Source organism: Cricetulus griseus, chromosome 9 (assembly GCF_003668045.3).
Source record: "Cricetulus griseus strain 17A/GY chromosome 9, alternate assembly CriGri-PICRH-1.0, whole genome shotgun sequence".
NCBI classification, from domain to species: domain Eukaryota; kingdom Metazoa; phylum Chordata; class Mammalia; order Rodentia; family Cricetidae; genus Cricetulus; species Cricetulus griseus.
In genome coordinates this window covers 25,005,963-25,076,672 of record NC_048602.1, presented here as the reverse complement: position 1 = coordinate 25,076,672, position 70,710 = coordinate 25,005,963, and the positions used below count along the sequence as shown (strand labels likewise).

At 46.8% G+C, this 70,710-nt stretch overlaps 4 protein-coding genes across 9 annotated transcripts in view; 3 read left to right on the top strand and 1 right to left on the bottom strand.

Annotated features, from left to right (window-relative positions):
• Positions 1-8,073, top strand: part of LOC100757182 (zinc finger protein 883) — an 11,769-nt gene extending 3,696 nt beyond the window's left edge. The window contains exon 3 of the mRNA XM_035449185.1: positions 5,695-8,073. Coding sequence (XP_035305076.1) covers positions 5,695-7,463 — 1,769 coding nt within the window. The 3' untranslated portion in view covers positions 7,464-8,073. The remainder of the gene's footprint in view (positions 1-5,694) is intronic.
• Positions 8,074-21,386: 13,313 nt separating this feature from the next.
• LOC100757759 (zinc finger protein 501) lies at positions 21,387-29,209 on the bottom strand. Its single transcript, XM_027430849.2, has 5 exons — positions 28,826-29,209; positions 26,170-26,208; positions 24,899-25,025; positions 23,777-23,854; positions 21,387-23,268 (listed from the first exon to the last, which is right to left on the bottom strand). Exons 1-5 carry the CDS (start codon positions 28,895-28,897, stop codon positions 22,313-22,315), a joined length of 1,272 nt encoding a protein of 423 aa, XP_027286650.1. The 5' UTR covers positions 28,898-29,209; the 3' UTR covers positions 21,387-22,312.
• Positions 29,210-35,850: 6,641 nt separating this feature from the next.
• On the top strand, positions 35,851-53,064 carry LOC100758050 (zinc finger protein 773-like). The gene is given in 8 exon segments (XM_035449184.1): positions 35,851-36,092; positions 42,478-42,620; positions 42,735-42,811; positions 42,814-42,869; positions 42,871-42,940; positions 50,355-50,481; positions 50,985-51,071; positions 52,094-53,064. Coding segments are annotated over 8 exon segments (1,773 nt in total).
• Positions 53,065-61,201: 8,137 nt separating this feature from the next.
• The window catches only part of LOC100758333 (zinc finger protein 419), a 16,721-nt gene continuing 7,212 nt past the window's right edge, over positions 61,202-70,710 (top strand). Inside the window, exons 1-6 of one of the 6 annotated variants that reach the window (XM_027430842.2) lie at positions 61,202-61,466; positions 63,028-63,116; positions 63,251-63,289; positions 64,418-64,544; positions 65,173-65,271; positions 65,769-65,944. In XM_027430842.2, coding sequence (XP_027286643.1) covers positions 63,266-63,289; positions 64,418-64,544; positions 65,173-65,271; positions 65,769-65,944 — 426 coding nt within the window. In that variant the 5' untranslated portion in view covers positions 61,202-61,466; positions 63,028-63,116; positions 63,251-63,265. The other 5 variants (XM_027430845.2, XM_027430844.2, XM_027430841.2 and 2 more) reach the window with 5 other exon arrangements.

The window sequence follows — 70,710 nt, the reverse complement described above, 5'->3', positions numbered from 1 at the left end:
GTTAATTTGGATTCTCTCTTTCATTTAGTTGGGTCAAGGTCTGTGATTCTTTGTAGTGTTGTCTTTATTTCTGTTTCATTAATGGATTTTAATGTTTAATGGATTTTCTGTTTCTTTCTGGATTTTATTTCTTGCCAGCTATTGATCTGGGTTTGTACTGTTCTTGCATTTTCCAAATTCTTCAGTTGCCTTCACTAAGTCATCAATTTGAGCTCTTTCTGATTTTTTTTTTAAGGTAGGCACTTAGAGCGATACACTTTCCTCAGAGGACAATTTTAATATGTCCCAGAGGTTTTGTTGTGTTGTATATTCATTTTCATGTAGTTCTGGGAAAGTTCTCCCCCTCCTCCTCCTCCTCCCCCTCCTCCACCCTCTTCCTCCTCCTCCTCCTCTTACTCCTCCCCCTCCTCCTCCTCCTCCTCTCCTCCTCCTCCCTCCTCCTCCTCCTCCCCCTCCTTCCCCTCCTCCTCCTTTCTTCTGCCAGCCCAACACTCAATAGTAAATTCAATTCCACTGAATTTGTGAATTTCCTAGAGATTTGTTTGCTGTTAGTTTTAAGTTTTATCGCTTTATGGTCACATAGGATATATGGAGTTATTTCTATTTTTCTGAATTTGCTAAGATTTATTTTATGTCCCAGATATAATCTATTTTAGAGAAGCTTCTATGAGCTGCTGGTTAGAATGTATATTCTTTTCTGTTGGAGGAAGTATTCCGTAGATCTCTACTAAGTCTACTTGATAGACTCTGTCATTTAATGCTGATGTTTCTCTGTGTGTTTTTTGTCCTAGTGACTTGTCTATGGAGAAAGTGGGGTATTAAAACTGCCTGCTATTAGTGAGTTGTTGCTTATCTGTGTCTTTGATTCTAGTAATTCTCTTTGTATGAAATCGTGATGCATATATGTTTAGGGTAGTAATGTCTTCTGGTTAAATTTTTTCCTATATTAGAATGAAGTATCCTTCTTATCACCCATAGTTACTTTTAGTTTGAAGTCTGTTCTGCCAGATATTAGTATACCTACTTGCTTCCTGGTCCCATTTAACTGAACTTTTTTTTTTCTAATCTTTCCCTTGAAGGTAGTGCCTATCTTTAAAAGCTGGGTAAAAACAGGGATGAGTTCCTTGAAGACAACAGAAAGATGAGTTTTGTTTTGTTTTGTTTTTTTGGGGGGGAGGAGGCGCTGAGACAGGATTTCTCTATGTAACGGTCCAGGCTGCCCTGGAACGTGCCTCTCCCTCCTGGGTGGTTGCCTGGATGGATATTTGTTTCTTGAACCACCTGTCAGCCTGTTCAATTGGAGAATGAAAGCCATGGATATTTACAGTCATTGTTTTGCTGTCTGTTTCCTCTTTTCCTTCCAAAGTATTGCTACCCACATTAAGTTTAGAGGTGACCCGCTGCCTATGAATTCTTTTTTTTTAGACTTATTTTTATATAAATTTTATTTAAATTATAAACAATCTTATTTTACATACAAATCCCAGGTCCCTCTCACTCCCATACTCCCATCCCCCCTACCAACCCCCATCTCACCCCCATCCACTCCTCAGGGAGGGTGAGACCGTCCAGGGGGGTCTTCAAAGTCTGTCGCATCATTTGAGACAGGACCTACACCCTCCCCCATGTATCTAGGCTGAGAGAGCATCCCTCCGTGAGATACGGGCTCCCAAAGTCCATTCATGTACTAGGGATAAATACTGGTTCCACTGTCAGAGGCCCTGCCTATGAATTCTTTTAACCTGTTCATATCACGGAACGTTTTTCCTTCTCATTCAACATTTTTTTTCTTCAATTAGGGAAGATAGTATTGCTAAGTAGTGTAGTTTAGGTTGGTGGTCATGGTCATTTAGAATTTGGAGTGTATTGCTCTGGGGTCTTCTGGCTTTCATTGAGAAATCAGCTGTTGCTCTGATGGCTTTTCCTCTATATGCAACTTGGTGTGTTTGCTCTTACAGTTTTTAGTAGTCTTTATTCTGTATATTTGGTGTTTTAACTACTACATGCCATGGGAAGCTTCTTTTCTGGTCTTGTCTGCTTGGTGTTCTGTGTGATTTTTGTATCTATATGGGTGTGTCTTTTCTTAGTTTAGGGAATTTTTTCTATGATCTTGCTGAAGATCTAGTCTATGCCATTGGCCACCAATTCTTCCCCTTTATCCATATCTAAAATGCAAAGATTAATAATAACATTAAAATTGAATTTTAAAAATGAAAAAAATAAATAAAATTCTAAGATTGGAGCTTTTCATGGTGTCCCAAAGTTTCTGCATACTCTTTTCCTGTGCTTTTAGTTTCTTTTCATAATCATTGTCATGTGGTCTAATTCTACTACTTCAGCACTTGACAGTCTGCCTTCTACTCTATCCATCCTGTTTGTAAGGCTTTCCATTGAGTTTTCTAGTTGACTTGTTGGGTTATCTTCAAGACCTGATGTTTGCTCTTCTGTTTGATCTATCTATGTGTAAGGCTTTTGCTAGTTTTCTAGTTGGGTTGTCGAGTTTTTTTTCAATTCCATCCCCATTCCAGCTTGAGTTTTCTGCCTCTCTACTGAATTCAGATTCCAAATCCTGAATTGTGTTCATCATGTCATTCGGCCTTATATTTGTATTTTCTTGGACGTGACTCAGGTGTTTATTGTTATCGTGTTGAAATCCAGTTAGGTGTCTGCTCGTGTTCTTTTTAAACTCCTTGAAGTCTTTCATAAAGTCTGTGAGTTTGTTTTGTTTTCAGGTTTTGTTTTTTTTAGACAGAGTCTCACTATATATACCTCTGACTGTCTTGGAACTCAGTATGTAGACCAGGCTAGCCTCAAACTCTCAGCAGTGTGTCACCAATGATGATACTCCTTTGCAATTCTGTGTCCTGGGATTCATCTAAGTAATTCTCACTAAAGAACAGGTCTATCAGACCTCGGGGTTTTGATGGGAGACATGCTGTCTTGCCCTTTCATATTGTTTTTTTCGGCATAGCCTGGGCATGTGGACTTTTTTTTTTTTTTTTTTTGGTTGTGTGTCTGATGTGTGAGTCTATCCTGCCTTGGATTGGGCAAGTGTGATTGGGATATGTGTGATGGAGCTGGGCCGGATAAAACTAGTGCGTGTTGTTGTTTGATTGATCCTAGGCCAGGCAAAGCCAATCTGAGGATAGCCTTGGTCTGGAGCTAGGCCTTTGTGTGTGCGGATTAATGTTTACTTAAAATATACATTCATATGTGTATGTATGTATGTGTATATACATGAATAATACTGTGATCATATACATGTACATATGTGTGTACATATACATATGTATACATAAAGATGTTCATAGTGTTATCTTTCTCTACCAGTTTTTTTTTCTTTTTTTAATCTTCCCCCTCTTCCATGTATCTCTGTTTGGGTTTCTGTTTGTTGAATTTGGGCTTTCAACCTGCTGAACCTTTGGTTTCTTTAGTTTCCATTTTTAGCACATCAGATGAGCGTAGGAGGTAGGGAAGGCCTGGGATCTGTACCTTGTGGGTTGAGGTTTGTGTGGTGAGCTCCTTGTGTTAGGAATAGTCTTGGAGCCGGGTGTTGGTGGCACATGCCTTTAGTCCCAGCACTCGGGAGGCAGAGGCAGGCGGATCTCTGTGAGTTCGAGACCACCCTGGTCTACAAGAGCTAGTTCCAGGATAGGTTCCAAAGCCACAAAGAAACCCTGTCTCAAAAAACAAAAACAAAAAAAAAATAGTCTTGGTTAGAAATGGTGACCTCTCTAAGTTGCTCTGCTTTCAACTAAAGTCCACCTAATGTGCTTAGACTCTATGTCTGAGAGAACAGTGGTAACGGTAGCTTTATTTCCTGAAACTTTTGTCTTGTGATAACTTAACAAGCATGTCAACTAGGGGCCTTCTGACCCTCTTTGCCATCATCTATAAAGCTAGAAAGTATGTTAAAAAGCCACGGGGGAAAGCCACTGAGACTCAGGCCCCCACTTTTAGCCCTCCGTGTTACCCTTCACTGCCAGCCTGTCGAGTGGCACCCTCGGTCATTTTAAATTATAAAGAGGGACACCTCACTCTGTTTCTTCTGGAGCTTTCTTCTCCCATCAACAAGCCAACAGCCTTGACAATCCCCACAGCCACAGCAGTAGGGCAGCCTACCCTTACCTTACTATATTGTCCCCGGGACCAAACAGGCCCAGAGACGCACAAGCAGCGGCCTGCAGCCCTTAGGCCCAAAGGTCCATTGGGAATACCTAACATTTATGACCCGTTACAGTTTTAAGCTGGACGGGGCACAAACACGAACCTGCCAAAGGCGTGCTCAGAAGGCAGAGGCAACGACTGGGATAATCAGGAGAACAGCCTCTGCTCCATCTCAGCAGCCGCCCGGCTTGCTGTGGCACTCATTAATCTGCACGGTGGACTTTACTTTCTAGAGATGAAATTATCTCCTGCAGGGGTGAACGCAGTTGAAGAGGGATTATTTCTGAGAGGAGGAGGTACAGTGCACCACTCTCCCGGAGTATCATGAGGAAGCAGCTAAGGATGCAAACGCAAGAAAGAAAGAGATTCATTGGAGGGCAGGTTATGTGCACTGGGGTGGCAGGCCAGAAGAGAAAATCGCATCTCCTGGAGCTAGAGCTAGAGATGGTTGTGGGTCTATCCAACGTGGATGGTGGAAACAAAATTCGGAACTTTTGGAAGAGCGGTGTTCCCTCTTAACCACATCCCTGCGTCCCCAGGATATGGCCTTCTTTCTTGTGTAGAATATGGTCAGGATATTTAGGGCCAAGAAACCTATTCACAGATATACAGACTATGAAAACATGGTTTACGGTATTGGGTCTGGATTATTCTAACCACAGCTGAACTGCATGTTTATAGTTACGTTTTATCCTATCTATTAAGAATTGGCCTCCCTTACCCACATTATGAAGGAATGAAAAGATTAGGAGAAAGGCAGAGAGAAAGAGAAGGGCCAAAAATAAATAAATAAATAAATAAATAAATAAATAAATAAATAAATAAAAAGAAAAGAGATAGATGATTCCATGGTTTATAGTGCTTGCTACTCTTTTAGAGAACTGGAGTTTAATTCCCGGCGTGCCCATGAGGCAGCTCACAGTCTACAACCCAGCTCCTGGAGATCTGACACCATCTCTGGCCTGTATGTATATACACATATACACAGATACACAATACATAGAAATACAAAACTAAATCTTTGAGAAAGTAAGTAGACATGGGAAAAATGTTTTTGTTTGGCATCTAGATTGGTGTCTGTAAGGGAAGGCTGTTTACTCTATAGTCTTTACTCTCCTCTTTTATGGAAACATTTAAATAATATTCCTCCATGCCCCCTTCACCAACCACAAATGAAATCCACCTGTAGATAGTTGGCTAAAAGCAGATTGTTGGATACGAGGTAGTCTTTCCGGCAGAAATCTGCCAAAAAGCAAGATTTGCTCTGAAAGATTAAAATTGGTTTATGTCACTTTTTCCTCCCCCCAGTTGACACAACTTACATCTTTGCAATAAAAGTAGCTAGAAGCTGGGGCAAATATTTTCTGCATGTATCCTGCAGATCGTAAGATGATCTGAATATAAAGCTAAACATATAAAAAATTTAAAAACAATTAGCCACTCCTCGTGGTGAGTTCAATAAGGAGAATAAATTTAGAGCATTATTGGTAATTCCTACCACAGTGACTATGTTTTCTGTGCTTTCAGATTGTTGGCATGAAGCAGAGACGGGAGAGACAGCCTGTGCACAGAGTGTGTCACCCACTGAAGAACCACAGGTCCGAGCTCCAAAGGAGGGTCTACCCACGAAGAAGACTCATCCTTCTGACACCTACGTCACAGCGCTGAAAGACATCTTGCATCTGAATGACCTACCTGGGCAGAAACCGTATTTGTCTGAGGTGTGCGCAAACCTCCTGGACCAGAAACATCCTAGAGCCAAGAACTGGTTAGAGAGAGATGCGGACTCCCTTGGGAAGAGCTGTGTGTTCCATGTATCAGGGAACCCTTTCATCTGTAGTAAGACTGGAGCGAACTTCCCAGCTATGTGGAATCTTCTCCAACCCCAGGCCACTCCCAAAGGCGAGAAGCAAAAGGCTTTTCACAGTGAGAAAAAGAATTCTAAGTCAGAAGAATATAAGAAGTCTTCCAGCCCCCAACACAAGCTTCTTGAGTACCAGAGAGTCGGCCGTGAAAGGGGAAAGGTGGAATCTAGCGAATGCAGTAAGCAAGATTTACGCACACTTGTGCCATCCCAGACAGACCAAACTGACAAAAGACCCTATGAGTGTCCTGACTGTGGAAAACTGTTTGGCCAAAAAGCCACACTTCGAATTCACCAGAGACGTCATACTGGCGAAAAACCCTACAAGTGTGGTGAGTGTGGAAAGTCTTTTTGTCAGAGCTCCAACCTTAGTGAACACTGCAGAGTCCACAGTGGAGAAAGGCCTTACGAGTGTGTGGAATGCGGGAGAGCCTTCGGATGCCACTCCAGTCTCCTTCGGCACCAGAGAACGCACACGGGAGAATGGCCGTATGAGTGTGGGGACTGCGGGAGACTGTTCAGACAGATCGTCAGCCTGGTGACACACCAGAGGACTCACAGGACGGACAAGCCTTACGAATGTGGGCAGTGTGAAAAATCTTTCAGTCACAAGGCCACTCTCACCGTGCACCAGAGAGTTCACACCGGAGAAAAGCCCTATAACTGTGAAGAATGTGGGAAATCCTTCAGCCAAAGTGCCAACCTCATTAAACACTCCAAAATCCATACTGGAGAAAAGCCTTATGAGTGTGGGGAGTGCGGTCTGTGCTTCCGGCAAAGAGCCACCCTCATGAAACATCAGAGAACCCACACTTCAGAAAGGCCTTACGAGTGCAGGGAGTGTGGCAAGTTCTTTAAACAGTACTTCTACCTCATTGAACACCGTAGGATCCACACTACCACAGAATTTTACGAGTGTGAGCAGTGTGGGAAATCTTATACGCAGAAGGCCACCCTGATTAGACACCAGAGAGTCCACACAGGAGAAAGTCCTTATAAATGTGGGGAGTGTGGAAAAGCCTTTGAATACAAATCCAGACTTGATCGGCATCAGAGAACTCACACTGGGGAAAGGCCCTACGAGTGCGCCAAATGTGGGAAGTTCTTCAGGGAAAGCTACAACCTTGCTGAACACCAGAAAATCCACACTAAAGCAAAGCCTTACGACTGTGATCAGTGTGGGAAACGTTTTAGCCGGAGAGCTGACTTGGTTAAACACCAGAGGGTTCATACGGGAGAAAGGCCTTATACGTGTGGCGAATGTGGGAAAACCTTCAGCCGAACTACCAACCTTGTTCAACACAGCAGAATCCACACTGGGGAACGGCCCTACGAATGTGACCAGTGTGGGAAATCTTTTAGCCAAGTGTCTACCCTCACTCGGCATCAGATCCTGCACGCTGGAGAAAGACCTTCTAAATACAGCAAATGAGGAGATCTTAGACCACCCTGTAGCATCTTCTAACACCAAAAGTGTCCAAGAAAAGGCAGAAAGTGTGGGACATCCTTCCACACGCTGGTAGACCATCACAGCTCCTGGAAGCCTACGCTTGAAAGCACCCTTAAACCCCCCAAGACTGTTGTATTGTTGTTCACTGCAGCAGACTAGAGTCTTCAGAGGGGGGAAGTACCACGTGAGTTCCAGGCATGTGTCATTTGTACTGGCGGTACCCTGCCCGTTCCAGACAGTCTGTCTCCTTTGCCAGAAGTCACTAACTGCCATAGCATCTCCCAGAAAGTATCCCGAGCACCTCTACTGAGTGCATATCCCACCCCCCCAACATACCTTAATTCTCCCCTTCCCTAGTGAAAGCCTCAATTGCCTGTGCCTTGCAAATGACCTTAATACCCCCCACCCCTCCACCCCCCGCCTTTTTTTTTTTTTCTTGTCTGTATTTTGCCTAAAAGAACATGCTCTGCATTTGGCTGGAGGCTTCAGAAAGGATTGTCTTCTTTTTCATTCTTTGTCTCCCATGGTTCAGGTTACTGTTATCATACTCCAGGATCACTAGCCAGGAACTTCTGCTGTTTCGTGCAATAATAAAGGCCTTATTTTTTTTTTCCGTGTACTTTTAATCAAGTTTTTATTCACAGCCTTAGGTGGGTAAAATACTACTGTAGGCCCTGTTTATGTAAACTGGAACAGGTTTTTGTTTGTTTGTTTGTTTGTTTGTTTGTTTGTTTTGAAGGCAGCTCCACTCAGGTCTCAGTGGGGGTACTGTCATGGGAAAGAGCGGTTTCTGTTGCTTTCCAAGACTTTAGTGGGACAAAGCAGGGTGTTTCAGTCCTAACTTTGGGCCTCAATGCCTGCTGGTTGTTTGGTTGTTTGTTTGTTTGTTTGTTGGGAGAAGGATGATTTGTTTTTATTTAGCCCATTGGTTATCCTGAAGGTGAGGTCAGTTGTTAGAACTACAACATTCAGTGTTCTTACAATAACTTAAATTTCTTCCGCGATTCCCACATGATCTGGCACCATGCCTTAGACCGTTGAAGGGAAACTTTTCACTGTGCGGCATAGAAACAAGTCCATGATTCCTGGTGTCATTTGTCACTTGTGAAATTAGGGGAGCCCAACAGAAACAATAATGGGTACAGTAACATGGGCTTTGATTAGTTGACAAGTAGGGTTTTTATATGAAAACCAAGAGACCATGGGTATTGCATTCTGGAAAATAATTTGCCCACATCTTGCCTCCAGATATTTTAACTGAGTCTAAATTCAGGCTGTGACATAATTATTTCTGGCTGCTTGTAGCAGAATTTACTATGAGAAACATCAGCTAAAAAGTAGAGCATGGAGATCCCAAAGCCATTTTGCCAGGAACAGAATGTGCTGGAGTTGCAGACAGAGCAGCCATAGATGCTAATGTGAACCGCTAAAAAAGCCAAGCACTTCATTACTAGGGCATAGGAAAAAAAAAAAAAAAAAATATATATATATATATATATATACACACACACACACGCGCTGTTAAACTACAAACTGGTGGAAAGAATTTTCCTTTCAAAGGGTGCTTGCTTTATTTTTTTTTTCCGAGACAGGGTTTCTCTGTATTGTCTTGGAGCCTGTCCTGGAACTCACTCTGTAGACCAGGCTGGCCTCAAACTCACAGAGATCCTCCTGCCTCTGCCTCCCGAGTGCTGGGATTAAAGGCGTGCACCACCACCGCCTGGCTCAAAGGGTGCTTGCTAAGGTTTTGTAAAGAATTGCTCAGAGAGATGCTTTCCTGGATCCTGCTCCCCCCAGTGCAGGCCACTGCAGCTGTGGACCAAGGAGGCCGTGGTTCTGCTTGGATGGGCCGTATTAATATCACTGACATGCTGCTCCTTTTACAGGCCGGCAGAACGGAAGGTATGATGTCATGGTGGCTTCCACCAATTCCAACGAGTAGCCTTTGATGCTAACTAGTGTGTGACAAGGTCCGTTTCCTCAAGTGTCTCTGACGGGGAGCTTGGGAAATTCAGACTGAATTAATTGCATGGTGTCTGTCAGGAACGTGGGGTGTCTGCCAAGGAAAACTGCCAGCACCAAGTGGAACCAGTCCAATAGAGGCTACAGGGGCTACAAATAGCAAGGCCTTAGGGGTAGGCATGCCCAAGTCTATTGAACCTCAGTGACAGCAGCCTGTGTGCCTGATCCCGGAAGTGCGGCTGCAGGATTTAGTTAGTATTTTCCATTCAGGTTTTTGTTTGTTGTTTGTTCTCCTCTTAGTCCCTTCCCTTCTATGGCCCTTCTTCCCTTTTGAAATAGGAATGTTACTGCGGGCCGTTGTAGTTGGGACTGAACATAACCACCTTTTTGGTTTTATTTGGCTCAGTTAAGAGTTGACCTTTCATTTACTAATATCCCAAGTCATACTTTTCTTGAGTGCCTTCTTGGTTATCATTAATATTTTTATATTACAGACTTAACAGGAAAGAATGTGTGCTGTTCCCAAAGATGCCTTTGTTATGAAGAGGAGGAGGAGGAAAAAACTAGAGCCATGATTCAGAAATCCAAAGTTTCAAAAGCCTGAGTAAAAGGGTAGAAAAGCCACATTTAGGATCAGTCTGACAAAAATGGTTGCTACAATAAACCGAAGACATTGTCATTGAAGCCACCATAATCAAGTTAATCAAGTGTCCTAATTAGATAACAATTCTTAATTTTGGTCATCTGACTAAAACTGTATCCCATTAGTCCCCAGGAAAATGAAAAGAAACTAGATAAATCACTGTTTTCTAATACCGCCAAATAGTATAATCTTTTTATAGGAAGAGAAATAGCTAATTTCAATTAAAATCAAAAATAAGTTCAAAACAAAAAAAAAAGAGTTTACCTTTGATCTCAGAAGAAACTCTGAGCTTCTAAAGCATATGGGAACTGCTAAGAATGAAGACCCTTGGAGTGGAGCTAAGTGAGTTTTTTTGCACCATGAGATAGTGATGAGCCTTGGGGAGCCAGGAACGGAATTTTGAGGTTTGGAATTGAAATGCCTCCCATGCTTTACAGACTTGCTTCCCTGATAGTGATGCTACTTTGACAGACCGTTGAGTCTTTAGATGAGGCACAGGTGTGAGGAGTTGGTCACTAAGAGCAGGTCTTTTGAAGGTTATACCCAGCCCCTAGGTAAGTGGTTCTGAGCCCGTGGGCCTTTGGGTTGCATATTTGGTTGCAACAGATATTTATGATTTATAACAGGATCAAAATTACAGTTATGAAGTAGCAACACGATAATTTTATGTTGGGGGTCACCACCATATGCGGAACTGCTCTAAAGGGCATCAGCACTAGGAAGGTTGAGAACCACTGTCCTAGCTGTGTTGGCTACCCCTCTGCTTATTACCATGTTGGCAACAGCCTTCGCCATGTGCTTCTGTTGCCTTGAACTAAGGTGCGCCCCACTCCCACCCCCACCCTCACCCCCAGTTTCCCCAGTAAGATAGACTGAAACACTTTCAAACTGAACCAACGGAAATCAGTCCTCGAGTTACACAGAACTAACGTGCTGATATATAACAGACGTGCGTTTACGTGAACATGTTTATGGTATATGCATTGAACTGTTTATAAATCCAAACAGGCATCATGATCTCAATAATGTTTCTATCCAGAATTTCTCTTCTCTTGGATAATCTGTTTTCCACAGGGCTTCAGGTATCTGGTGACGAGCTTTCATTCATAATGGTTTAATTTGACTAGTACTTTTTAGATTTTTATTCAAAGGGAATCATGAAGTGTTTGCCTGTTTTCTAATTATCTGCATATATTGGGTATTTGGCTTGGGATTCATTATTGTTGCCTACAGGAACACATCAGTATTTCTATTGTTAAGCAGAATCTTGTTCTGTGGACAAGTCACTGTTTGCTCATATGGTAATGATCACGAGGCTTGCTGCCAGTTAAAGGCTATTAGTGAACCTACAAAGAGCATAGGTGTACAGTTCTTTGGAAAGTACATTTTACTTATACTAGTGACTTCGATGAAGGTAACTTTTACATTTAAAAAAAAACTACAAGACCTGTCTAAACTGATTGAGTCCACTGTGATTTGCATTAAGAAATGCTCTCAGAATGCGCTGGCAGTCTGGCTACAACATACACTTCTGATCGCCAGGGTTGATGTAGTTGACATAGCGGGCTGGGCAAGTGTTCTCTCCCTCCCTTGCTGTTCCAAGCATGTCCCTCCTGAAGCTGGGAGTTTGATCCAAAAGGAAAACATTCCCTGGTAGAGAAGGAGCAATCTTTGATCAAGACTATATGAGTAACTGCTCTCTCTGTCTAGAACCTCCAAACAAGGACTCTAGAAAACCTTAGAGACTGAAGAGGTGTCTCAGTAGTCAAGAGCTTGTACTGATTTTCCAGTGGAACCAAGTTCAGTTCCCAGCACCTGTGTCAGATTGGTTATGGCTGACCTTGGCTAGCTCCGGGGGCTCTCACACCCCTCTTCTGACCTCCGTGAGCACACGCAGAGAGAGGGACGGGAAGAAATAAAAAATAGAATTAAAAAGAAAAAGATTGAGTGTCCCGCCCTAAATAAGACATTTATATTATTCCCGGCAGTGCTCAGGAAACGCTAGTGAATAGGAACCAGAAGGAATGAATGTAAGGGCCCGGAGATGAGAGAGGGCTTCAAAATGCCATTGTATGGGTGATGCACAGCCGAGTTCATTACAAACTGAATAACTACACATGACTTCAAATCCAGCTTCTCCCTCTAGAGACCCAGCCCCTCATCCGGCTCTAATTTGTCTACTTTTTTTGGGGGGGGAGGGGGGAGTCTACTTTTGTTCATAGGAAGAGACTAAGAAATTCCAAAACTCAAGATTTTTGTTGTCGTTTGGTTTGGTTGGTCTCATTGATGCCCTGTGAGCCAAATACTTCTAGGTCACTCGTTTTTCCTACTCTGGGCACCTTCTGTTGGCAGTTCCCCCGACCCCAGATATTCTAAGGGAGGGGTTGACCCCAGGCTCCGGAGTTAAGGACTATTTGAGACGACGCCTCGGGTCTCTTTATCACACAGTACCCGAACTCGAACCGGAAAGTTGGTTATCGCGACCCCGAGGGGCTCCATGGACCGGCTATTGCCCTTAAAACTTTTAGCAGCTTGCAGAGCCTACGGTTTGCCTGCATCAACGCCCGCGGAGCTCTGGAAACTACATTACCCACAATCCTTTGAGCCGAGTGACAACAGGCTGGACCAATGCACTCTGAGAAAGGCCTTTTCGGGGCTTGGACCGCAAGCTGCGGGCAAGACTTCCCACATCTCTGCCAAGCGGTCCTTTGGGGTTATTTCTGGCTAACATCTGCTAAAAGAGGGTGGAGTGGGAACCGAGGTGGGCGGGAGAGGACAGGCGGGGGGGGGGGGGGGGGGGGGGGGTGCAGATCTGCCTCTCTACCACTGGCCGCTGGGAGGGATGCTCGCCCGTTTGCAGAGCACGATGAGTGCTGCCTCAGTGGCGCAGCCGCTGGAAGCGATGCTCGCCCGTTTACAGAGCACGATGAGTGCTGCCTCGGTGGCGCAGCCCTGGGAGGGATGCTCGCCCGTTTGCAGAGCACGATGAGTGCTGCCTCGGTGGCGCAACCTGCTCAAGGAACTGTGGAGTCCCCCTGGCCTCGCCACAGTCCAAGATCTGCAAGAGGTTCGCGTCCCTACTGTAGAAGAAATCACTGTGTCCCGATTAGTTCCGAGCTTGTGAGTGGGATCCCTGCTACCGGTGGCGGATAAGGGGGACCCGCAAAGGACTAACTGACAGAGGTGTGTGTGTGTGTGTGTGTGTGTGTGTGTGTGTGTGTGTGTGTGTGTGTGTTGTCTTGTCTGCGAGCTGGAGCAGGACCATTTACGCCTTACAGTGGAAGCTGAGGAATTGTACTTGTATCCTTAAGGATCCAGGGCTGAGTGGCCTCGGAATGGAAGAACATGGTTTAAAGACTCTCAAAGTAGCCTTGAGGACTTAACACTGAGGCTCAGGACGGTTGAGTCTTTTAGGACTCCAGCTTTGAGTGCTGAAGCCTAGGGATAGATAGTCCAGACGTAATAAGACCTCGTGGCTCCTGGGGATTGCAGGGTGGCTGCTGAAAGCCCTACCTACCGTGATCCTTGGCAACCTTCTTCCCACTGATTCTCATGACTACCAACACAGGACAAACCCTCCAAGCCTGGAGGCACACCAATCCTGAGCCTGTGTGCACCCCTAGACACTCCCCTACACTGCCCTACAAGATCTCTATGCAGACGCTTCCAGCTGTCTTTCCTAGCCATCCGCCATGGCGGGTGGATGAAGGACCCGAGCTAACATGGGGTTAGCTCGTTAAACAACAATAAAGCCTCGTACAGTTTGCATCAAGCTTTCGACTCCGCCTGGTGATTGGGGTGACTGAGGTCCTGAGCTGAGATCCTGGAGGCCTACGCTTCTGAGGGTTTTACAACACCACACATTTCACAAAATTTCACAATACAGTACCCACCTACAGGGTTCCAGGCTATCTGCAAGTGACCAGTGAGCCTGTTTCCTCCAGCCTTGGAGCTGAGGACCACTCTTGGGCCTGGGCCCGATTCTGGGCCACTGTCTTATGAGGGAAGACACTCATTTCCATCACCCAGTGAGATGTGCCGGGGAGATGTCCCGTCATCTTGGGCGTGAAATGAATCTCACCTCAGCCTTTACTTACCCTTCAGAGTGGATTGCTGCTATTCCTCCCCCTGGGACATAAGCGTAAACAGGTCCCTTTGCTGCCTTGTCCAGAAGATATATTCACACTTTCCTTATGGGTTAAGAGAGGAAGGTTGTGTGTCTCTCGAGGGCTCAGGTTGGTCCCCAAGTGCCCAGGATGGAGTTTGAATCTGACACTTAGACCTCACATCTGTCTCTTCAGAGTTTGCTGACAGACGTGGAAGTAGAGATTGTTCCTATTCTATGCTGGAAAGGTACCGCAGCAGACTCAGACAGAGCAAGAGGAGCCAGGTTGCCACTGACAACAGCCAATTTGTTTTGTCTGCCGTGCAGGCCTGTGAGATGGCTCTATGTGTGTACACACCCACCACCGAGCCTAACAACCCGAATTCAATCCCTGAGACACACAGAGCGGAAGGGGCGCCAACCCCCACTAGTTGTACTGTGGGCCACCACACGAGCGTCATGGCTCGCTTGCACGCGCACATATACACACATGCCTAGAGAAGGGGCTCAGAAGTTGAGAGCATTCACTGCTCTTGCAGAGGACCTGTGTTTAGTTCCAGCACTCTTGAGGACGAGCGGGACATACAGGACTCACAACCGCTGGTGATTCAATGGTAATTCCATGGAATCAGGCACCTCCGGCCTGTGTGGGCACCACCATTCATGTGCACAATCCTACACACACACAGCACACAGGTGAACATAATTATGAACAAGAAGAACTGTGTTTTAAAGACATGTAGTGATGGGTGGAAAGTGAGCCTGTTGACGTTCAGTAGTGAGTGTTCAGAACTGTAGTGTCTCTTTGGCCTAGAACACTCACTAGAAGTCACTCCCAGTATTGATATTGTACCCCCAGATCACTGTCAGGTCCTGCCTTATTTATTAATTGATCATTTGTCATTTCATCTGTCTCTCTTCAATGTCCCTCTTCAAATCCTAAGAACCGGACCATCAGCTCTTCCTGGGTATACTCTGGGATCACACTGGGATTCTCAAGGGGAGGACTGGGGTGACAAAGGAAAGAGTCAAAAGCTGGGGTCAGGAGGGTTGCCTGGGCTGATGACCAACGCCACAAAGTTCATCAGGATCACCGCTCCTTACATAGCTCTCAAGTGAGGAACAGCACCATTTCTTATATTCCTCTCAAGTGAGTGTAAGACCCTCGGGAAGCTCAGGCTTCCAGGGTCTCAGCCAAGGACCTCGGTCACCCCAATCACCATGCGGAATCAAAAGCTTGATGCAAACTGCACGAGGCTTTATTGTTGTTTAACGAGCTAACCCCATGTTAGCTCGGGTCTTTCACCCACCCGCCATGGCGGATGGCTAGCAAAGACAGCTCTAAGCGTCTGCATAGAGATCTTATAGGGCAGCGTAAGGGGAGTGTCTAGGGGTACACACAGGCTCAGGATTGGTGTGCCTCCAGGCTTGGAGGGCTTGCCCTGTGTTGATTGGTCAACTGGTTATTATGGCCCATAGGCCCTCCCAGGGTGGTTGCTATGCTCTGCGAGTCATTGCTGTGCACTTGTCCATAAAGTACACCCAGAGCCGTAAAGCATAGCGCCACCAGGTAACTTCTGATTGGTTCCTTGCCACGAGGCAGGCATCTGACTTTCTAGTGACCAAGGCAAGGTCAGACAAGCACGTGTTCAGCTGTTATGGCTGCCAAAAGGGGCAGGCATCTGACCTTAGTGACTAAGACAAGGTCAGACAAGCTGTTACGGCTGCCGAAATGGGGAACTGGTCCCTTCATGAGTAAGCAGAAAACAAGTCAGTAAAGAAGAAAACAGACAGCAGAATTATGGGGAATTCAGACCCCCACTGACTTCCTCTTTTGCAAGACACATACTTGTACAGTAAGCAAAGCATTTCATCAGTGTCTGAAAAACATTTGATCAGTTTTGCAGGAAAACCGTCAAGCTCCAGTATGGGGCACGTCTTCTGTACACATGTTTCTCTTACTGGTTGATGAGTAAAACATTGTTGGCCAATAGGGAAGCAAGATAGGTGAGACTAGAAGACAAGGAGGATTCTGGGAAATGAAGTAAGAGTAGTTGCCATGAGGTCCCGGAAGGAGAGGACTCATGAGTCTGGCGTTCTCGGTAAGATAAGACCTTGTAGAAACACCTGTATTAGTAGTTACGGGTTAATACTTAAGACAGAGCTAGCCAATAAGATATTGGCCAACAGCATTGTAACTAATAGGGTCTCTGTGTGTTATTTGGGGCTGACGCAGCACTGGAGCCAGGCTGGCGGGAAGAGCTGTCGTAACACTCCATGCCCCTTGTAGCCCTTGAATTTTTAAACGCTACTCCTGATTCTTCATTAATACACGGATCCCTCAAAAGCAGTGTCCAACTGCCTTTTCTTTGCATAGTTTCTAGATTTTCTTTTGCTATTGATGTTTAGTTTTACTTAACTGTGATACGAGTACATAGAAGAAATAATTATGATCCTTTTTTATTTAAGGCATCACTTATAGTCTACGATGTGATCGGTTTTCGAAAGCGCTCCATGGGCTACTAAGAATATGTCTTCAATAGTTGTTGCTTGCGAAATCCTTTGGTTTCATTGTTTGTTTGTTTTTAATGTATATGGGTGTTTTGTATACATGTCAGACTGAGCACCACCTAGATGTAGTCCCGACAGAGTCCAGAAGAGGGCACTGAATTCCCTTGGAATTTGGAATTTGAATTACAGACAGGTGTTAGTTGCCATGTGGGTATTGGGAAATGAACCCAGGTCCTCTGGAAGACTCTTAACCATGTAGCCCCCTATCCAGCCCCTTTGCAATAGTCTGGAGATCTCTCGCAATTTTTTTTTTTAAGATTTAATTTATTATGAATACAATGTTCTGCCTGCATGTATGCCTGCAGGCCGGAAGAGGGCTCCACATCTCATTACAAATAGTTGTGAGCCACCATGTGGTTGCTGGGAATTGAACTCAGTACTTCTGGAAGGCCAGCTAGTGTTCTTAACCACCGAGCCATCTCTCCGGCCCCTCCACCAGTGTCTTTTAACACTTGGTTTTCTCTTCCAAGTTTTTACGTGTAGACAATGGTGTGTCACAGAGAGGTCCTTCTCCTGTCACTTAAGTTTCTTAACGCCTTGGTGCTTGAATGCCCATTGTTTTCCTTAGATTGGTGAAATTATATGCTACCATTTCACTGAATGCCTTTTTATTCCTTTAGATCCGTCTTTTTGTTAATGTGTTGGGGGTTTACCTATTTTATGTGCATGAGTGTTTTGCCTGTGTGTGTGTGTGTGTGTGTGTGTGTGTGTGTGTGTGTGTGTGTGTGTCTTGTGCACTCCTGTTGGGATTGGATGATGGTTGGCCACAGTGTGGTGGGTGATAGAAATCAAACCAGGGTCCTCTGCAAGAAAAGCCTGTCCTCTTTAGCTATTGAGCCATCTCTTCACCCTCCCTAAGATTTTATTTGTTCTTTTTGTTCTTTGGATTCATAGGTTTAGCCTCTTCATGTTCTTTGTTTTTGTTTCTTTTTCAAGACAGGGTTTCTCTGTGGCTTCGGAGGCTGTCCTGGAACTCGCTCTCGTAGACCAGGCTGGTCTCAAACTCACAGAGATCCGCCTGCCTCTGCCTGCAGAGTGCTGGGATTAAAGGCTTGCGCCACCGCCACCCGGCCATAATACTTGTTTGTGTTTTAGGTGTTTTTTGTCCAGTTAGGTTTTCCTTTTTTGAGACAGCATCTCACTTTGCAGTGTTGGCTGGCCTGGAATTCACTAGGTAGGCCAGGTTAACTCACAGAGATCTGCTTGCTTCTGTCTCCCAAGTGCTGGGATTAATTGCTTGCACAAGCACACAGGAACCCTGCCCTATTTAATTTTTTTGAGACAGGTTTCTGTGGGCTAGGCTGACCTCCACCTTTGTACCTCAGGGTTGTTTTTTGGTTTTTTTTCTAACTATGATCTATTTACTATGTATATAGTGCTCTGCCTGCATGTGTGCCTGCAGGCCAGAAGAGGGCGCCAGATCTCATTACACCATGTGGTTGCTGGGAACTGAACTCAGGACCTCTGGAAGAGCAGCCAGTGCTCTTAACCGCTGAGCCATCTCTTCAGCCCCCTCGGGGTTGTTTTGAAATTCCATTCCGATGCACCCGCCTCCACCTCCTGAATGTGTGGGCCACCACCTCTGGATTATATCCTGCCGTCAATCCAATCCGGGACCATGTGCATGTTGCACAAAGCTCTCCTCTACCAGGTGAGCCACAACCTGGCAGCCCTCGAGTTTTGACCTTACCTTTACGTCCGCCTGTTTCAAACAAAAAATGCCAGGACTGGAAAGATGGCTCAGTAACAAGAAGCACATTTTTGCTCTCACGGAAGACAAGTTGCAGTCTCAGCACTCATCAGGAGTCTTACAAGGGCTGGTGTTTGGATGTCCGTGGGTCTGTCCGTGAACATGCCTGTTAGATCACTGGTGATACACAGCCATCTGTCTTAAGTGGGGCTTTGGCCATGTAATTGAATACTCAAGTGTAATCTTTTGCACATATACTTTGGTGATGACGGCAAATAAGTTCCTCTTCAGATCTCGGTCTCCCTGCTGGAAATAGGAAGGCTTCAGGTACTCCTGATTTGTGTGGTCCATTTCCCATAAAGAGGAGGTTCTTATGGTCTGCTGAAAGGGTCAGTGATGTACTAACACACTTTAGTGCATGCTTTATTTCTGATTTATTTCCTTCCTTCCTTCCTTCCTTCCTTCCTTCCTTTCATGCAATGAGGCCTGCTTGTTGCTAGGATTTACCCACAAACGTCTCTTTTTCATTTGCCATTGCAGGATCCAGTTGCTGTCCCTGGAAAGCACTCAGCTGGGGGTAAAGCCCAGTGCACACCAGGCAGAAGTACAAGGTCACCACTCCCTGACATCACACCACAAGCCTCTGCAGAGTGGTCCTGCCTTCCAGTCTGGGAAAGCATGGATGGGCAGAAGTCTGTTCAGACACGGGAAGATCCTATGTCACACGCCTCTGTTCACAGGCGTAATTATACCCTCTATAGCAGGAAAGAATATGGCTACACCTTCCTGGTTTAGGGAATTGTCACCTCTTTAGAGGAACAAGCCCTTAAATCAGCAAGTTGGCTAAATGCATAAGAGATCAAAGGAAACAGCTGGGCATGGATAGCACTCTCTCAGTTCTCAGGAGACTGGGGTGGCAGGGTTGTCAAGAGTTTGAGGACATCCTAGGATCAACAGTGAGACCTTGTCACAAAATAAAAAAGGAAAAAGAAAACCCACAGACTTTGATATTTTTCTCAGAAATACCAAAAACTTTCAAAACAGAAAACAAGTTTTTTTGGTTTAGAGATTCTGTGTGTGTCTGTGTGTGTCTGTGTGTGTGTGTGTGTGTGTGTGTGTGTGTGTGTGTGTGTGAAAGAGAGAGAGAGAGAGGTTCATACTACATAGCAATGGAATTCACTATGAAGATCTGACTGACCTTGAACCCACAGATCCAAAAAGAAAAAACAATAAACAAAATAACCACAAAAATATGGGTGTCACGTATTGAGTGAGTGAAGTGAGAACTGACCTCTCTGGGGTATGGTTGAAGGGAAAGGTTTTAGTGTGGATTTGAGGGAGAGTACAGACAGAGGCATCTGGAAGAGTCCAGAGCAGGGAAAGAAGGTATAGACTAAATCTGACCAGTATTCTAGACTAGGCCATGAAAGGAGAGAGTGGGAGATCAAGAGAAGAGAGGGGACCAAGAGAGAGGGGACCAAGAGTGCCAAGAGCATAGATAGCTCATGGCTGAAATGGCAGTCATATAGGAATCAGAAGGTAGACCTTGAGCTAGAGAATTTGGGTAGAACTGTACAGGTTGAGAAGAGCTAAGATGAGCCAGGCTGCCACGTGTTTACAATGCTGAGGGAGCCTGGGAGCCAGCATATGCTTTGGTGTGCTAATAGGCACCACAGGTAGCATTTTTGGCCCTAGTGTCTTTGGGACCTGACAATGGCACGTCTTCAGAACACAGAAGACAGTAGATCTCTGTGAGTTCTAGGACAGCCTGATCTATAGAGAGAGTTCCAGGCTAGCCAAGCCTACACAGTAAGACTATATATACACAAACAAAGAAAAGAAAAGAAATGGCTCCTTGGCTGACAGCACTTCCTGTTCTTGCAGAGAAAGTTGGTTCCATTCCGAGCATCCACAGCTCCAGTTATAGTGACTCTGATGTCCACTCTTCTGACCAGACATACGTGAGTTGCACATAACAGAAACCCACAAATATAAGTAAAGCTTTACAATAAATAATATACAGAGATAAGACAAAACTAAAACCACAATTATATGCTACTACATAGTTTTTGTTGTTTGGGTTTTTTTTAATTGTTGTTGTGTTGTTCTTTGTGTGGTTTTTTGTTTGTTTGTTGTTTTGTTTTGTTTTGTTTTGTTTTGAGACAGGGTATCTGTTGTAGCTTTAGCTGTCCTCGAACTCACTATGTAGATCATGCTGGATGTGAACTTATAGAAATCCAGCTGTCTCTGCCTCCTGAGTGCTGGGATTAAAGGCCTGTACCACCTCGCCAAGGTATACATAGGTATTAAAATTGCTAAAATGAGGGTGGAGAGATGGGTCAGAGGTTAAGAGCACTAACTGCTCTTCCAGAGGTCCTGAGTTCAATCCCCAGCAACCACATGGTGGTTCACAATATATTTGATCTATAATAAGATCTGGTGCCCTCTTCTCCAGTGCAGGAATACATACAGGCAGAAAACACGTATACATAATAAATGAACCTCTTTTAAAAATTGCTAAACTGAACGCTTCATGACTTAGAATGTGTCAGGAATGGAGGAAATGGTATCTGATATACTGCAGGAGGAAATCAAAAATGCACAGTCACTTACAACTGAATCCGGTAACTTCTTAAAAACTTAAAACATGGAGCCAGAGAAAGGGCTCAATATGGAAGACAACTTACGCTCTTGCAGAGGGCCTGGATTCCACTCCCAGCAAACGCTGTGGTTCATAACCAACTGTCACTCCTGTTGCAGGGTTCCAGTGCCTTTTGGAAGCCTCAAGGGCACCAGTTATGCACTTAATATGCATCCATGTGCATATGTGTAGTCCAAATACACATGGAAAGGCAGCAAACTCCTAAAACATATGGACTGTACTCCTTCATGAGAGCATAACACAGAGCTGGTCCCCAATGAAACAAAGACTAGACAGCAAACAATCATTTATTCCAGGAACTGCAACGTTCAGTGGGGGGAAAAAAAACCTAAACAATAAAACCATGTCTTGTTTAAACTGAGGACATGCTGATTCTCCCCGATTCAAACAGTACCATGGAAGAAACTCCACTCCACATGGGCGCAGTCAAGAATGTAGGGCTGCCTCTTGCTAAGTTCCCCAGGAAGTAGTAACTTTGGGGGACTAGGAAAATGACAATAATTCTCATCTTGTCCCCGCGTTCTTGTTTGTTGAGTAACTTTCATTGAATGGCGCCCTCACAAAGGCCACTCTCAGGCCATTTTCTTCAAAACCTGTTTCACCTCTAAGGTTGGCCAATGGCTGAAGAGTTTTGTCTGCATTCACAGACATATCTGGGGTTTCGTGTATAATACTACTAAGAGCAGACATTTGCTCAAAGGCTTTCCCAGAGTCGGTGGGTTCATGGTGCATCTCGGCACTGTGACCTGTGCAGTTAAATAGGATGGAGGTGTGGGCGAAGGCTCCTCACACGTGAAACGTTCTTGACGTTTGTCCAGTGAACATTCCCGTGTGTGCACACAGCAGGTGATGAAAACAGTTTTCCCCTTCACTGCACACAATAGGCATATTCTATATCCGGTGTGAGTCTTCCTCTGGTAAGTCTCGAAGGTCCAGTCCTCGCACAGTGATGCTCGCACAGTGATGCTTTGCCGCAGTGGGAAATCTCTGATGTTTAATGAGGCTGTACCTAACAGCGAAGGATCTCCCACACACGCTGCCCTGAAGTCTTTCCTCTACTGGGAACTTCCTGGTCTTTCATGGGGGGAGAAGTTTTACTCTTTTGAACGCTTCCCAGATTCCTAACATTCAGAAGGACTTTTCCCCCGGTGTGTCCTCAGACACGATCCACAAGGCTGGATCTATTTTCTTTTTTTTCTTAAATGATGTTTTGCACCGGCTGGGTTTCTAAGGGCTTTTCTGCAGTATGAACCCGGTAATGGTACAAAAGGCTGGATCTGTTCATGTATGCTTTCCCACACTGGCTGCAGGTGAAAGGCGTTTCTCCGGTGTGCACTCGCTGATGAGCAACGAGGAAACAGTTATGCTTGAAGGCCTTGCCGCACTCACCGCACGCGAAAGGCTTCTCCCCGGTGTGAACTCGGAAATGCTTCACGAGGAAGGCTTTCTGGCCGAAGGATTTCCCGCACTCGCTGCACTGGAAGGGCCTTTCCCGGGTGTGCACGCGGGCGTGGTAGGCGAGGCTGGACTTTTCCTGGAAGGCCTTGCCGCACTCCCCGCAAGTGTGAGGCTTCTCTCCTCCGCTGTGAATTTGATAATGGCGCGTTAGGTTGGACCTGGTCACGTACGATTTCCCACACTGGCTGCAGGTGAAAGGCGTTTCTCCGGTGTGCACTCGCTGATGGGAAACCAGGGAGATGTTATGCTTGAAGGCCTTGCCGCACTCGCCGCACCTGAAGGGCCTCTCCCCGGTGTGAATTCGGAAATGCTTAACCAGGAAGGCTTTCTGGCTGAAGGACATGCCACACTCGCTGCACTGGAAAGGCTTTTCTCCCGTGTGTATCATCCGGTGGCGGTTAAGATGAGACGTACTGGTAAAGGCTTTGCCACAGTCACTACAGATGCAGCTCCTCTTCTCAGTGGCCAGGGCCTCTGCGCTCTCAGGGCTCTTGGGTGCCTCCCCCACCGTGTAAGTCACCCGATGCCCCAGGAGACCCGAGGAAGTCTGGAGGATCACTGCGCTGTCTGCACTTAGCAAGGCTGGCTCAGCATGGCTCAGCCCTGGCTGTTGGGGCATGGCTGAGTGAAGATCTCCTTCCACAGAAAGACTCTGCTCAAAGGGGGCTGTGTCACTCTCCGCTTTGATCCAACAACCTGGACAGTGAGAAACACTGGTGAATGTCGTGGAGACTGCTGAGCGACAGGCACACAGCGCTTATTACTAACAGCGTTCTGAGATTGCTCACACAACACCGGGGCTGGTTCAGGGTGGCAAGGAGCCATTGCCAAGCTCGCTCTGTCAGCATCACAAGGCCTAGGGACGTTAGGGACAGCAAGAACACAAGCACGGGGTGAATAACGGGGAGAAGCGCTGTGAACCTTAACACAGCCCTTCAGCGATAGCTGTCTACAAGCTTTAGTTGCTGAAGACGCGGGACACAGTGCTGTCTAGGTCCCCAAGACAGGGTGACTGAAGAGAACCTGCATTCCAGGACTGCCCTAGGTATAATGCACACTAACGCGGTCAAGGAAAGCCCGAGTTTCACAGGGTTGCAGGGCAGCGGGCAAAACGTAAGAGACTGAACCATGAGGGGCAGTTCTGGTTCAGAAATAAGAGAGACACACATCAGAAACCACCACCACCCAAGTACCCATAACATACCTGGAGTCAGGAATCTCAAGGCAGGCTCTCCCCAAGACCCTAGCTGAGTGACTCCATGGATCCCAGAAGGTACAAGTCCTCAAGTGAAATGATACAAAAAGTAAATGCTCTGCACCAGGACTGAGTGATCGATAGGAAAGACACCTGATGAGGACAATCCTGACAAGACTGTCTTACAAAAGTTTAAAAACATAAACAAATGAAGGCCAAGCAATGGTGGTGCATGCCTTTGATCCCAGCACCAGAGAGGCAAAGGCAGGTGACTCTCTTGAGTTTGAGGCCAAAATTACAAAGAAATCCTATCTCAACCCCTACCCCCACCCCACCCCCCCAAAAAAAACAACTAGAACACCAATAATGAGCTCACCAGTTCCTGCCACAGGCAGACACAGGCATGTTACCTAGAAGTACCCAAGTCACAAAGATGCCAAGTATTTACAGTGTCATCAGGTCGAAGAAGAGCCATCCGTGTTAAGACTCCTGACCCCAGACAGAGCATGGTGTGAGAGCCATTAACCACAGCACTCAGGATCCAGAACAAGCTCTTGGAGAGTTAGGAAGACCCAGGTCTCCATAGTGAGTCCAGCACAACTAGGACTGTATAGATAGACCATGACTCAAACCACCCTGTAGGGGAACCTGTAGCCACGCCTGCTTAGGGGCTGGCTACAGGTCTGCCTGACCATGCCTGTGAGGGCGTGGTCAGGGTGACGTAGAGTAAGAGTTTCAGGGCTGCTTTTCAGTTTCGTTTTCCCCTTTTGGCTTTCTTACAGACTGCTGCCAGGCTGGCTGGCTAAGTCGCTCTGTAAGTAAGGCTTTTCCCTATTAAATACCCATGTATTTCTACTTGGCTCCGTATTGGTAATTTCCCACTATATCACCCCCACCCCCAAAATATCCTAACCCCAAACTGATTCCTGGGTGCTTTGCTGCAATTATGAAAGACAAAGCTGTTGTGGAACAGATGCCTTTTTTAACCTGTGTTTTATACTACAGGACAGTGGGAGAAAGATTCAGTGTTCACAGGTCAGTTTTGAGAAGGATGAGGCTCTCCAGAAAAAAGGAAAGCCTACACAGACACGCTCTGACAGGTTGCGGTAGGTGGAGGGGGGCGGGGCTTACCCAGTGAGGACATGAGTGTGAAGATCTCCGTCATGACAGTCTGGTACAGGAGCCTTTGGGAGTCATCAAGCAGTTTCCATTCCTCCCAGGAGAAGTACACAGCCACATCCTCAAAGGACACACAGCCCTGCCACAATGAGAAAGTTGAGTTTATACCAAGTCCCTTCTCAGGGACTCTTGCCATCCTCAAGACAGCCATTCCCACTTGGCTTCCTACATCAGAGGGTACCAAGCTCTGAAGCGATGACATTGATCGAGTCTGTCCTCAAGGTCCCACCAAGCACTCTGGCCAGCACTCAGCAAGAACAGGCAGGTGGACTGATGGTGTCTTAGTTACTTTTCTATTACTGTCAAGAGACACCATAGCCAAGGCAACTTATAGAACAAAGAGTTTACTGGGGGCTTACAATTCACAGAGTGAGCCCATGACCCTGACAGCAGCAGGCATGCTCGGCACTGGAGCAGTAGCTGAGAGCTTCATCTGAACCGTAGGTACCAGGCAGATAGAGTTAACTGGGAATGGCATAGGCTTTTGAAACCCGCAAGCCCATCCCCACTGACACACCTCCTCCAGCCAGGCCACGCCTCATAATCCTTCCCAAACTGTTCCACCAGTGGGGACCAAGTTTTCAAGTCTATGAGCCTATGGGGGGGGGGCATGCTCATTGAAAGCACCCCAGTTGGAGTCAACCCAAGCTTGAAGGATGCCATGAGCAGCCCCTCCTTTCTAGCACAGAATCTACATAGGCTCCTCCCAATCATCTGCCCCACACAGACCATATCTGGGTCACTGTTGTCCACTGTGTCCCAGGCAGGAAGACCAGGAAGCCATCCATCTCTACACACTCTCACAGCCCACAGGGCAGTCTTCACTCAGAACTTCCATCTCCATCCCAGCACGCAAGCCCAGCCCTCAGCGACTGTGCTGCCCCCAGCTCCTACCGTCCACCTAACGCTGCAGACCTCATGCACACCCGAGGATTCCTCAGCATTCCCGAACCATCTCCCTGCCAGCCTTCCTCTAATGCTCAGCCCTGGGACTTTAAGACCTCTGAAACTGAAGCCAGTGGTTGCCATGAATGGAAAGCGGGCCACGCATTCCCTGCGGTGGACATGGGGACCTTACATGCTGAGCCACCCGCCAGGGAGACCCAATGGAAGCAGAGAGAGAGAAAGAGAGAACGCCAAGCAAAGAGTCCCCAGACACCACAACCACAGAGGTCTCCGATGTGAACACTGAGGGGTGTGACTCCTGGGCACCCTCCACTTACCTCTTCCTGGTTGGGAGATTTCATTGAATAATGAGAAACCTGTAGAAAAACGAGAGTGTGAGTAACAAATGAGGGTGTTGGTACCCCAAAGGTTCACCCGAGTCCCCTCTCCTACCCACAGTCGGGCACATCCAGATGCCCCCAGGGTTCCACCCCTTAATGGTATTCCTTACTGGGTGACCTCGAACAAGGACTCAATCTCCTCCATTTGTTCTCTGAGGATAAGAATAGCAGCCTCAGGCTGGAAAGATGGCTCAGAGGTTAAGAGCACTAGCTGTACTTCCAGAGGACCCAGGTTCAATTCCCAGCACCCACATGGCAGCTCACGACTGACTGTCTATAACTGCAAGATCTGACCCCCTCACACAGACATACATGCAGGCAAAACACCAATGCACATAAAACAAAAATAAATTATTAAAAAAGAGAAAGAACGGCAGCCTGTCTTTTTTTTACTGTTCTATTGCGGTGATGAGACACCATGACCCAGGCAACTCTTACAGAAGCAATCATTTAACTGGGGCTTGCTTACAGTTTCAGGGGGTTAGTCCATGACCATCACGGCGGGAAGCAGACAGGCATGGCACGGGGGCAGTACCCTGGAACTTTACATTCTGACCCAAAGGCAGCAGGCAGAGGCTGACACACACCTGTCCTGGTGCTGGATTCTGGAACCTGAAAGTCCACTCCCAGCCACAAACTTCCTCCCATACATCCCCTAATCCTTCCTAGCTTTCTCAAACAATTCCATTCCCTAGTGACTAAGCACCCGAATATCTGAGTCCATGGGAGCCAATCTCATCCAAAGCAGCACAAAGTCCTACTCCAAAAGGAGAGTCACAGTCGGTTTTATCTACACACATTTAATGAAGACTTTGGTATGGGCCAGGCACGCTGGTGCTGATTGGAAAGCAGAAACCGGAAGACCCTTGTGTATATGTGTTTGAGGCCAGCATGAGTCACATGGTGAGTCTCAACTGTGGGGAAAGGGACAACTGACAGAGTAGACTTTACTCAAATAGTGAATGTCTTCACATAACTGTCAAGCACTTTCAGTATTTTATTTTTACCCTTGCCTTTCACAAACACACCCCTTGGGGACATTTTATTGTCCTTTATTTAATTTTGCTTCAAAACGACACTTGTCTCAGCTGTAAATCCTGATGGCTGAGTTTTTAAGACTTATTGGAAGGCGGCTGGAACGATCGCTCAGTGGTTAAGAACTCAAGCTGCTCTTCCAGAGGGCCTGAGTTCAATTCCCAGGAACCACTAGGTGGCTCCCAACCATCTGTAATGAAAATCTGGTGCCCTCTTCTGGCCTGCAGGGATACATGCAGACAGAACACTGTATACTAAATAAATAAATAAATAAATAAATAAATAAATAAATAAATAAATCTTACAAAAAAAAAGTGCTGGGGGAAAAATGCCCGGGTGGTGGTGGCACACACCTTTGATCCCAGCACTCAGCAGCGGCAGTGAGTTCGAGGCCAGCCTGGTCTACAAAGTGAGTTCCAGACCAGCCAGGGCTGTTACACAGAGAAACCCTGTCTCAAAAAAACAAATCAAAACAAAACAAAAAGATACATTGGAAGGGCCCGAGAGACCGCTCCGATGTTTAGAGAATTTCCTTCTTTTTACAGACAACCAGAGTTCAGTTGGCAGCACTACCCCAAATAAGAACACAGACGAAGGCAGATCCCTGTGAATTCAAGGCAAGCCGGGTCTAAATTGGGTGAGTTCCAGCCAAGACAAAAAAATAAAAATAAAACAAAAATTAAAAGCAAAGTGGAAAGAAACTACAACTTTAAAAACCATGAAAGAGGACCTTTGTGGGAGGCCACTCCTTTTGTCCCATCACTCAGGAACTAAAGGTAGAAGTATCTCCGAGTTTGAAGACAGCCTGGTGTATATATAGAGAGAGAGTGCCTGAAGATAGATGATGGAAGATAGATAGATAGATGACAGATAGATAAATAGATTGATTGATTGATTGATTGATGACAGATGACAGATAGATGATAGATAGATGATAGATAGATAGATTGATTGATATATGACAGATGATAGATGATAGATAGATAGATAGATAGATAGATAGATGACAAATAGATATGATAGATAGACAGATGATAGATGTCAATAGAAAATAAAAGGAATCTATCAAAGATCTGAAGACTCACCACCTCTATGGCCCACACTCCAACCCGTGCATGACTCCACAGTATGTACCCAGGGATTCATAGGTCTCTCTCTCCATCCACGTTACCCAATCTCAGCCCCATGTTCCCCGGCGACGCTTGGAAAACTAGATAGATCGAATCTCTCCTATGTTCAAATCTCCCGTGGAGTCTCCACAAACAAAAGTCAGCTCTTGGGTGCACCGTGCCCTCCTCTGTCTAATGCAATGCCAGCAGGGGTCACTCCAGGGTTACAACTGTCAGGGAGCTCAAGGCCCGCCCACAAGCCTCGGCGAGCACAGTCACTGTGAGTCAGAGGGGATCGTTTTCTAGCACACAGATGTCAGAAATAAGAAGCCTGTCCACCAGCGTCCTGCAGTCGGGGACCCCCGCCCCGGGCCTGCCCGGTTGGCTCCTGAGCCGGATGGCACAGCTCTAGGAGAACCCAGGTAGGCGGGCGATCACCGAGCGCTCACCTGGGGCAGGGCTCCACCCGCAGCCTCCACGATCACCATCGGGCTCCACTGGCCGGCGGGGCCCTGGGACATGGCTAATCCCTCCTGCAAGCCCGGATCGGGCCACCCGGGTGGCCACAAACCTCAGATCCCTCTCCGTGACCGAAGACAAACGCTTCTAACTCTCCCGTTTCCCTGCCAGGACCGGTGCAGCTGAAACCAGTTCCCTGCGAACCCGACTGACAGATCCCAGAAAGTTTCAAAGAAATCTCCTGCAAGCAAAGCCAAAAGTCCCGCCCAGCGTCGTTCTGTCGTCACCGAAACGCTCGTTTTCATTGGCTGCTCTCGGAGCAATGTCTTCTGGACAATGTAGTTAGATCAGAGACAGGGTCGAGCGCCAGGAGCAGCACGCTCAGTCCGCCTTGGAGGAGGCTGCAGACTGTTGTAGTTACAGATGTGCCAATTATTATTTCCTTGGCCTACAAGGCCGGGCTTGCTGACCCACTTAAATTGCACAACTGCAGGCAGAGGCAGGGGGATCTCTGGGATTAGAACTCAGCCTGTCCCAGTGAGTTCCAGACGAGGCAGGGAACATTGTGAGCCCCCCCCGCCCCCCGTTTTTTGTTTTGTTGCATGTTTACGGATGCCTGAGAAGGAGCAGTGTTGGCTTATGGCTTTTAAATGAGAGAGAGAGAGAGAGAGAGAGAGAGAGAGAGAGAGAGAGAGAGAGAGAGAGAGAGAGAGAGAGAGAGAGGAAGAGGGGAGGGAGGGAGGGAGACGAGAGGAAAGAGGGAGAGGGAGGGAGGGAGAGAGGAGAGGAGGGGAGGGAGAGAGGAGAGAAGAGAGAGGGAATGACTGCTCCTAGGTATGGTAAAGGGGAAGGTTTTTGTAGATAAAAGGGGAGAGAATAGGGCTGGAGAGACGGCTCAGAGGTTAAGAGCACCGACTGCTCTTCCAGAGGTCCTGAGTTCAATTCCCAGCAACCACATGGTGGCTCCCAACCATCCGTTATGAGATCTGGTGCCCTCTCCTGGTGCGCAGATAGACATGGAAGCAGAATGTTGTATACATAATAAATAAATAAAATCAAAAAAGGGGGGGGAGAGAATAGCCAGAAGCAGAGACATTGGGCGTCCAGAGTGAAAAGACCCCTCCCCATGTGAGGAAAGGGAGAGAGAGTAGCGTTGACCAAGAGGAGCAGGACCAGGATGGCTGAGTTATGTCGGGGCCAGAGGAGCTGGAAGGAGGGAAGCCCAGCCCAAGAGTTGGGCTGAAGAGTTCAGGGAAGGGGGCTGGGTGTGCCTTCCAGGAGGGCCCTGTAGCAGGTTGAGACTGAGGGATGCTGGGAGAATCCGGCAGCCAGTGTCCGCTTTGATGCGCAATTAGCCACTGTCGCGGGTTTGAGACCTGACAGATTCTGAACCTTTGCCTCTGTATGAACGGTGCTTGCCCGATCCTCTTTGTAATTTAAAAGGAAGGAATTATCGTGGAGGAACAAGAAAGGACATATTTGGATCCTGTCACCACTAGTCTCTAGAATTCAGACTCTTCTCATTCCAGAATTCAGACGCCACGTCTGATACGACGTCGTCAAGAATAACTTTTCTATGGCGCATCCCCACGCTGAGGGGAATTCGGAGATGCATTACGGGCTTCAGTGCAGGAAACCACCTTCTGTGGCAGGGAAGACGCTTCAGAAGGACAGGGGAGCAGCTGGAGGGGATGGGAACACTGGCGCATATGTAACCACCACGGTGTCTCCAAGGAGTCCCATTAACTCTTGACACACCCTCTCTCCACCTGCCAGCTCTGTAACTGTCGGGGTCTCCATGATGCAGCTTCCAGAACTGCATAACCCAGAAGAGCCCTGCAGAAAGGCAGGAAGATCGGCCGGGGGTGTTGGTGCTTGCCTTTAATCCCAGTGGATCTCTGGGTTGGAGGCTAGCCTGGTCTACGGAGTGAGTTCAAGTACAGTAGAGGCTACATAGAGAACCCCTGACTGCAGGTGGTTGGACGGGGTTCCAGAGATGGAAGCGTTTGTCACTGACACCTAGAAGAATCAGAAATCTGCATCTCCGCCGCGGTGTCACTGGTTCTAACCCTTGCAGGGGAATGTGGCTGTTTATGTGCCTCTTTGGGTACTCAAGTCAGGCCGTCTGGGGGCTCTGGATGAGGCCACACATGATCCCTGGCTCCCCTGATGTTACATGTTATGGCATCCTGAGGTCGGGGTTGTGAGCCTAGGCATAGGGCTGATGTCCCCTGATAGTGATCCAGTCTGACATGGTTCCGGTTTGGGTTTATTAACTTGATTCTTTCAAAAATTGGATTTGCGCTGGGCGATGGTGGCGCACACGCTTTTAATCCCAGCACTCACGTGGATCTCTGTGAGTTCGAGGCCACGCTGGGCTACAAAGTAAGTTCCAGGAAAGCCAGAGTTGCATAAAGAAACCCTGTCCCTGTCTCAGGAAAAAAAAAAAAAAAAAGATAGTTTTTGCTTTCTGTGCCAATATCGCTCCCGTAAACGTGTGAACGTTCCCAAGACCCGCTGGACTTTGTTTCTGCAAGCAATGTGGCAAGCACCCACGCCAAAACGATCCAGTTCTGAGCGGATTTTGTTATGAAGACAATAAAATCATGAGCTTTTATTCACTTTAAAAAAAATTCATTTGTGTAGTGTGTGTGTGTGTGTGTGTGTGTGTGTGTCCCTGCACTTGTGGAGGTCAGAGTACCTTTGACAAATGTCAGTTTTCGCCTTCCAAACTGTGGGTTCAGCTAATTACATTTAAATAGTTGCTTTCCACCTTTTAACTATATCGCTTTCCCTGGATTCTCATTTTTGACATGTATGTGCTGGATCATTGGTTCTCAACCTTCATAATGCTGCCACCCTTTAATAGAGCTCCTCATGTTATGGTGGTCCCCAACCATACAATTATTTTTGTTGCTACTTTGTAACTGTAATGCTGCTACTGTTACGAATTGAAGTATAAATATCTGTGTAGCCAGGCGTTGGTGGCGCACTCCTTCAATCCCAGCACTCGGGATGCAGAGGCAGACGGATGTGAGTTCAAGGCCAGCCTAATCTACAGAGCAAGATCCAGCACAGTCTCCAAAGCAATATAGAGAAACCCTGTCTCGAAAAAAATAGGTAAATAAATAAATATCTGTGTTTCCCGACAGTCTTAGGTGACCCCTGTGAAAGGGTCATTCTACCCCCAAAGGGGGTCCAGACCCACTGTGAGAACTACTGTGCTAGAGTGTGACACCTTCTGAAAGTAATTTTATTTTTGTTTGGTGTTTTGTGTTGTTGTTCTTTGAGACAGGCTCTCTCTACGTAGCCCTGGCTGGCCTGGAACTTGCTCTGTAGAGCAGATAAGACTTGAACTAAGAGATCTGCTAAAGATAAGCCCCACCACGTGATGCTCAGTTGTTTGGGGTGTGTGTGTGTGTGTGTGTGTGTGTGTGTGTGTGTGTGTGTGTCTGTCTGTTAAATTCGGGGTGCTGGCATTAAAGAGGTGAGCCGCCACTCCCAGCTTAGTCATTTCTTTCTTTTTTTTTTTTTTTTTCATCTCTGCCTCTGGAATGCTGGGATTAAAGGTGTGCACCACCACACCCCAAACCCAGCTGCACTTGCTGCTCCTGCAGAGACCTAGGGTGTTCAGTTGCCAATTCCACTGGGGGTTCACACCATTTGTCACTCCAGTTCCATGACATCCGGATGTCCTTTGCTAGGCTCCACAAGCCTCCGGGCATGTATGGCATATACATACATGCAGGCAGGCAGGCACTCATACATATAAAATAAAACTAGATTTTAAAATATGATTTATTTTCATTATAGGTGGCTTGATTGAAAGGAGAGGAGAGAAAGATCTGGAGAGAGGGACTTCCTTCACTGTGCAAGGAGCAGGCAAAAGCACCTTGGCCTGAGCACTGCCGTTTTGACCTCAGACTGTTTTGCCTGTAGGGTGAAACAAAAGTTCAGCTTTCCAAGCCCTAGGGCAGCTGAGAATTTTCCAATGACTGACCAGCCTCCTCCCTAAGCCACAGAAATAGTCGTTTTGCATCTTTAGTTCTTTACAAACACCATGGCTGTTCCTAGCCATGGAGGAACAAATGAGTCTGGTTGGTTGGACTGAAAGGCTTGCATTGTATATTGACTGACAATGACGGAACACTCAAGGAAACCCCTAATCTCTCAATCCTGGTTGGTGAAAACTGGAACTGGAACTTGGCAACAAATGTTGGTGATTTTTGTGATTATAAACCCGACTTCTAGCTGGGCATTGGTGGCGCACACCTTAAGTCCCAGCACTCGGGAGGCAGAGGCAGGCAGATCTCTGTGAGTTCGAGGCCAGCCTGGTCTCCAGAGTGAGTGCCAGGATAGGCTCCAAAGCTACACAGAGAAACCCTGTCTCGAAAAACCAAAAATGAATAAATAAATAAACCCAATTTCTGCCCCTGCTTGGGGCTGTCAGGAGAAACAAAGCTCCTAGGTCCTTGTCCTACAGCGCTGATCCATTAGTGCCTTGCCAATGTGGTGAACTATTAAAATATTTGGAACCCAGAAGTGTTGTCTCTCTCCTTCCTCGTGGTGCATAACTGGCTAGGTGTAACAATGGATGGTGGCGCCTTCTGACTGGCGGCTGAAGGACTGGACATTCCTAGAGTGTGAGGATTCTGGATTGTGACTGAGACATGGCTATTGGTGGCATAGATTGGTCTCAGCCGGCCTTCACGGCCACTCCCTGTGGTGAAAAGGAAGCCAGTCATGCAGTTGGCACAAGTAGCCTATCTGTGCCTCACCTCCTCAGCCTTATGCTGAGGGATGAGTCCCCTGTCCCCCATGGAAGGACTCTCAGCGGAAATTCCCTCCTTGGGGGGTCACACCAGGCAGTGAGCTGCAGATCTGCCTCTGTGTGTATCCACTGGGAACTATCTGATGAGTACTTGTTGAAACAGCATTTGGTCAAGATCCACACATAAACGAGAGATTAAACAGCATGGAAATAACATTATTATGAGCACTTAATGATCAGCACTTGAATAAAGATTCTTATTTATGAGGGATGGGGGGAGGGGAGGGAGAGGGAGAAGGGACTTACATGTGAAACAAGCTTGTTCCCTAACTTGAACTAATAAATAAAAGAAAAAAGAAAAAAATATTCTTTATTTATTTATTTATTTATTTATTTATTTATTTATTTTTACAAAGTGTCTAATTAAGAAGCCCTCCCTGGCTGGCTTGGAGCTTGCCAGGGTTATGTGGACCAAGTCGGCCTTGAACTCACAGAAGTCTACCTGATTCTGTCTCCAAGGGTGCTGAGATTGAAAGCCGGGTGCCACCACACCCATCCTTGATGAAAATGTAATTGTTGGACATGCTCACCTCAATGAAATGGATGCAGGATAAAACCACACATTTCCAAAAGCTGCCAGATTATGTGCACTACAATTCTTGCTAGAGAGAGGCCTCCCTTACTGTTAGGTCTCTAACCGGGGACAAATAGCTAACTGAGATGTCCATCAGCATACCAAAGCAGAAGCATTGCCTGCACCTATCTCCTATTTCCCTCAGTCTCTAACTCTCACAGGGCCTCCTGGCTAGCAGGCCCCACCCCCTACACTGAACTCTCCAGCCCAGGTTTTGGATTGGGCTTCCTTCCTCCCAGGTCATCTGGCCCCTGTATAACTCAGGCAATCTGGCTATGCCATGACCTTGGCCAGTGTCTTGGCTCAGAACACTCCTTTTGGTGGGTAGCTCCTCTTTCTCTGTCCCTTCTCTTCTCCTGGTCCAGCTCAGGGTCCTGTTCACTATTGCCCTGGCCTCTGGCTATGTTCTCCCTGATATCTACAGTAAAGCTTCTCTACCCTACCCAGCAGCTGTCAAGACCTTTCCTTCTTCTTTTATTTTTTTTTCATTCGTTTACCAAGTAGAGAGCACATAGGACTGACTTTGACACAGTAAGACTCCTTCTCGTGAAGGAGTGTCATTTATTATCCCCGTATTCCAGAGGATAACATGTAGGAGTTTGTTACCTTGTTCAGGAGCACACAGAATGAGACCTCATTAAGGACCGAGGCCAATGTGACAGTTAGTTATACTAGCCTTCGAGTACAAGGGAGGGCTTGGGTGGTCCATTTTATTTTATTTTATTTTATTTTATTTGAGACAGGGTTTCTCTGTGTAGCTTTGGAGCCTATCCTGGCACTCGCTCTGGAGACCAGGCTGGCCTCGAACTCACAGAGATCCGCTTGCCTCTGCCTCCCGAGAGCTGGGATTAAAGGCGAGCGCCACCAACGCCTGGCTTTGGATGATCCTTGATGATGCCAGCATCATTGCTATCCACAGCCTTGTTTCACCACAGGTTCCTTTTTATGGCAACCATGAAGAGATAGGTACTCGGAGGATGCTTCAGGAATGCACACTCCTTGGTTCCCGCTGAAGCTATCCTTGGTACTGCAGTGTTCTGGGACTTGTCTGCTTGCTGTTCTCTCTGATTTCCATGGAAGGCAATCACAGAAGGAAAAGCCATTGAATCAACAGGAGGGATTATATGGAGAGGTTCCCATTTCTGGCAACTCCTGTCTTAAGAGTCAGAGGTATTAAAGTTCCCATGGTGTACTAAAAAAAAAAAAAAAAAAAAAGCAAGCCTGGATATTGGAGACTGGAGAGATGGCTCAGTGGTTAAGAGCACTGGCTGTTCTTCCTGAGGTCCCGAGTTCAATTCCCAGCACCCACATACATGGCAATTTGCAACCATCTAGAATGAAGTCTGATGCCCTCTTCTGGCACGGAGGCATACGTGAAGAAAGAGCACTCATACATAAAATACATACATAAATTTTTTTAAAGTTTTAAATGCCTGCATGTGACAAATTGGGAATGCTCAGACCATACTAGGTGGCCATTATGTTGGAAAAACTGGAAAGCACATAGATTAAGACTTGAACAGTAGTAGCCTGAGCTGGACCTTGTATACCAAGATGGAAATGGAGTTTCAGGGCAAGAGAGCTGGGCACGTTGAGAGGAGTGTGTGGAGATGGCCTCTGGGGCGACGGAGAGTGGCAACCGAAACCTGGCTGTATTTGGGAGGCACGCTGTGGAGGGCCTCGCCGTTGAGAGGCTCCATGCCAAACATCTGGCTTTGATGGAGTCCATTTGTCCCCTTCCCTTTTGCCGCTCCATGCTGAACTCAGTTGTTAGGACGTACACCTGGCTGACCCCACCCCCTCACAACGGGCAGGCACGCACAGGAGGGATGGTCTACAGCACCCGTCACGCGTGAGGACTCTGCGCGTGCGTGGAACCTCAGCGAGCATGAGCAGCCTTCCCTTTAAAAGTCTCAACTTCCGGGCAGAAGAGACGGCTCAGAGGTTAAGAGCACTGACTGTTCTTCCAAAGGTCCTGAGTTCAATTCCCAGCAACCACATGGTGGCTCACTGCCATCCGTTATGAGATCTGGTGTGCAGATATACATGGAAGCAGAATGTTGTATACATAATAAATAAAATTTAAAAAAAAGTTCCAACTTCCCCGTTTGGATCTCCTCTCTCTGCCTCTCCATGGCGGTCAGTCATTAACGCTGTTTCTCTTCTCTCTTCCTCTCTCTACTCTGCCCGGCCTATAATAAACTGGTTAATGCATTCTCTTAGTCTCGTGTCTCATCTTGCGCTTTCCTTCTTTATTTCTAATTTAAGCAGAAACCTAACAACAGTGGTCAGTGAGACCATAAACAGAAACTGTGTGTCAGTATCCCGCGGACCCCATAGCCTTGGAGGTAACAAAGTAAACTTTGGTGCCCGTTTCGCAACCATGATGTCTGGCGTTCCAATCCCAGCATCCACACAACAAACTTGGCTTCCTGGAAACCTCTGCTTCTGAAGGATCTCAGAACCTCCAGTTCTGAAGGATCCGAAACCTTGTTCTGTCTCTCATTACTCACTTGCAAACTCAGAGGTGCAAACACAGGGACAGCCACCCACATATCAACTCACTGATAAATCAATACACCATACGCTCTTTTTTAGGTTTCCGTATGGCTTTTTTTAGAATTTAAATAACATTTTACGGACTGACCGAAGTTTCTCCTCCCAGTCAAACCCTCCCTGCCCCCATACCCTCCCTTTTCGTCAAGACTAGGTAAGGTCATCCGGCATGGGGAACAGGTTTCCAAAAGCCATCTAAGCACAAGGGACAGGTCCTGATCTCACTGCTAAAAGCCTTACACACCAAACTACACAACTGTTACACACATGCAGAGGGCCTAGGTCAGTCCCATGCCGGCTCCCTAACTGTTGGTCCAGAGTCCATGTGCTCCCACGAGCTCAGGTCAGCTGTCTCTGTGGGTTCCTCTGTCGTGATCTTGACCACACACCCCCTGGCTCATACAATCCCTTCTCCCTTTCTTCAGGACTCCCAGTGCTCAGCCCAGTGCTTGGCTATGGATCTCTGCATCTGCTTCCCTCGGTTACTAGATAGAGCATCTCTGATGACAATTAGGGTAGTCACCAATCGGATTACAGTAGATGGCCAGTCCAGACATCTTCTCCACTATTGCTAGGGGTCTTAGCTGGGTGTAAGGAGCCTTGTTACCAGGCAGGCAAAGGCCTGGCTGAAGACAGATTAAAAAGAAAGGGAGTATAAGCCCACTAACCGGCCATTGTAGATAAGAGTGAGAATGTGTAGAGTGTGGCAAAGTGTGATTAGCAAGATTTAGCAAACTATTTAAGGACCAGCTCAGAACTGGGAACTTTAGAGTGAACCATGACTCATGTCCTGGAGCTCTCCTCCGCTAACCTGAAACAACCAGTCGGTCAAGCTGAGAGCCTCAGGTTCTGAAACCCGATACCACAGCCTGAATTCAGAGGAATAGAAGTTCCCAGCCCGAACCTGCTGCGAGCCACTGCAGGAGAGGTGCCCCCTGCTGTGAGCCTATTATCTGTGGTTCTTGGGATTGTTTGCTTATGCTTGTGTGTGTGTTACTTTGATATAAGTGTGAAGTAAAACTTATATACTCAAAACCAGCTGGCTGAGTCTGTCATTCCTTACCAGTCAAAACCTGGTGAGGGCTGGAGACACTGGGGTTATCCTTGTAAATTCCTGGGGGTTTTGCTCCTGGGGCTCCAAGCTTCTCCCTAACCCCGGAATGCCCCGTCCCCCATCAAGACCTCTCTCTCATTACTCTCTCCCTCCAGCCCGCCTCCCCCTCCAGCCTGGCCAACCCACTCTCTCAAGTTGCCATCCCTCCATCCCTCTCTCCCCCAATTTACCCAGGAGACCCCCTTCTATTTTCCTTTCCCAGGGAAATCCACAAATCCCTCTTTGGGCCTTCCTGGTTATCTAGCCTCCCTAGGGCTGTGGATTGTAGGTTGACAAATGAAATACTTCAAGAATGTTCTGGGGGGAACTGGTGTTGGTATGTAAAATGAAAAAAAAATTATAAATAGAAAAAGAGAAAAGAACATTCCAACATAATGGTGATGGAAACACCTACGGAGAGTGGCCGGACGTAGAACTCAGCTGGTAGCATTCTTGCCTCGTAGGTGCACAGCTTAGCGTTTGAGCTCTATCAACACCACCGGGAAGGAGTGGCCCATAAATTCAAGAAGTAGAGGCAGGTGCATTCTCAGAAGTTCAAGGTCATCCTTAGCTACACAGCAAGTCTGACTGACCCAAGGCTACCTATGACCTTGTCTGAAAACAACAGCGATTAAACAGATCCGTAGGGGAAAAGAAAAGGGGTAGATTAAGAGTTCAAGGGTGTTGTGAGAGCAAAGGTCCTTGTGCCCACACATCTCCAAAGAACTGAAGAACATAAAGCACTCAGGATTGTTCTTTCCAAGGCAAAGATGTAAAACCTGTTTCTCCAGAAAGCTGGCAAGTGGAAGTAATTAATAGCCTCCTGACCAACATTATCTGTTGAGCCAGGCCATATCAACTTCCTACAACCAGGACCGGAGGTGGCTAGTAATCTAAATGACCCTTACAGATGGGGCCTCCCTGAGCTGCCGCATTCACGACTAAAGATACCAAATAGTCTAAATGACTCTTTTACATTATCTGTATAGTCAGAAGTCCCACAAAACTCCCACTATCGAGACCAGAAGTGTCTAGTAACCCAAAATGACCTCTATGCTATCTGTGTGACTGAGACCAGGCCAGACCCTTAGGGCCTTAAGCTAGTACAGGTAGCCTATCTCTGGAAGCCACCCTTTTGGAAGAAATGACATGTCCCAGAGTCAACTTCCAACGTAATTATGCTTCCTCGTGCACTGGGGATTGTGTTGCACCAGGAAAACTTTTTTTTTTTTCAAATTACAGTGTTTAAATTTTTGCACATAAACAGCCTGAGATCAGCCTTCCCTGAGGTCTTGATCCAGGTTTCCAGAAAATCTGACTGTAGCTTTCATTCTCACCTCTTGGGGGTTGACTTCCTTGCTGTGACTACCCACAAGGGCCCCCTCACAAGGGCAGTCTAAATGAAATCTGAAGGATGCTGGAGCTTATAGAGAAAACTCACTGAGCATACTCAAGACCCAACCTGTTGCTGTTTCAGGCTGTGTCCTGGAATTTATTATGCAAATTCAGGGAGATATGAGTGAATTTAACAAGGAGATAATTTAATATGAAGAAAATGGTGAAGAAAAGTAAGTAGTTTGCTACTTTTAGAATAATGGTGTTCTTACAATTCTACACATACATAGCCTGTTTATATAATCCATTTGTTTAATCCTGTAGCAACATTAAACTCCCTTCAAAAATCTATTTCTGTATTTTTGTTAGACCCCCGGAAAACTCAGGCCTCCGGGTTCTCAACCCAGGACCACAGTCACCCCAATCACCAGGCGGATTCGAAAGCTTGCTGCAAACTGCATGAGGCTTTATAGTTGTTTAACGAGCTAACCCCATGCTAGCTCAGGTCTTTCACCCACCCGCCATGGTGGATGGCTAGTAAAGACAACTCAGAATTGTCTGCATAGAGATCTTATAGGGCAGTGTAGGGGAGTGTCTAGGGGTATGCACAGGCTCAGGATTGGTGTGCCTCCAGGCTTGGAGGGCTTGCCCTGTGTTGATTGGTCAACTGGTTGTTATGGTCCATAGGCCCTCCCAGAGTGGTTGCTATGCTCTGCTCGTCATTGCTGTGTGCTTGCCCGTAAAGCACACCCAGAGCCGTAAACCATAGCACCACCAGCTAACTTCTGATTGGTTCCTTGCCATGAGGCAGGGATCTGACCTCTAGTGACCAAGGCAAGGTCAGAAAAGCACGCATTACTGTCATGGCTTCCGAAAGGGGCAGGCATCTGACCTTAGTGACTAAGACAAGGTCAGACAAATACGTGTTCGACTGTTATGGCTGCCTAAATGGGGAGCTGATCCCTTCATTTTAATATGTTTGCAAATTCAACAAAATGTTCCTGAGAAATTCGTACAGTGTGTCTAAAAAGTTTCTTTAGATTTATTTTATCATTTCACTTGTCTGAGTGGTTAGCCTGCATACATGCATTGTATATGAACCATGTATATGTCTGGTTCCTTGGTGCCCTCGGGAGGTCAGAAGAGGGCATTTGATGGCCTGGAACTGGAGATACAGATAGTTATGGACCACCACTGGGTACTGGGAATCAAACTAGCGTCCTATGCAAGATCAACAAGTGTTCTTAACCTGTTCTTAACCAACTCTCCAGCTCCTTGCATGTTGACTTTTTATTAGCAGACAGTCTTCAGGTTCGGCCACTTGGAATGGGAGCAACTCAAGAGGCTCTCTTGTGCTCCCCCATATACCTGGAAAACTCCCTAGCAATGGGTTCATTGGACACTTTAGAGTCCATCCATTGAGGTCTTTGTAGCTTCCCCCACCATGTGTGTTCATCTCTCTGGGAGATATTCTCTTATCCCTGGACTCTGACTTTCCTGCAGGTTTTACTGGACTCATGAATTTTGCTATGACCATATTTTATAGTATGTATATCAGATTCATCAAAGAAGGACCATGCCCTACTGGCCAGCTCCACTTTATGGCTCAGATTAGAATTGTCTAAAACCTAGCGGGCTCAGAGGATAAGAGCACTGGCTGCTCTTCCAGAGGCCCTGAGTTCACTTCCCAGCAACCACACGGTGGCTCACAACCATCTACAATGAGCTCTGTGCTCTCTTCTGACCTGCATGCGGAACACTATATACATAATAAATAAATCTAAAATCTACTTTCTAATACATTTCTAGACAATAATTTATTATTATTTTGGTTTTTGGAGACAGAATTTCTCTGTGTATATCTCTGGTGGCCCTGGAACTGCCTGCATAGACCAGGCTGGCCTCAAACTCACAGAGATCCACTTGCCTCTGCCTCCCGAGTGCTGAGATTAAGGGCACCACCATCTATTATTATTATTATTATTATTATTATTATTATTATTATTATTGAGACAAGGTCTTCCTATATATCCTTGGCTGACCTGGAACTCACTATGTAGACCAGGCTATCCTCACAGAGATGGCCTCCCTCTGTCTCCCCTAAGTGCTGAGATTAAAGACCTGTGCCAAAGTCAGACAGTGATGGCGCACGCCTTTAATCCCAGCACGTGGGAGGCAGAGGCAGGCGGATCTCTGTGAGTTTGAGACCAGCCTGATCTATAAGAGCTAGTTCCAGGACACCCTCCAAAGCCATAGAGAAATCCTGTCTCGAACCCCCCCACAAAAAAAATAAATAAATGCCTGTGCCACCACTCCCAGCTTAATGATTTATCTCCTTGGCTTGATTTAAGAAGGGGGAGGCTTCCCACTGTCCCAATGCTTTACTGTGCCAATCACACCTCACCACCACCTATTCCTATAGCTCACTGTGACCTAACAGAAAGGATGCTGGATATAAAATGATGACCATTGCAGAAAGGACAAAAGTGTTAGACCTTTAATAGCATATCACATGGTCAGTGGCCATATTGATTCACACACACACACACACACACACACACACACACACACACACACCTTTACAGAATCAACACTCTCCACCCAGCTCCAGAATGTTCCAGAATGACAGGAATATTTCATCATCTCTTGTCTTCTAGGGTCTCCTGTGGAGGTTCATCCCTACTTCGTGGAAAAAAGAGAATCGGGAGAATCAGAGACATGATAGTGTAGCCCAAAGCAGCAGAATAGTGTACAGTGAAGGGTTAGCATCTCTTCAATCCGCAGCACCGGCAGCATCCTGCCCACCTGTGGGGCGTGGGTTCGGAATTCACAAATAGTGGAGTAGTGGGAATACAGAAGAGGAAAGGGCGCAGGGGACCGTGTGTGTGTGTGTGTGTGTGTGTGTGTGTGTGTGTGTGTGTGTGTGTGTGTGTGTGCGCTGGCTTATGGATCTAGCCTTTGGCTCTGCCATAATGAACATCTCCTAAACCCAGGAGAGAAAAGACAGGAATACAGGTGGAGGAGAAAGGAAATGCACCACCTTGGAACAGCGGAGACCTCTTTCCCGAATTGGGACTGATTTCACATTTTTGTACATCAGATATGACATTGCCACCTTTGGCTTCTAAGCTGAGCATCCCCTTGAGAAGGGAAGTTTGGGAATGCACACCGGATGCAGACCCAGGAATCCCCCTTACTGTGGGCTTGATGATCAGCGAAACGGAAACCCCTGGCGCATCTGTGACCATTGCAGGAGTCCCTTTAACTCCTTGCACGCCGCTTCTATAGCTCCCGCTTCTTTGGCTGAGTCCTTGTTTCCAGGGTGCATCTTCTCTGAACTACATTACCCAGAAGAGACAGCGCAGACGGGCTCAGCCAATGAAAACTGTCGCTTCCGCGGGCTTTGACAAAAAGAAAAAAAGAAAAGACAAGACAAAAAAAAGCATAGGGACTTAGCGGTTGTGGGCAGGTGGTTGGTTGTTTCCCTGGATGCTCGCCTCAAACCATTAGAAAAACTGGTTTTTTTCTCACCTCGTTGTCCAGGACTGGAAGGCTGGACAGGAGCGAGGCTTTGTGCTCTCTCTAGCACGCACACCGGTTTGAAGTCTGCATCGATCCCCTGTGACAGGTTGCAGGCCTGGGGAGACAGCATGTCTACGGACCCAGCTATCCCGCAGAGTCCCCCTGCGGTGGCTGGGCCGGGAGCCCAGGCACAGGTGCGTACCACGTGATCAAGGCTTGCCCGAAAGGAGGCTTGGCTGTTGGTCGAAAAGCCTGGGAAGATTTGTGAGTGTAAGACTTGCTCAGGGCCACAGAAGGCTGGGCAGGTGGTTTTTTTGGTTTTTGTTTTTTGGTTTTTGGTTTGGTTTGGGTTTTAGTTTGTTTTAAGACGGGAGCTCATGTAGCACAGGCTGGTCTCAAACTCACAATCGTCCTGCTGTCCTGCTACAGCCTCCTGGACCCTGGGATTACAGACATGTGCCCCCCCCACACACACTTAACCAATTTTCTTCCCTCCCTATCTCCCTATCTCCTTCCCCCCCCCTCCCTTTCCGTTTTCTCTTCTTGTTTGAGGCAGGGGTCTCACTGTGTAGCCCTGGCTGGTCTGGAAGTTACCTGAACAACAGTTCAGGCGGGCCCTGAACTCAAAGAGGTTTGCTCATAACTGGCATGGGCCACCATGGCTGGCCCCAATCTTTCTCCAAAAAAAAAAAAAAAAAAAAAAAAAAAGCATTATTTTGTGTTTGCCTTCATGTATAGGGGGAGAGAGGGGGTCCATGCATGCATAGTACACATGTAGACGGCAGAGCACAACTTTTGTTGATTGTTTGGTTCAAACCTTCATGTGGGGTCTGGGACTTGAACTTAGATCGTCTGGTTTCTGTAGTAAGCTCATTTACCAAACCGTCTTACCAACCCAGACCCGAATTCATTCTGTAGGTCCACAGATCTCGCATTTTTCCTTCCACAAGAAAGAAATCCCCATGGAATGGGTCCAGTTTCCCCTTCGTGCTCTGCCTAGGTTCTCCTGTCCGGGATTGCCCAGTCTCGGTTGCCACTGCCTGGGATGTCTGTCTGCTTTGATGTCTGTCACGACAGTTTCCCTAATCCACTCAGCTCTGGGTGGGGGAAGAAAGGCTGAAGGTTTATTACTACTTTATGATCCTAAGACTGGAATCCAGGGTCTCCTGCATGGTCATCCCCAGCCCTTGACTGAGCCACAGCAGCTCCAAGAATAGAGTCCCGTGGTCGGATATGGTGTTGGTAGTTGGTATCTGCAGGACTGGACATTCCTAGAGTGTGAGGATTCTGGATTGTGACTGAGACATGCCTATTGGTGGCACAGATTGGTCTCAGCCGGCCTTCACGGCCACTCCCTTTGGAGCAAAGGAAGCCAGTCATGCAGTTGGCACGAGTAGCCTATCTGTGCCTCACCTCCTCAGCCTTACGCAGAGGGATGAGTCCCCTGTCCCCCATGGAAGGACTCTCAGCGGAAAGTCCCTCCTTGGGGGGTCACACCAGGCAGTGAGCTGCAGATCTGCCTCTGTGTCTATTCACTGGGAACAATCGGATGAGTACTTGTTGAGACAGTATTTGGTCAAGATTCATACATAAATGGACAATTAAAACATCATGGAAATAACATTACCATGAGGACTTAACAATTGCTTGGAAACATATGCCAAATTTGGCTAAAGCCTAATGGGTTAAATATCACATTCTTTTCATTGTTTGCTTTCTTGCTTGCTTTTATGTTATGGGTGTTTTGCCGTTTGTTTTGTCTGTCTGTGCACCACTTGTGTGCTTGGTGCCTGCAAAGGCCAGAAGAAGGTATTGGATCCCCTGGGATTGGCATTGCAGTGTGAGCTACCATGTGAATGCCGAGAATCAAACCTAGGTCTTCTGGAAGAGCAACCAGTGTTCTTAATAGCCGCCAAGCCATCTCTCTGGCCCCAAATATCACATTTTTTTTAAATATTTTATTTATTATGTATACAGTCTTCTCTGCCTGCATGTCAGCAGAGGGCACCAGATCTCATTCAAGGTGGTTGTGAGCCACAGTGTGGTTGCTGGGAATTGAACTCAGGACCTCTGGAAGAGCAGTCAGTGCTCTTAACCTCTGAGCCATCTCTCCAGCCCCACAAATATCACATTCTTAAATAAGCGTATATAAAATTTTAAGAAGCGTATATAAAATAAAAGAAAGTGGCTGATTAGCAAACCTGTATTCCTTGCTATTCTGTTCACAATAGCCAGAAATATAAACTGCCTAGATGTTCCTCACTGGGACTGGATAGTGAAAAGCTGATACATTTGCCCAATGGCATATTATCCCACTGTTGAGAAAGACAAAATTATGACATTCACAGGTAAACAGATGGAGTTGGAAACAGTCGTTTGGAGTGAGGTAACCCATGTCCAGAAAGAGAATTTTTTTTTTCTTTCATTTGTGGTTGTTAACTTGGAATCTTCCGATGTGCGTATTAAATTTGGATTATCCAGAGAAGCTAGAAAATTGACAGGTGGGGGGCTTTCAAGGGAGGGGAGATAGGATGTAATGGGATAAAGGGGAATAGTGGAAGAATAAGAGTTGAATTTAGGTGGGTGTGGGTGTGGGAGGTCAGGGTAGAGAGGGGGTTCTGGGGGATAAATAGCACTAAACGCTTTCTGAGAAATCGTATGGGAAGTGGGTGTGGTGACTCACGCCTTTAATCCCAGCACGAGTAAAGCAGAAGGAGGTGGATTTCCGTGAGATCAAAGCCAGCTTGTTCTACATAATGAGTTCCAGAACAGCCAGAGCCACGTAGAGAGACGTTGTCTCAAAAAAAAAAAAAAGGAAACAATTTTTAAAAAATCTTATAGAAATCCACTACTATAGAAGCTTCCTAACACACACACACACACACACACACACACACACACACACACACACTCTTACTCTACAATGGGGGTTGCCTGATTTCTTGCTGTAATAAAGACCACTATCAAACCAAACATTGGAGGAACGGGTTTATTTGGCTGTCTTAGAGTTTCTATTGCTGTGATGAAACCCCATGGCCCCTGTAACTTGGGGAGAAAAGGGTTTATTTGACTTACACGTCCACAGCACTGTTCATCATCAAAGGAAGTCAGGACAGGAAGGCAAACAGGGCAGGAAGGTGGGAGCTGATGCAGAGGCCATGGAGGCGTGCTGTTTATTGGCTTGCTCCTCATGGCTTGCTCAGCCTGCTTTCTTAGAGAACCCGGGGTACCTCCCCATCAACCACTAGTTAATAAAATGCCCTAGAGCCATTCTTTTTTCAATATTTTATTTATTTATTATCTATACAACATTCTGCTTCCATGTCTATCTGCACACCAGAAGAGGGCACCAGATCTCATAACAGATGGTTGTGAGCCACCATGTGGTTGCTGGGAATTGAACTCAGGACCTCTGGAAGAGCAGCCGGTGCTCTTAACCTCTGAGCCATCTCTCCAGCCCCCTAGAGCCATTCTTATGCAGTCATTTTTTCAATTGAGGTTCCCTTCCTTCAGATAACTCTGGTTGGGTCAAGTTGCCATAAAAACTAGCCATCACATTGGCTTATACTTCCGTTTCTTAGTCGTTCGTCATTAAGCGAGTCAGACAAGGACTCAAGGCAGGAACTGGAACAGAGACCACAGAGAAATATTGCTTTCTCGATGGCTCCCCATGGCTTGCTCTCTCAGCTTGCTTCTGCTATGACTCAGGTCCACCTTTTCGGGGGTGGCAATGACCACCAGAGGCTGGGTCCTCTCACAACAGCCATTAATCAAGGAAGTCCCCCCATACACTCATACACATGGCCACAGAACAATCTGATGACCCTTCCTCAGTTAAGATTCCCTGTTTCTTTGTCTTAAGTTGGCAGAAACTGACCACCCCCAACTATACTAACCAATAGGAAGCCTAGTACCAAGAGCGAATGGGTTACTACTTTTGTAGCTGTTGGCCAGTGAGATCCCATAGGCCACCAAACATTACAGGCTATGGCTACCTTTCAGAACTTGACGGTAAGATCCTAGGGCTGAAGACGCATCACGCTTGAGTCCTAAACCATGGAGAAGTCACACCGGCAGTCACCTGGAAGTGTCATCCCTACATGGTACCTTTCCTAGTGCTGGGAGATGCTATGCATGCAACCAGAGAAGAAAAGTAATCGCTAATCTTAACCAGCTGTGCTTAACCCTGAACCTATACTAACAAGCCTGGCAGTGCCCGTTTGTGCTAAAAGCCTTGACTGCAGTATCCTACAGCCAGGAAGGGACTGCACAGAGTACTTGGCGGGTAGGACTCAGTGCAGAACAATAGAACTCCTGTCGAGGAATGGGTGTCATTCTCATCCCCATGTTCCGGAAGCCAACACTGAGGGGTGAATGGCTTGTCCAAGGGCACACAGTTAATAATAAGAGACCTCACTGAGGTCCAAAGCTCAGGTTAGACATACCCATCTGAGGTATGAGGTGGGGGCTGTGGGGCTTGGATGGTCCTTCAGGATGCCAACATCACTGCGTTTTACTCACAGCCTTCTTTGCCCACAGGTTCCCATAAGTGCAAAGACACCGACTGACTGTAAAGAGGTAAGTGGAAGGTGCCACAGAAACTCCCACTCGTCAATCCCCTCCTAAGTGATGTCTGGGGTTATAGTCCTTTTGGGACTGTTTGTGTGCTATTCTATCCTTCTGTCTGATTTTTTTTTTTTTTTTTGGTTTTTTGAGATAGGGTTTCTCTGTGTTATTGTGGGAAATTACCAATACAGAGTCAGGTAGAAATATAAGGGTATTTAATAGGGAAAAGCCTTACTTACAGAGCGACCTAGCCAGCCGGCGTGGCAGCAGCCTGTACAGCAAGCAGCAAAGAGAAACGGAAAGCGCAAACACAGTCACACTATGTCACTCTGACCATGCCCTCACAAGCGTGGTCAGGCACACCTGTAGCCAGCCCCTAAGAAGGCGTGGCTACAGCTTCTCCTACACTGTGCAGCTTTGGAGCCTATCCTGGCACTCTCTCTGGAGACCAGGCTGGCCTGGAACTCACAGAGATCCGCCTGCCTCTGCCTCTGCTTCCCGAGTGCTGGGACTAAAGGAGTGCGCCACCACCGCCCGGCCCTTCTGTCTGATTTTCATGGAAGATGATTATAGAATGTAAGGTCTGTGCATCCAGAGCAGGAGCTGTATGGACAGGCTCCATTTATGGAAGAAGCCACTCCGTTAAGCTTCAGAGGTATTGAGGTTCCAGTGCTGAGTGGAGGGAAACGCCTGAAGGTGAGATGGGTTAGGAACGCTCGGGAGGCCTCGGGTGTGCTGAGGATTTGCAGGGTGTGGGGCAAGGCAGCTCTCGGGAGTGGTACAGGAGATGAGAAGCCGTAGGCTTGAAAACTACAACGGGAAAGGAGGGGCATTGTGAAGAGCGATTGGCATAGAAACAGGTGGTGTGAACACAAGGACTCCAGGCTCTCATGCCGGGGTAGAGTGGAGAGCAGGGGCTCAGGTCTGCGCAAATCTGGTTAGCTTGCTGTAGAGGAACCTATGGAGACTGGGTGGCAGAAAAGTGGAACTGTCCACACCACCTGTCAAAATGGCATGAATTTTATTCATCTCTCTTTCTGTGCCTGGGGCTGAAAACAGTGGTCACTGCAACCTTTCTCTCTCTCTCTCTCTCTCTCTCTCTCTCTCTCTCTCTCTCTCTCTCTAAGTTAAAACAATCTGGCTTTGATTGCCAATCCCAATTCCCTCTCCCTCCTTTCCTCCCCTGCCCCCACCTACCCCCATCCCATCCCCTTTCTGCTCCCCAGGGAGGGTGAGGCCTTCCATGGAGATCTTAAAAGTCTGTCACATCATTTGGAGCAGGGCCTAGCCCTTCCCCATGTGTCGAGGCTAAAAGAGTATCCCTCTATGTGGAATGGGCTCCCAAGGTCCATTCCTGTACTGGGGATAAATACTGATCCACTGCCAGAGGCCCCATAAATTGCCTAGGCCTCCTAACTGACTTCCTCCTTCAGGGGGCTGGGTTGGTCCTATGCTGGTTTCCCAGCTGTCAGTCTAGGGTCCATAATGCTCCCCCTTGTTCATAGCTGTTTCTGTGAGTTTCTCCAACCTGGGCTTGCCCCCTTTGTTCATCACTCCTCCCTCTCTGAAACCGGATTCCAGGAATCTGGTTCAGCGCTTAGCTGTGAATCTCGGCTTCTGCTTCCATCAGCTACTGAATGAAGGCTCTAGAATGGCATATAAGGTAGTCATCAATCTCACTACCTTAAGTAATCTCACTACCTCACTACTCATTTAAGGTTGCCTCTCCACTATTGCTTAGATTCTTAGTTGGGGTCATCCTTGTGGATCTCTTGACATTTCCCTAGTGCCAGATTTCTCTTTAAACCTATAATGGCTCCCCCTATGATGGTATCTCTTTTCTTCTCGCCTGTTTTTCCCATCCTGTTCCATCATGTCCTTCTTTCCCCCTCCTCTTTCTTCTAACTCCCTCCCTCCCCCCTCTCCCTATGCTCCCAATTTGCTCAGAAGATCTTGTCCCTTTCCCCTTCACTGGGGAACCATGTATGTCTCTCTTAGGGTCCTCTTTGCTTCCTAGCTTCTCTGGTGGTGTGGATTGTAGGCTGGTAACCTTTCCTCTATGTGTAATAAACACATATGAGTGAGTACATACCATGTTTGTCTTTTTGTGATTGGGTTACCTCACTCAGGATGGTTTCTTCTAGTTCCATCCATTTTCCTGTGAATTTCAAGATTCCATTGTTTTTTTTTTTTTTTTTTCCACTGAGTAAGTACTCCATTGTGTAAATGTACCACATTTTCTCTATCCATTCTTCAGTTGGGGGGCAACTATGTTGGTTCCAGGTTCTGGCTATTACAAACAATGCTGCTGTGAACATGGTTGAGCAGATGTCCTTGTTGTATGAATGTGCATCCTTTGGGTATCTGCCTAAGAGTGGAATTGCTGGAACTTGTGGTAGACTGATTCCCATCTTCCTGAGGAACTGTCACACTGATTTCTAAAGTGGCTGTACAAGTTGGCACTCCCACCAGCAGTGGAGGCGAGTTCCTCTTTCTCCACATCCTCTCCAGCATAAACTGTCATTGGTGTTTTTGATTTTAGACATTCTGACAGGAGTAAGATGGTATCTCAGAGTAGTTTTGATTTGCATTTCCCTGATGGCTAAGGATGTTGAACACTTTCTTATCTGTCTTTCAGCCATTTTAGATTCCTCTATTGAGAATTGTCTATTTAGTTTTGTACCCCACTTTCTAATTGGATTATTTGGTGTTTTGGTGACTAGCTTCTTGAGTTCTTTGTGTATTTTGGAAATCAGCTCTGTCAGATGTGGGGTTGGTGACTATCTTTTCCCCACTCTGTGGGCTGCCGTTTTGTCTTGTTGACTGTGCCCTTTGCCTTACAGAGGCTTCTCAGTTTCAGGAGGTTCCACTTGTCTGTCTCAGGGTCACTGCAACCTTGAGTAGAGACTGACTGTCAATGGATGAAGATCCTGGTGCCCTCTGGAGAAGGAGGCCAAGTGGGAGTGGCTGTATCTGACATGTCAAAAGTTCAAGGAAAGGAGACTTTTTCTTATTAACTCAATCAGCTCTCTCTTGTGGCAGGGTTGTGTGTCCTTTAACGATGTGGCTATCTACTTCTTGAGGGAGGAATGGACACTGCTTGATGGCTCTCAGAGGCGTCTGTATCACCACGTGATGATGGAGGTCTTTGTTCTAATGTCCTCATTGGGTAAGCTACCTACCCCCACCCCACCCCATTCTGTAAGAGCATCCTGTCTGGCTTGGCTTCTTTTCTAGAGAGAGATGTCTCCTTCCCGAACTGGTCCATGGACCATTGATTCTTCCCCGCCCCCATCCTGGAGTAGGAAATGGAGATGAAAGACCTGGGCATGGTACACTAGTGCCTTCTCTTTCTTAAGTACAGCAGAGGGACATAGGAAACAGCCTGGGGTGAAGAATCTTATAGTAGCTTTACAGAGTTCACACTGATAGCCCCTCCGTGACACTGTAAATACATGGCATTCCTATGACCCAGGTACCATTCTCTTCCTCTGGGAGACTTGGGTCTGCCTGTGGCAGGAATTGCGGCAGTGATGTGGACACTATTTGGTGGAGTTTCTAGCAAGATCTCTGCAAGGGTCTCTGTCATTCGTTTTCTTTCCTGTGGGTTGCCATGAGTTCCGTCACTCTGACTTGGTATGGGACATTGACGTGTTCTGCTCTTTACTTTAGGACTCATACCTTCAGGGACCCATGACATCGCTCAGCTGGCGTCTTCCAGAGATCGCTTCATCCCTGCACTGAGATTCCTGACTCCAAGTATGTGGACAGGTCCTTGGAGGGTGGAGGCTGCTGATGTATGCACTCTGGAGGGGGTCATATCTTTCTATTGGTTCTGATGTTTGGTTGCCAGGGCAAAGGATGAGGGTAGAGTCCATCTGTCTATATTTGCCCGGTTACCTACCAGTCATTGCTATTATTTCAGAGTCAGGGCTCTCTTTCTCTCACCTGTGAATCATTTGTGTTTTGCCTGCTCCTCTTGGCACTATATAACACTGGTTTTCCTTAATTGTGTTCTTAGTGTGCACAAGTCCCCGGAGCAGTCCTTGAATACAGGTTCTTTGGGTGTTGTATTTAAGGGGCATAGACACAGCCTTCTGCATCAAGTTGAACATCTCTGTCTTAAAGTTTCTTTTACTGCGATAAAAACCGTGACCAAAAGCAACTTGAAAGAGTTTATTTCACCCTACATTTCCCAGCAACGGCCCATCTCTAAGAATAGCTCAAGGCAAGAACGGGAGCAGAGGCCATGGAGGCACACTTCTTACTGGCTTACTCCTCATGGCTTGCTCAACCACCATCACCTGATCAGGGATGGGACCAGCCCCTATGAGCTTGGCTCACCTAAACACCTATTATTAATAAAAATACGACCCTTGATTATTCTATGAAGGCATTTTCACAATTGAGGTTCCCTATTCTCAGATGAGCCTAGCTTGCGTAAAGCAGAGAGAGAGAGAGAGAGAGAGAGAGAGAGAGAGAGAGAGAGAGAGAGAGAACAACTAGGACGGTCTCCAACAATCGAGGCTCTGCCGAAAGCTATGTTCTGAGGAAGGAGTTCAGGTCCCCGTCACTCCTCAAAGTGCTGCCTGCCATTCTTCTGGTTTTGCTCATGGGGTTTCCTGGGCGAGGGAACTTCCAACTCCATTGCTGTAGTAGGCTCTGCCCATCTTAGAGTTTCTGTGAGAAACCTCAGGTACCGTAGATCACTCGTGTGTGTTGCGGCTTCAAAATCTACATATCCTTTACCATTGTTTCTCCATGTTTGGGTTGCCAAAAAGGAGTTAAGGTTGAAAAGATACCTAGTGGGCAGAAGACTCCCGGAGAAGGAAGGCTTCCTGTGACCACGCTCCAACAGCCAGAGCTGAGCGGTGCTGAGAATTCCTTACGCAGAGAAGAGAGGAGGATCCCAGTTGTGAAGATCAGGAGAATTGACCTTTCAGAGAAGAAGAGGTCACAAAGCACAGACAATGTGGGGGACCTCGGGACCCCCTCGGGTCCTCTGGGGCATCCTGCGACTGGCAGGAATACAGAGCCACCCAGGAGCACCGAGAGGAAAAAGGCCACTCCCGGTGAGACGAGGGGCCTCAAATGCGGCGACTGTGGCAAATCCTTCAGTTGTAAGTCTCTGCTTATCCGACACCGGAGGACACACACTGGAGAAAAGCCCTTCAAGTGCAGCGACTGTGAGAAGTCCTTCATCCAAAAGGCCGACCTGAACCAACATGTCAAAGTTCACACTGGGGAGAAGCCTTTCAGGTGCAGCGAATGCGGGAAAGACTTCAAACACAACCGCTCCCTCGTCGGGCATCTGAGACTTCACACCGGAGAGAGACCCTTCAAGTGCAGCCAGTGCGGGGAGTCGTACATGAACAAATCCAGCCTGGTCCGTCACAACCGGCTCCACACTGGAGAGAAGCCTTACAAGTGCGGCGAGTGTGGCAAATGCTTCAAGGAAAGATCCAGCCTTGTTTATCACGCCCGAGTGCACACCGGAGAGAGGCCCTTTAAGTGCAGCCAGTGTGGCAAGTCTTTTAAAAAGAACTCACACCTCGCGAAACACCGAAAAATCCACAGCAGAGGGAAGCCGTTCAAGTGCCTGGTGTGTGGCAGGGCCTTCACGATGACGTACAGCCTCATGAAACATCAGAGATTTCACACTGCCACAAAGCATCACGAGTGCAAGGACTGTGGCAAAGTGTTTTGCTACAGGACTGGACTTTCCAGACACCGGAAGACTCATGCCGAATAGAGGTATGGAGTGGCTGGGGCTGGAGAGGTGGCTCAGAGGTTGAGAGCACTGACTGTCCTTCCAGAGGTCCTGAGTTCAATTCCCAGCAGCCGCATGGTGGCTCACAGCTGCCTTGAGTGAGATCTGGTGCCCTCTGCCTGCATGCAGGCAGAAGACTGTATACATAATAAATAAATAACATCTTTTTTTAAAAAAGTCATTAAAAAAAAAAGAAGCATTGAGTGGCATGAACGTGGGAGATAGTTTTCACTATCTACGGTATGCACACACGAGAATGTTCACAGGACAAACGTCAAGAACCTCTCAAATGTGAGAAGCCTTCGCCCACACCTCCATCCTATTTAACTGCACAGGTCACAGTGCCGAGATGCACCATGAACCCACCGACTCTGGGAAAGCCTTTGAGCAAATGTCTGCTCTTAGTAGTATTATACACAAAACCCAGATATGTCTGTGAATGCAGACAAAACTCTTCAGCCATTGACCAATCTTGTTCAGCCTTAAAGGTGAAGCAGACTTTGAAGAGAAGTCCTTAGAGTGGCCTTTGTGAGAGCGCCATTCAATGAAAGTTACTCAACAAATAAGAACGCGGGGACAAGATGAGAATTATTGTCATTTTCCTAGTCCCAAGAAATTGATGCTTTCTAGGAAACTTAGCAAAAGGAAGAAGCCCTGTGATTTTTCTAGTTGTTGTGTGGGGGTTTTTGTTGTTGTTGTATTGATTTGGTTTTTGGTTTGAGAGGGTTGGGGGGTTGGAGAGGTTGTTTGGTTTTTTGCTTTTTTGAGACACAGTTTTTCTGTGTAGCCCTGGCTGTCCTGGAACTCACTCTGTAGACCAGGCTGGCCTTGAACACAGAGATGAGCCTGTCCCCACCTCCCAAGTGCTGGGATTAAAGGCACGAGCACCACCACCACTAAGGCCAAGCCCTGTGTCCTTGACTACACCAGTGAGCAGTGGAATTTCCGTTTTACTGAGTTCAAATGGAGGAGTAGCAGAGAAGTCTCTGTTTAAATAAGACACGTTTTTTATTGATATTGCTGTTTGTGTGTTTTTCCTCCTCACTTAATGTTTCAGTTCCTGAAATAAATGATTGTTTGCTGCACAGTCTTCATGACCGTCATGTGATGGGGAACGTACTGTGTATGTTTATCTTATTGATTGTTGAATAAAATACTGTTTGGCCAATGAGACAGGAAGTTAGACAGGACTAGGAGTCAAAGAGGATTCTGGGAAATGTAGTAGAGAAGTGCTGATCCAGGCAGGAAGTGACATAGCAAGGAGGCTCATATTTAAGTGAAGGAGAAACAGGAAGGGTCCTTTTTCCCCTCCTAGGGAAGGGATGCCAATAAGGCGTCCGATAAGATAAGTCTTATAAAATATATAGATTTACGATAGTTAAGACTGAGCTAGCAGATGAGAATCCTAGTCATTGGCCAAGCAGCTTTGAACCTAATACAAGTTTCTGTGTATTCATTTAGGCCTAACTCAGGCGGGCGGCTGGCGTAAAGCTCACACGTGGCAGTGGGGCTCTGGCGGCTTTTGACGGAAAGATTTATCATAACAGTCATGTTCCTAAATGTCACTAGTTTTGTTGGGGACCAGCTTTCATGTGAGAGCGCAGCCAATATGCTTTAGGTATTTGAAGCTTGATCCTAATTATGCTTTCAATAAAAACCCAGATTCAGATATTGAGGTAAATGCTGAAAGATCGGAGAAGCAAAGCACCAGCCACCAGAGACTACTCCCCTCTCTGAATCTTCAGACCAAAAGGGCCAGGACCCTGTCTCTGCCCTCTCCCTATCATTTCCTCTCTCTACCCAGCCTTATCACTTCCGGTCTCCCGTTTGTACAGACCCCCAGACCTCTATGGGTAACTAGTGGCTAGCCCCACCTTCTGATCTCCAGGCAAGCTTTATTTGTCAGAACACAAGCAAAATCTCACACAGCAGGTATTTGTTGTTGCTTTTTTTTTCAGGTGTGAGTATTTTGTCTGCACATCTGTATGTACACTGAGTACATGCCTGGTGCCTGCTAAAGTTCACAAATGTATTGGATTGCCTGGAACCAGAGTGACAGATGGTTATGAACCATGTGTTTTCTGGAAATGGAAGCCAGGTCGTCTGCAACAGCAGCAAGTGGACTTGAATACTGAGCCCTCCCTCAAGCCCAAGTTTTAAGTTTTTAAGAAGTTAACAGATTCAGTTCTCAGAGGCTGTGTGTTTCAGACTTCCTCCTGAAGTATTTCAGATACCAATTCGTCACATCGTCCCTGACACTTATTATATAAGTTGTGAGGTGTTCACATGAATTATTTTAATATCTATGTAACGGCATATAATTGTAATTTTAATTTCGTGTTGTCATCACATATTATTACAAGGATTTGTTTAATTTTGTGGATTTATGTGAAAGCCTCCATGTCTGTGTGTGGACCTCATGTACGTCTGGTCCTCTCGAGGGTCAGAGTGGTCATCAGGGGCCCTTGAACTGGAATTATAGATCTTTGTGAATTTCTAGTCAATGATAGGAATGGAACCATGGTTATCTGCAAGAACAGAAACTGTTAGCCAGTGAGCCGTTTCTCAGTTCTCCTCACTCATATTTCCTTCCTTCCTTCTTTCTTCCTTCTTTTCTCTCTCTCCCTCTCCCTCTCCCTCTCCCTCTCCCTCTCCCTCTCCCTCTCTCTCTCTCTCTCTCTCTCTCTCTCTCTCTCTCTCTCTCTCTCTCGCACACATACACACTCACTCACACACACAAAAGAATATAAAAGAAAGAAGAAACTTATCTTCCGTTATTGTTTTAAAAGGTTTTGATATTTCTGTGAAAAGTATCAAAGTCTGTGCATTTTGTTGTTTCTTTTTATTTTGTGGCAAGGTCTCACTGATGATCCCAGGATGTCCTCAAACTCTTGATTCTCCCTGTCACCCACCCTCACTCTCCACCCCACCCCCACCCCCTACCCCCACAGAGTCTCCTGAGAACTGAGACTTTCTGAGTGCCAAATTGCCCAGCTGCTTCCTTTGATCCCTCAAGGCTTGGGCATTTGGTCAACTTGCTGATTTAATGTTTGATTCTCTGAAGAGGAAAGAATTCTCTAATCATGAAGGTGTAGCCATGTTTATCCCTAATATAAAAGGTATAATTGTGCCTATGAACAGAGGCATGTAACGAAGGGTCTTCCGGTGTCTGCACAGACTTCTGCCCGTTCATGCTTAACCAGGACCCCCTGCAAGAGGCCTGTGGTGTGATGAGAGAGACGGGACATCTTGTACTTCTGCCTGGTGTGCACTGGGCTTTACCCACAGCTGAGTGCTTTCAAGGGACAGCAACTGGATCCTACAACAGCAAGCGAAAATGAGACATTTGTGAGTAAATCCCAGCAACAAGCAGGCCTCATGATATATGAAGGCAAACAGAACGACACGAAGCGTACACTAAAGCAGTGCTTCTCAACCTTCCTAATGCTGTGCCCCTTTAACACAGTTCCTCATGTTGGGTGACCCCAGACCATAAGATTATTTTTGTTGTTACTTTATAACTGTAACGTTGCTACTGTTACAAACTGTAAGGTAATATCTGGGTTTTCCAATGGTCTTGGGGGACCCCTGTGAAAGGGTTGTTTGACACCCAAAAGGGTCGAGACTTACAGATTGAGAACCACTGCACTAAAGTGTGTCAATCCACTAGGGAGGCAGAGGCAGGCAGATCTCTGAGTTCGAGACCAGCCTGGTCTACTAGAGCTAGTTCCAGGACAGCCTCCAAAGCCACAGAGAAACCCTGTCTCGAGAAAAAAAAAAGTGTATCAATCTATCACTGAGGATGACTGTGAATACATCATCTTCCTTCAAATCCCAAATTCTGGGATTACAGCCATGCATCAATATTCTCTGTTTGAAGAAAGACCTTCTTGATCATGAATGTACAAGAAAGAGATGAAGACATACATAAAGGAGAACCAGGAAAAAGTCAATCATGTGGAACTCATGAAATCAGCAAATTCCCGAAAAGCAAGCAATTCCAACCAAGCATAAACAACCAACAAAATTACTAGAAACAACAAATAATCCCCAGTAAATAACCTATCTGCTTCCTGGCATTGGTGGCGCAAGCCTTTAATCCCAGCACTTGGGAGGCAGAGGCAGGCAGATCTCTGTGAGTTCGAGGCCAGCCTGGTCTCCAGAGTGAGTGCCAGGATAGGCTCCAAAGCTACACAGAGGAATCCTGTCTCGAAAAACCAAAAAGAAATAATAATAATAATAATAATCTATCTGCTAATAGTCTGAGTGCTCTAATTATAGGACAAAGACCAACTGCATGGGCTCAAAGCAAGATCTGGCCTTTTTTTTTGTCTTCAATAAATAAATAGATGGCAAAGAGATGGAAAATAAAAGATGTAAGACAACATGCTGTTACGATAAAGCCAAATGCCGCCTGAGCCCCACCGCCACTCGTGAGCTTTACACCAGCCGCCCACCCGAGTTAGGCCCAAATGAATACACAGAAACTTGTATTAGGTTCAAAGATGCCTGGCCAGTGACTAGGATTCTCATCTGTTAGCTCAGTCTTAACTATCATAAACCTATATATTTTATAAGACTTATCTTATCGGACACCTTATTGGCATCCCTCCTTGCCGGTGGCTCACATTGTGCCACTGGAGCAGGAGCAGAGGGGAAAAAAGGGACCCTTCCTGTTTCTCCTTCTTTAAATATGAGTCTCCTTGCTATGTCACTTCCTGCCTGGATCAGCACTTCTCTACTACATTTCCCAGAATCCTTTTTGACTCCTAGTCCTGCCTAACTTGCCGTTTCATTGGCCAAGCAGAACTTTATTAAACAATCAATAAGATAAACACACAGTACATTCCCCATCAACATGCAAAGGACATGGAAGACACAAACTAACCATAAGCAGTTAAACTTACATCTGGTAAATGACACCTTACCTAAGATTGGATTAGATAAAACACGCCACAACATAGTGATACAAGGACCAATTTGTTAAGGTCATGGAATAATAAATATATATGCACCTATTCACATACATGATTTTCTAAAATAGGCATTGCTAGACATAAGCAGATACATAAATATACAGACAGTCATAGCAGGTAACTTATACCTCATTGTCATCAAAAGATCTGTCCCCTAGATACAAAAAAATAATTTAAAAACAAAAGTAAAGGATTAAATTGCAAGAGATCTTCAGACTATTGCAAATGGGCTGGAGAGACGGGAGTGGTCCACAGACAGACATGTGTGAAACATACCTATACACGTTAAAAAATTTTTCAAAAGAGATTATTTAGGATCAGCAGCTATTGAAGATAAATTGCCTGCAGCTGATGGAGCATTTTCTAACATAGATCACATTGTGGACTATAAATTATGTCTTTTGTTTGTTAGGTTTTGTTTGGTTTTTCCAGACAGAGTTTCTCTATGTAACAGCCTTGGCTGTCCCGAAACTCACTTTGTTGACCAGGCAGGCCCTCAACTCACAGAGATTCACCTGCCTCTGCCTCCCAAGTGCTTCAGTTAAACAAATACAAAAGAATCAAAATCATTATGTGTATCTACTCATTTCACAGTGCAACAAATAAATGTCGATAGCAAAAATAAATAAAAAAAAACACTAGAAACCATGCAAAGAAAAGTAACTGGACACTGCTTTTGATTGACCAATGGATCAATGAAGAAATGGGAGGGATTTAAAAATTCTTAAAATCAAATGCACATGAACATACCTCTTGCTGCTGGACAATGTGGGCTCAAGCTTTTATCCCTAGTACTTGGGAGGCAGAGGCAGGCAGGTCTCTGAATCTGAGACCAGCCTACTGATCTATACAGAGTCCTAGAACAGCCAGGGGCACATAGAGAAACCCTGCCGAATTTTTTTAAAAAGGAAGGAAAGAATGAAGAAAGGAAAAGAAGGAAAAGGAAAGGAAGAAGGAATACAGGAGGTATTTGTTCTACTAATAGACAAATAATAATTTAATAGACACAGTTATAAATGAGGGCTAATAGCTATGAGAGCTTTACTAGTTACTTTTTGCATTGATGCTTAGGGGACTTGAGTTTTTTTCTGTTTAAAAGCAATTTAATAATATAATTTGTTAGACACAAAATATGAAAGGGATAGAAAATGATGTTTCTAGAATATGAGGTCGTTCAACAACAGCAACAACAAAACATCCCTATAAGTTATTAGTTAAGAAGGTACCTGAAGCCCGTAAAACAATACAGTTTCTCTTTTCTCCTTGTGGTTGTACAATGAAGCATAATTAGACATTGTTGCTAAAAAGAACACTATGTACTTTGGTTTCATTAAATAGAGAAATCAAGCCAGAACTCATCTGGAAGCTTTCTCCCTGACAACAAGCTTTCATAGTTCCAGAACACTCTACAAAAGCCAAGAGAGAGACAAATAATCAATAGCATTCCCCATCAATTAAAAATGGTATACAGTTCCAAAAAGATAGTTCTCAATAGAGGAATGTCAAATGGCTGAGAAATATTTAAAGAAACATTCAACATCCTTAGATGCTGTAGTATGTCCTTGGGACTTGAGATTTATATTATCTGGTTTATGTTTCAGGGCAGGGACTTGGTGATGGTGAAGAGGGCACAGCAGCTGGATCAAGTCCACACACCCAGATGTGCATGCACACACAAACACACACAGATTAATCTATAAAAAATGACTCCGGTAGGCAGGAGTAGTACATGCCTTTAATCCCAGCCATAGCAGGTAGAACTCGGAGCTTGTGGCCAGCCTGGTCTTCATCATGAGTTCCAGGCCAGCCGGTGCTATAGAGAGAGCCTCTATCTCAAAAACAAACAAAGAAACAAAACAAACTGGCAGTGGTAGCGCACGCCTTTAATCCCAGCACTTGGGAGGCAGAAGCAGGTGGATCTCTGTGAGTTCAAGGCCAGCCTGCTCTACAGAGCTAGTTCTAGGACAGCTAGGGCTGTTACGAAGAGAAACCCTGTCTCAAAAAATCAACCCCCTCAGAAAAAATAAGCAAAACACAACAAAAAAACAAGCAAAAGATCTGTAGGGTTATTGTGGAATCACAGGTGTGTGGTGTCTTCAGCACAGATCTCATTATAGATGGTCGTGAGCCACCATGTGGTTGCTGGGAATTGAACTCAGGTCCTCTGGAAGAGCAGCCAGTGTTCTTACCCTCTGAGCCATCTCTCCAGCCCATCAACCATATTTTAGAACTATGACCATTCTATGAATTCAGAAATTGTTGTTTTGGCCTTAATTAGATAAACCTTCAATCAGAACTGGAAAAAAAAAAACAAAAAAAAGTTCTTCCTGACGCCTCCACAATGGTGTGCAAAAACCAGAAGCGTCGCCGGGCGTTGGTGGGGCACGCCTTTAATCCCAGCACTCAGGAGGCAGAGGCAGGCGAATCTCTGTGAGTTCGAGGCCAGCCTGGTCTACAGAACGAGTGCCCGGACAGCCAGAGCTACACAGAGAAACTCTGTCTCAAAAAAACAAAACAAAACAAAACAAACTAAAACAAAACAAAAAGGCTGGTGGGAGAAGCGCCTGACTCTGGAAACCCGTGGTGAAGGAATCTCTGATTCCAAAAACGTCCTTTTTGTCATCTTCCATGGTTACCATTCCTGGATTTAGTTGCAGTGGACCTGGCAAGCACCGTTTCTTTCACACAAGGCGGAGGTCTCAAATGCAGAAGTCAGCATTGCCCTGTGCCATGCATTTCTAAACACTAAAGAAAACCACAAGGAGGTCTCCCTAGGTAGCGCAGCCCTACCTGGCTTGGAACGCAGTAGGGCAGGCTGGCTTCCAAAGCAGAGCTCTGCCTCTGCCTGCAGTTCTGGAACTTAGAAGCGTTCCAAGCACGCTCGGCCTTGTAGCTCACCCCCTACTAACTATGCCTAAAACCCACACCCGAGTATCGCCGTGTCTGTCATAACAACAACATTCCCCACACCAGTCCCGCGAAGTCCACGGGAACCGGGTCGTCTCCTGCATCTGGGCAGCTGTGTCCTGGGCGGGCGGTGGATCCTTTTTGGAACTACATTGCCCAGAAAGCATCGCGGGAAGCCCAGCCAATGAAACCCGGTGGTTCAGTGACGACCAGAGCGGCTGGGCGGGACTTCGGGCTTTATGCGAAGGAGATGTCTTTGTAACTTCCTGGACCCCGTCAGTATGGTTCGCAGAGAACTGGTTTCGTCTGCTTTGGCCGTGACAAGGCGGCCGGGGGCGTTAAGAAACGCTTCTCCTTGATCGCGGAGAGGGGATCTGAGGTTTGTGGCCACCCGGGTGACCCGATCCGGGCTTGCAGGAGGGATTAGCCATGTCCCAGGGCCCCGCCATCCTGTGGAGCCCGATGGTGATCGTGGAGGCTGCGGGTGGAGCCCTGCCCCAGGTGAGCGCTCGGCGATCGCCCGCCTACCTGGGTTCTCCTAGAGCTGTGCCATCCGGCTCAGGAGCCAACCGGGCAGGCCCGGGGCGGGGGTCCCCGACTGCAGGACGCTGGTGGATGAGATGATGGTTTTGACGTCCAAATGCTGGCGACTCACAACCTTTAGCAGATTATTCCATCCAAAGGCTTGCAGGCCCGCGTGAGCTCCAAGACACAAGCCCTGGGGTGACCCCTGCTGGCATTGGGTGGAGGAAAAGGGCTTTTATTTGTGGAGATGGCTGGGGGGGGGGGTCGCGGAAGACCTGAACGGAGGAGAGACTATCGATCAGTTATTCAGAGTTTTCCAGACCTCCCCCGGGCATATTGGGCATGGGTAAGGTAATGTGGATGGAGGTACATCCTGTGGACCGATGCAGGAGTTGGGGGTGTAGACTACAGAGGTGAAGAGTAGTCTTTAGATACCTGATAGATTTTTATTATTATTATTATTTTTCTCCCCTCGGAGACAGTACTGGCGGTCCTGGAACTCGCTATGTAGGCGGCGCAGCTGGCCCCAGACCCGCAAAGCCCCTCCAGAGTGATTGGATTAAAGGCATGGCCTCTCCATCTCCGGCCTCTCTGATAGATTTAAAAAAAAGAAAAAGAAAAAGAAGAAGTACTTTCCTTTTTTTTTTTTTAAATGTGAAAATATTCATCATTTGAGTAAAGTCTGCTGTGTTAACTGTCACTATTTACCCAACTTGAATTCACCATGTGACTCTGACTGGCCTATGTGGCCCGTGCTGGCTTCAGACTCGCAGAGATGTTCCATGTGTTGCAGTTAAAGGGATGCACCATTATGCCTGGCTGATATTAAATCACACACACACACACACACACGCACGCACGCACGCACGCACGCACGCACGCACGCACGCACGCACACACGCACACACGCACACACACTCGAGGTTTCTCTGTAGGATTCAAGGCATGGGACAACCACTACAACTGGGCTCCTACATTCTTAATTAAATGTATGTAGATAAAACCATACATTCTGAAATAATTGTTTAAGTGTTTGTGAAAGTATTAGTCATGTGCCCAGGAAACGCCTGTACTGGGCACTTGACACATAGGACTGACTTGGATGCAATAATTTTCCTTTTGAACTAGGTACTGTGCGTGGTGGTTTGGGGGGACAATGGCTCTCACAGGCTCATGTATTTCAGTGCTTAGTCACCAGGGAGTGGCACTGTTTGAGAAAGATTAGGAGGCGTAGCCTGGTTGGAAGTGTGGAGCTGGGAAAATTTGCCATTGTCAAATTCTCTCTGTGTCTCCCTCTGTCTCTCTGTGTCTCTGCCTCCCTCTGTCTCTATGTCTGTGTTTCTCTCTCTCTCTCTCTCTCTCTCTCTCTCTCTCTCTCTCTCTCTCTTCCTGCTGCTTCTCTATCAGGATGTAAAGCGCTCGCACAAGCCAGTCTGCTTCCCACCCTGATAAAAGTGGGATAACCGCGTGGAACTATGAACAAGCCCCACTTAAATACTTCTATAAGAGTTGCCTGGGTCATGGTGTCTCTTCACAGCAATAGAACAGCAAATAAGACAGACGAGCTGCCATTCTTATCTTCAGACAGCAAACTGGGGAGATTGATTCCTTGTCCAAAGTCACCCAGTAAGACACACCATTAAGGGGTGGAGCCCTGGGGGCATCTGGGTGTGCCCGACTGTGGGTAGGAGAGGGGACTCGGGTGAACCTTTGGGGTACCAACACCCTCATTTGTTACTCACACTCTCGTTTTTCTACAGGTTTCTCATTATTCAATGAAATCTCCCAACCAGGAAGAGGTAAGTGAAGGGTGCCCAGGAGTCACACCCCTCAGTGTTCACATAGGAGACCTCTGTGGTTGTGGTGTCTGGGGACTCTCTGCTTGGCGTTCTCTCTTTCTCTCTCTCTGCTTCCACTGGGTCTCCCTGGCGGGTGGCTCAGCATGTAAGGTCCCCACGTCCACCGCAGGGAATGCGTGGCCCGCTTTCCATTCATGGCAACCACTGGCTTCAGTTTCAGAGGTCTTAAAGTCCCAGGGCTGAGCTTTAGAGGAAGGCTGGCAGGGAGATGGTTCGGGAATGCTGAGGAATCCTCGGGTGTGCATGAGGTCTACAGCGTTAGGTGGATGGTAGGAGCTGGGGGCAGCCCAGTCGCTGAGGGCTGGGCTTGCGTGCTGGGATGGAGATGGAAGTTCTGAGTGAAGACTGCCCTGTGGGCTGTGAGAGTGTGTAGAGATGGATGGCTTCCTGGTCTTCCTGCCTGGAACACAGTGGACAACAGTGACCCAGATATGGTCTGTGTGAGGCAGATGATTGGGAGGAGCCCATGTAGATTCTGTGCTAGAAAGGAGGGGCTGCTCATGGCATCCTTCAAGCTTGGGTTGACTCCAACTGGGGTGCTTTCAATGAGCATGCCCCCCGTAGGCTCATAGACTTGAATACTTGGTCCCCACTGGTGGAACAGTTTGGGAAGGATTATGAGGCGTGGCCTGGCTGGAGGAGGTGTGTCAGTGGGGATGGGCTTGCGGGTTTCAAAAGCCTATGCCATTCCCAGTTAACCCTCTCTGCCTGGTACCTACGGTTCAGATGAAGCTCTCAGCTACTGCTCCAGTGCCGAGCATGCCTGCTGCTGTCAGGGTCATGGGCTCACTCTGTGAATTGTAAGCCCCCAGTAAACTCTTTGTTCTGTAAGTTGCCTTGGCTATGGTGTCTCTTGACAGTAATAGAAAAGTACCTAAGACACCATCAGTCCACCTGCCCGTTCTTGCTGAGTGCTTGGTGGGACCTTGAGGACAGACTCGATCAATGTCATCACTTCAGAGCTTGGTACCCTCTGATGTAGGAAGCCAAGTGGGAATGGCTGTCTTGAGGATGGCAAGAGTCCCTGAGAAGGGACTTGGTATAAACTCAACTTTCCCATTGTGGCAGGGCTGTGTGTCCTTTGAGGATGTGGCTGTGTACTTCTCCTGGGAGGAATGGAAACTGCTTGATGACTCCCAAAGGCTCCTGTACCAGACTGTGATGACAGACATCTTTGAACTTGTGTCCTCGCTGAGTAAGGCCCCGCCCCTGCATCCTGTTAAAGCATGTCTGTACAGGCTTGGCTTTTTTTTTTTTTTTTCCTTCAAAGAGACGTATCCTTCTCAAAGCTGGCTTGTGAACACTGTCTTTCCCCACACTGTCCTGTGGCTGAAAGTACAGATTATAGACACAGCTTGTTACACAATACCCTTTGTCTCTTAAGAACAGTAAAAGCCAACAAATCATTTGCGGTGACAATATTTGTCTGTGTGGTGGGTTATGCAAATAGGGCTTGGTACTCACTGTATTAATCAGGCTGGCTGGAACTCAGAGAGATCCTCCTGCCTCTGCCTTCCAAGTGCTGGGATTAATGGTAGGCAGTACTAGGCAATTGGGAGACTCAACGATCCCGTCATCCTTGAGCTGATGCCTTGGCATCTCTGTGACCCAGATATTTCTCTCTCCTTTTAGGTGGCATGCTTTGTGTCTGCAGGTGTCAGGAATTGTGGCACTGGTGGGCTCATTATTTGCTTCTCTTGCAAGACACTCTTATAACGATTGTTCTTATTAGGTGTTTTTTTTTTTACTTTGGATTATTAAGGGTTGGAGGATCAGCCAGTCCTTGCCCAGGAGCACTTACCTCTTTTGTCATTTTCCTTTAGGACTTGAGCTTTCTGGGATCAGTGACATAACTCAGGTGGAATCTTGCGGAGATCTCTCCGCCCCTGCACTGAGATTCACGACTCCGTGTTTGTGGACAGGTACTTGTAGAGAGGAGACTGCAGGTGGATGCACATATTATAACCAGGTTATAATATGTTCATGGTTCAGTGTCTCTTACGTTTTGCCCGCTGCCCTGCAACCCTGTGAAACTCGGGCTTTCCTTGACCGCGTTAGTGTGCATTATACCTAGGGCAGTCCTGGAATGCAGGTTCTCTTCAGTCACCCTGCCTTGGGGACCTAGACAGCACTGTGTCCTGCGTCTTCAGCAACTAAAGCTTGTAGACAGCTATCGCTGAAGGGCTGTGTTAAGGTTCACAGCGCTTCTCCCGGTTATTCACCCCATGCTTGTGTTCTTGCTGTCCCTAACGTCCCTAGGCCCTGTGATGCTGACAAAGCGAGCTTGGCAATGGCTCCTTGCCATCCTGAACTAGCCCCGGTGTTGTGTGAGCAATCTCAGAACGCTGTTAGTAATAAGTGCTGTGTGCCTGTCGCTCAGCAGTCTCCACGACATTCACCAGTGTTTCTCACTGTTCAGGTTGTTGGATCAAAGTGGAGAGTGACACAGCCCCCTTTGAGCAGAGTCTTTCTGTGGAAGGAGATCTTCATTCAGCCATGCCCCAACAGCCAGGGCTGAGCCATGCTGAGCCAGCCTTGCTAAGTGCAGACAGCGCAGTGATCCTCCAGACTTCCTCGGGTCTCCTCGGGCATCAGGTGACTTACACGGTTGGGGAGGCACCCAAGAGCCCTGAGAGCGCAGAGGCCCTGGCCACTGAGAAGAAAAACTGCAAATGCACTTACTGTGGCAAAGTGTTTACTAGTATATCTCATCTTAACCGCCACTGGAAGATACACACTGGAGAAAAGCCTTTCCAGTGCAGCGAGTGTGGCAAATCCTTCAGCCAGAAAGCCTTCCTCATTAAGCATTTCCGAATGCACACCGGGGAAAAGCCTTATAGGTGTGGGGAATGTGGCAAAGCCTTCAAGCATAACATCTCCCTCATTTCCCATCAAGGACTTCACACAGGAGAAATGCCCTTTAAGTGCAGCGAGTGTGGGAAATCGTACAGGAGCAGGGAAGGCCTCAAAGTCCATTATCGCTTTCACACGGGCGAAATGCCCTTTGAGTGCAGCGAGTGTGGGAAGGCGTACAGAAGCCGCGAAGGCCTTCTGAACCATTTCTACAGCCACACTGCAGAAAAGCCTTTCGGTTGCAGTGAATGTGGGGAATATTTCACCCAAAACTCTGACCTCATTGAGCACCTAACCGTCCATGGCAAGCCCTTTAAGTGCAATGAGTGCGGGAGAGTCTTTAATTCCAGTTACAACTTCGTGAGACACATGAAAGTTCACATTGTAGCCAAGCAGTATGCTTGCCGGGAGTGTGACAAAGTGTATTGCAGTAGCTCTAGCCTGTATAAACACCGGAAGGTTCACACTCGATAAGTGAAAGTCTAAAGAGGGCAATGAAACACACACACACACACAAAGCCAGGTGGTGGTGGCACACGCCTTTAATCCCAGTACTTGGGAGGCAGAGGCAGGCGGATCTCTGTGAGTTTGAGACCAGCCTGGTCTACAAGAGTTAGTTCCAGGGTAGCCTCCAAAGCCACAGGGAAACCCTGTCTCGACAAACCAAAATAAAACACAAACAAAAAAGAGGGCAATGAGGGTAATAAGTCCCTTGGTTGTCTAAATGAACACCTGAAAACCCAGTGGGACTAAAGGAGGGTTGAGAAAAGAGCAAATGTCATCGCCAGTCACACACACACACACCTCCCACTCATAAAAGTGGAGAGGTCACTGGCCTAGGATATGTCACGAACCCGTGGATTTCGGGATCCAAGTTTGAAGCCCCTGAACAAAAAAGTGTTTTCTGAAAGGCACGTCATTCCCCCTCACATAGGTTTCTGAGTGCAGAGATTTCAGGGAACAGCTTCAGCCCCTGGCAAACCTTCACTTTAGGACTGACCCTGACCTTAAAAGAGAAGTTATGAGAGTGCCCTCTGTTTGAGCCACGTCCACTGAACTGTCCTCCTCTGGTAGAGCTCTTCCCAAGAAGCTGACGCCAGGGGCATAAGAGAGAGGGCGGGAGCTCTGTTCTTGACTGTCCAAGTGTGGAGAGGCGTTTCCATGGGACTCAGTTTGGTTGGAGGAGGAACAGGGTGGCCTTGGATTTGTAACGAGACTTGACTTCTCATTTTTCCGAGTGTTACAGTGCCCCGAATAAATGTTTGTTTTCCCCTCTCTATAGTCTTTCATGACTGTTTGCAGAGGTTCTCTTCTGTGCTTCTGAGTTTCAGTTGGGTCTCTGTTGTTGTTAGGTTCTTTCTCCCTACCCCACCCCCCCTCAAAAACAGAGTTTCTTTGTATAGTCTTGGCTGTCCTGGAACTCACTCACTCTGTAGACCAGGCTGGCCTGGAACTCAGAGATGGGCCTGTCTCTGGCTCCCTGGTACTGGGATTAAAGGCTTGTACCACCACCACCATGCACTAATTTTTTTTGTATGTTTAGTTGCATATAGGCATGTTCACCCATATACTAGGTATGTCCATGTATGTAAGCCACATGTGTGTGTGGTGCTGACAAAGGTCAGAAGAGGGTGTATTCTCCCCCTGGAACTAGAGGGATGGGTGCTTGTGACTCACAGCATCAATACTAGGAAAGAAAGCCCCGTTCTATGAAAGAGCAACACGTGCTCTCCAACACCGAGCGGTCTCTCCAGCCCTGATTTTTTACTAGTTTTGACGAGAACAGCTCCAAGGTGTCCCCTGTGATCTCATGTTGAAATGTAGCCCGAATGCTTTCGTGTGTGTGTGTGTGTGTGTGTGTGTGTGTGTGTGTGTGTGTGTGGTGTCTGAGGAAGTAAGTCGTTGGATCCCTGGAACTGGACTTCCATGTGGCTGAGCGACTGTGTGTGTGTGCTGGGAATGGACACTAGGTCCCCTGCAAGACAACAGGTGCTCTTAAGCAGCCCTGTCTCATTCTGGGTTCTCTATTGTTTAGTGACAGCATTTCTCTGTGTATCCCTGGCTGTCTGAAATGGGCTGAACTTAGAGAGATCCACCTGCCTCTTCTTTCCCAGTGGTGAGATTAAAGGCGTGTGCGTATGCATATTTTTTTTTTTTTGAAGTATGACTCTTCAAACTTTGTGCTTTTCTTGGTTTTCTGTGTGTGCATGTGAGGGTATACCCCAGCATAGTTCTGTAGTATTGCTTTAAATTTTTACTTGCATGTGTGTGGAGTTGGTTTGTTTTTGCCTTTATTTGGGGGGTAGAGGAGAGGAGGGGCAAGATGTCACTTTATAGCCTGGAACTCTATGTAGACTAGGCTGCCTCTGAACTGACAGATCTGCTGGCCTATGCCTCTTGAATTCTGGGATTGAGGTGAATGTTACACCCGGCAATGTTTTGACATGACTTAATATTTCCGAGAACATGTTAGTAGCAAAGTCCATTTTCCTTTCTCCGTCCTGGAGTGTTTTATAACAGAGTTGTGTGCCTGGCTGGCGTCGGGCTCTTACTTCTCCTAACTCAGTGTCCCGAGCGCTGGGATTGCACGGACACCAACACGTGTTGATCCCACCAGGCGAGAATAAGACCATCACCAAACTTTTGAAGCCGATTTGAAGCAAGCTTTGTTTTCTCTGCCACTTAAAGAGTCAAAAGGCAGGAAACATCTCCAGTCCTACGGGGAGCAGCACGGAAAGTTGGAAACATGGCAGTCATGAACAGCCAGCATCAGCCAGTCAGAAGGTTTTTTTACTAGGGTTGAGGAAATGAATGCAGAAAGCCCAGAGAGACAGGGGGACTCTGGAAGCTGAAGGTGAGCCTCTCCTTGAAGGCTATTTTTTTCCCCCTTTTTGAAGTCTTTGAAGGGTTTTCTGTTAATCCCATGGAGCAAGAATAAGACCACTAGCACAATTTTTGAGTCAAATTTGGCCAGGATGATGGATAGTGACCACCATGTCTATACCCGGGATTCCCAGAGTATGGCACCAAATTACATTAGTCAGAGATTTATAAAGGCAAGACCGACAAGGCCTCAACCTTCCTGCCTTCAACCAGTTGGGGACAGGCGTGCATCTTGACATACTAATTCTTCCTGCCTATGTGCCTCCTAGCTAGGTATGATCAAGCATATCCTGTGAAGTTGGGGCAACCAACCATGTTTACAGACGTGGGAACACGTGGTGTGTTATCTTCCATGAACCACAGCCCCAACATACTAGGAACTTGTGGGTCCTTGGGCAAGTGAGGCTTGCAAGTTAGATTTTTTGTTTTTATAGATTTTTTTTTTCTTTTTTGGTTTTTCGAGACAGGGTTTCTCCGCAGGTTTGGAGGCTGTCCTGGAACTCTTTGAAGACCAGGCTGGCCTCAAACTCACAGAGATCCGCCTGCCTCCTGGGATTAAAGGCAAGCACCACCACTGCCCGGCTTTATAGATTTCTTAAGCATAGCAATTTGAACTTAGAACACAACTTTAGTCCTCGCACACGCTTAGCTGTTTTCAGTTCTCAATACTGCCTTACCTTGATCTGTCAAGGCAGCAGAAATGCCTAAGTCTTGACAGATCAAGGATATTGTGCTGTGGTATATACCTTTAGTCCCAGCATTGTAAAAGCAGAAGTAGGCAGATCTCTCTGAGTTTGAGGCCCCCGTCTACATAGTAAGTTCCAGTTAGGGCTGTGTAGAGAGAGACCCTGTCTCAAAGCAAGCACCAACAAATAAATACATAAATATCAAAGACTTTAATCAAATGCCAAATGACTTAAAGCAAATGCTAAGATCTCCTAATAATGTTATTTCAATTAGGTTTTAATTGCCCATTTGTGTGTGAGTATTGACCCAGTACTGTTTCAACAAGTACTTTCGAGAAAATTGAGAGAATGAACACAGGCTGGCCCTTGAGCTCTGAGTTTCAGCTAACTGCTAGGGGTACAACCCAAGGACAGAACTCCGCTGAGGTTCCTTCCACAGGGACGGGATGAAGCCTCAGTGTGAGCCTGAGGAGGTGAGGCTTGACTGACCTTCCTTTTCTCCAAAAGGCGTGGCCATGAGAACCTGCCGAGCCACATCTATACCACCAACAGCTGTCCGTGCCTCAACCACAGCCCAGAATCCTTTCACTCTAGAAACTCCAATCCTGCAGCCGCCAATCAGAACAACCCCTGAGGAGGAAGTGCCACCTAACAGGCCCTTCTCACCCTTCTGGTTCCTTCATAGCCCTTTAGAAACAAAAGTGTTGCCAGGTGGTGGTGGCTCACGCCTTTAATCCCAGCACTCAAGAGGCAGAGGCAGGCGGATTCTCTGTGAGTTCGAGGCCAGCCTGGTCTACAGAGTGAGTGCCAGGATAGGCTCCAAAGCTACACAGAGAAACCCTGTCTCAAAAAAAAAAAAAAAAAAAAAAAAAAAAAAAAAAAAAAAAGAAGAAAGAAAAGGAAAAAGAAGTGTTAAAATTCTCCTTCAATACAAGGCCA

Excerpts from the sequence above, each read along its gene's own strand:
- LOC100757759 (XM_027430849.2), bottom strand. The coding sequence starts at position 28,897 with ATGTCCCAGGGCCCCGCCGGCCAGTGGAGCCCGATGGTGATCGTGGAG. Across the intron at positions 25,026-26,169 it reads AATCTCCCAACCAGGAAGAG|GGCTGTGTGTCCTTTGAGGA; the intron begins GTAAGTGGAGGG and ends TCATTGTGGCAG. Across the intron at positions 23,855-24,898 it reads CACACTCATGTCCTCACTGG|GACTTGTACCTTCTGGGATC; the intron begins GTAAGCCCCGCC and ends ATTTCACTTGAG.